General features: G+C 40.4%; 1 protein-coding gene across 1 annotated transcript; it reads left to right on the top strand.

The window, feature by feature from the left end:
• Positions 1-14,399: 14,399 nt before the first annotated feature.
• Positions 14,400-65,071, top strand: npy2rl (neuropeptide Y receptor Y2, like; the record flags this gene model as incomplete). Its single annotated transcript, XM_079258052.1, has 5 exons — positions 14,400-14,588; positions 14,731-14,863; positions 48,844-49,009; positions 58,425-58,578; positions 64,496-65,071. 5 exons carry the CDS (start codon positions 14,400-14,402, stop codon positions 65,069-65,071), a joined length of 1,218 nt encoding a protein of 405 aa, XP_079114178.1.
• Positions 65,072-72,089: the final 7,018 nt, after the last annotated feature.

Below are 72,089 nucleotides of genomic sequence, written 5' to 3'. Positions count from 1 at the left end.
AAAACTGTTTGAAAACCATCTGGATCTGGAGCTTTATTACTGGACATGTGTTGTAGACATAGACTGTATAGAAGAAGATGGGCGGAGCCTCTATGATGTCACCTACGACTTTCTGAAAAAGTGAAGTTAAGCCCGTTGCTTTGTCGTTGGTCGTGTTACGCATATCGTCACCCTAGAAAATATAAAAATGAGCAAAGAAATAGAGGTGAGAGGGGGCTGTGAGTGCGGGGGAGGATAATTGACACTGTCTATACTCCCCGTCGTCTATGCTTCCTGTAGCTAGGAACTAACTTGGTTAACCCAGAGCTAACGGGAGTTCACTAGCTAACAGACGTCAGCAGGCTAAAGCTAAGGAGCGATTTTAGCCTGATAAAAACCACTGTTGCGCTACACTCAGCTATCAGATTCAGATATTGGATAAATATGTTGAACTTCTAAATTGAATAACATTTAAATAGATAAGCTTTAAATGGAAATTGACTTCCTCACACTATGAGACCATGAAACACCATGAAAATAAACTTGTCTATTTAAACCTAAATTGGATTTTTGTTCCAAGCTGTAAACATGTTTATTTCTGCTGTGAAGTTGGTGTTTTTAACATGGGAGTTTATGGGGGTTTGCTATGTGAAAGTGAAGCCTATGCTGAAGTGCATAAAACTGCAATTCCCCCTAGGTCTAATAGGTTTAGTACGTCAGGTTTACCTTCATGACAACTGTGGGGGCAGTGAACATTTTTCTAACTCGCCCGTTTAAAAGTCATTTAATCTCGAAATTTGGCATATTTAGGGGCGTGTCCTTTCGATTGACAGGTACCCGATCTCCTGCTTCAAGTCAGAAGAACATAGAACAACCGCGGTTTCTAGCCGGTAAGTAGCCCGCTTACTTCCGTTAGCTGGTTAGCTCCTGTTATCTCCGGGTTAGCTCGGTTAGCTCTTAGCCACAGAAAGTTCGCTCAATGTCAATCATCAGCCATGACGCTCACAGCCCCCCCCTCAGCTCCACCTCTTTGCCCATATTTGTATTTTCTGGGCGAGACGACACTCGTGCCCCTGCCAACATGGTGATGGTAGGAACCGCCCACCGAGCTTCAATTCAGCTCTTCAGAAACCTACGGGTGACGTCACGGAGCGGAATAAACATGTATCCACGCAATTGATATCCTAACTGAACATTTGGACACAGGAAGGTAGGATTTGCCACTGAATAGATCCTCATATGTCTGTCTGTTCTTTGTCTTGATGTCTCCATCAGCGAATGACAAACATGGTACAGCTGGACTAAAAAAAGAACATAGATTATGCAAATTAGCAGCTTGTTTGTGTTTTTTGTCAGTTGTATTGGTGTTCAGCAGCATTTGTCATGGTATCATTATTACTCCTCTGTAAGGTTTCAAATGGTTGGATTGGTTCCTAATCGATTTTTGCTGGTTAAACATTGACTCATAACCATCCACCAACATATGGGGTTATGAAATAAAGATTTTTCTTCTGCTCATCTGTTCAATATGTAGTCAGGATCATTTAGAGAAAATTACTCAAATGATTGGAAAGTTTGAGGCATTGTCAGCTGGGATAAAGCTTCGTTAAACCACTGAGAACATGAAAGCTGGTTGTAAGCCTAATAAAGCATCTAATAAATCCATTATTAATTAAATTAGCATGCTACTTGGATGGTTTAAACAGTCATCAGTTTAAGGACTTGTCATGTTTGTCTTTGGATTTCCAGTTACATCACTGGGACACGTTGACCCAGAGGCCAGTTGGAGGGGGAGGCATCGGGAGAAGGTGACAGGAAGTTAATAATGCATTGTGGCTCATTGATTTTTCCCAGACTGGCAACGCAGATAGCAGAGGCTGCGATGCACAGCTCATGGAGGAAACCGGGTAGAAAAAAGCTTTTCTGGCTGTTTTTGGTCCTGAAACGTCAGGAACTGACATCCACCTGTTTTTTTTCACTGCTCTCTAACATCGCTGTCTTCTGACAGGTTGGCCAACGTTGCCAGTTTGGCGCCTGCTTTACTGTCTGTTTCTAAACCTGTTTCTACACCTGCTTTACTACCTGCTTCTCCGCCTGTTTACACACCTGTCTCTCCACCTGTCTCTCCACCTGTATCACTAGCTGTTTATACACCTGTCTCTCCACCTGCTTATACACCTGTCTCTCCACCTGTTTATACACCTGTCTCTCCACCTGTATCACTAGCTGTTTATACACCTGTCTCTCCACCTGCTTATACACCTGTCTCTCCACCTGTTTACACACCTGTCTCTCCACCTGTATCACTAGCTGTTTATACACCTGTCTCTCCACCTGCTTATACACCTGTCTCTCCACCTGTTTATACACCTGTCTCTCCACCTGTATCACTAGCTGTTTATACACCTGTCTCTCCACCTGCTTATACACCTGTCTCTCCACCTGTTTACACACCTGTCTCTCCACCTGTATCACTACCTGTTTATACACCTGTCTCTCCACCTGCTTATACACCTGTCTCTCCACCTGTTTACACACCTGTCTCTCCACCTGTATCACTACCTGTTTATACACCTGTCTCTCCACCTGCTTATACACCTGTCTCTCCACCTGTTTATACACCTGTCTCTCCACCTGTATCACTAGCTGTTTATACACCTGTCTCTCCACCTGTATCACTACCTGTTTATACACCTGTCTCTCCACCTGCTTATACACCTGTCTCTCCACCTGTTTATACACCTGTCTCTCCACCTGTATCACTAGCTGTTTATACACCTGTCTCTCCACCTGTATCACTAGCTGTTTATACACCTGTCTCTCCACCTGTATCACTAGCTGTTTATACACCTGTCTCTCCACCTGTATCACTAGCTGTTTATACACCTGTCTCTCCACCTGTATCACTAGCTGTTTATACACCTGTCTCTCCACCTGTATCACTAGCTGTTTATACACCTGTCTCTCCACCTGTATCACTAGCTGTTTATACACCTGTCTCTCCACCTGTATCACTAGCTGTTTATACACCTGTCTCTCCACCTGTATCACTAGCTGTTTATACACCTGTCTCTCCACCTGCTTATACACCTGTCTCTCCACCTGTATCACTACCTGTTTATACACCTGTCTCTCCACCTGCTTATACACCTGTCTCTCCACCTGCTTATACACCTGTCTCTCCACCTGTTTCACTACCTGTTTATACACCTGTCTCTCCACCTGCTTATACACCTGTCTCTCCACCTGTTTATACACCTGTCTCTCCACCTGTATCACTAGCTGTTTATACACCTGTCTCTCCACCTGTATCACTAGCTGTTTATACACCTGTCTCTCCACCTGTATCACTAGCTGTTTATACACCTGTCTCTCCCCTTGTTTATACACCTGTCTCTCCACCTGTATCACTAGCTGTTTATACACCTGTCTCTCCACCTGCTTATACACCTGTCTCTCCACCTGTATCACTACCTGTTTATACACCTGTCTGTCCACGTCCCCCCAGCTATCTCACCATCATCCTCTCTCAACATCTTTGATCTTGTTTCCTGATAAAAACCACATTGATTGATGATCAGGAGATTTTTCACTCTGCTACTCATTAAAAATGGCGATTTTTAGATGAGAAAATTTATTTCTTTCACGTTAAGTCTAAAATAACTCTGATCTCCTCCCGTCTCTCTTTTCTCCTGAAGTCTGGCTGAAGACACCTCTACTTTCTCCTGCTAGCTAATGCTAGCCAGAAGCGCTAGCTCTTTCAACCAGAAGGAGTGACAGCAGGGACAGCCAATTACGTTTGCTAGAAACGACAAACAGAGTTAATTGTAGCGATTGACATGAGTGATGGGGCCGGACTTATATCAGTAATACAGTCTTCCAGATAATAGAGAGAACTGGTAGAGACATCTCATGTAGAGACATGTCCCTTACCCATCCAACATCCATGTATCAATAAGTCATGGGGTTTGGGAAGCTAGTCTGACAACCAAGGTGGATCCATTTCTGGCTTGTTTTTATGGTGTAAAAGCTCTCTGAGTGGTCAACATGTTACTGGAAAAGGGCTTCAGAGGGAAAAGAAGCTATTTAATGTACCATATCCAGCAATGGAGGTCCAATGTGGTGGAAGTGAGATGATTTGAACGATAATTTTTTACACCCAATTTGCTCAAACGTACATTTGTGATGGATAAAGCTGAAAGTCAACATTTGTTTTTTTTTTTCCAGCCTTCTGCTCATCTCTGTTCTGGTAAAAACAAGATGTTTCAACCTTGATGTCTGTTCGAGTCACTTTGCTTTGGGCAGAAACACCAGAGAGCCCCCATACAATTAATTTAAAGGGTTTAACAACGCTGTGAAGGCTCCGGAGTGGAAACATCTGTTTGTTTCCATGTTGGGGCCTCTTGATGTTTCTTAATAAGTGCAGATTTAAGCTTTAGCCCGGCTCGTTCACTCGGTTTGTCCATGAAAATACTGTCGTCCACGGAGACATCGGGACAACTTTCAGACATCCTCTGAATATCAATGGAGCCAAAATGAAAGTGTTTGACCCTTTAGGCAGACAGTGTTTTGCTTTCTGCTTACGGGGAATTATGGGGTTTTAATGACTTTGGAGTGGTGTCAGGTTTTAAGTTTAGTCAGGAACGATATTCAGACGATGTAAACAAGCGAACGGTGTGAAGGGAAGATTATACCATTAAGAGGATTTGTTGTTTCCGTCAGCAGGATGGGGAAAAAAGGTACTTTAAGGTGAGAGGAGGTTGTGCCGCCATCAAACTGAGGACATATTAGTTATATTAAACCAGCTACTTAGCAGAAACATGAGCGTCAGTGTTTGTGTCTGAAGGATTAGCTTGAGGATCTTTGCTCAGCTGTCAAACCCAAACAGGAGTTACCAGGTTCTCTTCAGGAAGGTTTTCACACTGTCCTGCAGGTTTTAGATGTTTGCCTGCTTCACAGACTTGATTTTGCATAACAGGACCATAACGCAGAACATGGGATGGATTCATTTGTCTTAAAGTGTGTTGGAGCAGGGAGACATCTAAAACCTGCAGAACAGGCCTGGTCAAGAGTTAATACTGAATAAGATAAATGTATTTAAAGGATTTAAATTTGTTGTTACTCAGCTGCAAAACACCTCATTCAAAAGGAATGGATCCAACAGTCTATGAAGTTCTGGATAATGACTGACTAATTTGAGTCGTGTGTTGGAGCAGAGAAACATCTAAAACCTGCAGGACTGTGGCCCTCAGATGCGGGAGTTGAACAACCCTGGTCAAGAGTTAATACTGAATAAGATAAACTTATTTAAAGAATTTAAATTCATTGTTACCCTGCTGCAAAACATCTCATTCAAATGGAATGGATCCAATGGTCTATGAAGTTCTGGACAATGCCTGACTAATTTGAGTCAAGTGTGTTGGAGCAGAAAAAAACATCTACAACCTCCAGGACTCTTAAATGCGGGAGTTAAACAATCCTGGTAAAGTATGAATACTGAAAAGAATAATTATATGAGAAGCATTTAATTTCATTGTTACCCAGCTGCAGAGCACCTTATTTAAATGGAATGGATCCAATGAAGTGCTGCACAATGACTCACTAATTAGTCAGGTGTGTTGGAGCAGGGAAACATCTAAAACCTGCAGAATTGTGGCCCATTAATGGAAGAGTTCTGGTCATAAATACTGAAAAAGAGAATTATATTGGAAGCATTTATTTTCAGTGTTACCCTGCTCCGGAGTTGAACAGTCTCGGTCAAGAGAGCACATAAAATAAGATTTTTATTATAAGTATTTATTTATTTACCTGTTTGTCTGTGGTGTCTAAAACCAGTTGTTGAGGGTCGCAGTCATGCAGATTTTCAGTGTTACCCTGCTCCAACACAGTGTCACACCTATGGTCCATATTTATGATGATCTGATAGTTTTTAAGGCTTATATTTAGTGTTTTTGCCATCAAGTGTCCAGAAACGACGTCATTATGAGCACCACTTTAAAGATCCTGGCCTTGGTATCGATACCATGGATGTTTATATTGATCTGTCCGGCCTCAGCCTGACTTTATCTCTTCAGGATGGAGACTCAAGCGTTGGCGTAACACTCCTTTAGTCCTGATGGAGAATTATTATTGTTTTAATCAAAGAATAAAGCTTTTTTTTCCTGTTTGAGCCCGATTAAAACGAGCTGGAATCTCGCGAAGCCGACTTTCAGACATTCGTCCTGCAACCAACGTGCTGATTAGATATTCAGAGTTTGTCTTTCTAAAGCTTCTGATCTTCTCTCTCTGTGTTTGAAAGCTGCGTGTTTTTAATCATTTCGTGTAAATCTTCACCTCCCGCTACCTGCAGAAGACACTCGGTCCTGCAGGGATTCATTCCACCATAACAAACGGCAGCCTTCAGACGAGAAGCAGTCGGGTCATTGTCGCGTGACACACTGAAGAAAACAAGTTAAGAAGTTTAGATGGAGGCGAAGGCAGCATCTGGAGGTGATTGAGGCTCGCGGGCGGCTTGCAGCGCGGAGGGAGACGTCTCCAGTCGACACTGAGGTCGAACTGTAATGTGAAAACTGTGTTTGTGACGACGCTCCCGGTGCAGATGCAAGATTAATGTCTGCAGCAGAAACACACACGCCTGGATGGTGTTTGTACGGTTGATGTGAGCTGATGCTTTGTTGTCCGCGCCGCGTGATGGTTGCATCTGTCTGCGTTTAACAGGAGCGCGAGGGTCGTGCAGGTTGGCGTTGCTCTTAAAAAGCAGCAGATGATGTTTATTTTTAGGTCAGCGGTCATTGTGTGGAGCAGGTGTCGGCTTTTAAACGCAGCGCTGCCTAATTTCAGAGGCAAAGGTGACGCAATGCGTGATGGGAAATATACGCACGTCTGAACTTTGATGCTGAACTTTTTTTTTTTTTTATCTTAAACTGACATAAAAAAGTTTTACATCAGAATTCTTCAGCAACTCTTCTTCACTCAGTTTAGTCAAATTTAAAGCCGACTTGAGAAAAACGGAGTAAAAAGTCTCATTTCTTAAATCTGAAGACTATTTGGACGTTTATATAAATATGAAAAAAGGCTCTTTGTTTTATTGTCTTAAAGTTTGATGTTAAAGTCATGAAATAACAGAATGAAGAGATGTGACAATGCAGGCAGGACAGAAAGGAAAGCAAAAGAAAACAGATGGAGGTTCTGGAAGAAAATTATGCATTTAATTAACAAAAATATGAAATTCTAAAGGTGTAAATAGATAAATAAATAAATGTATGAATGAAAATATGAATAGCTAAATAGATAAATACTTATATAAATGGCAACATGGATGGATGAAGAGCAAATTGGATCAATAAATAACTATATAGACAAATGAATAAATCGACAAATCACAAAATAAGTTAAAAGCAAAATATGTAAACAGATAATTTAAACACTTTAAAGTACAAAAGATGTGAAAGTACGGAAATTATAATCATTTATACATTGTTACCTATTAGCTATTTCAGCCAGCCTGGAATTAGAAACTCTTTTGGTGTTTTTGTTTTATTACTGTGTGACATGTAAACTTTATTTTTCTTATGCATTATTGCAGTTTAGCCACTAGGGGGCAGAAGACAAGTATCAAGTTGTGTAAAACGGGACTGGTAAAATGTTTAACGATAAAATTCTGCAAAAGGTCTCAAACCGTATGAGATATGACGCGTTACAACATTAAAAGTTAAAATTAATTTGTTTTGTACCAGATATTTTCTGATATAATTTATGAAAATTTTTTTTACAGGATCTGTTGGATGAAGGCTCAGTTCTTTGTTAAATTCCCCCCAAAATCAACCACAAAATGACCAAAAATTAGGCTTAAAGCCAAAACCTAAACAAAATAAAACAAATTAAAAAAAAAAACACAATAAGAGAAAGTCATGTTTATTTATGTAACACATCTAAAAACAAGCAAAGTGCTTCACATAAAATAAAACTATATCTGGTAACGGCATTGTAAAAAATGATTTATTCAAAGCACAAATACAAAGTCAAACATGTTAGCTCAAACTGAAAGTCATAGAATAAACATAATCTTTAAAAAGCTCTTAAAAGCAGCCGGTAAACAGCTGGGTGGGGGCATCAAGGTTAAGCTGGAGCGACATAAAGAATCTTAAATATCCAGTTTTTTACTAATAAAACCATGTATTTATAAATCTTTGTAGGGCTGAAAAGGCTTCACCTCGGCCAGCAGCCTCAGCTGGTGGAAGCTGCTCTTAACCACAGAGCTTGTTTTTCAGAGCAAGAAGTGCTGTCAAAAACACACCCAGGATTTCAGCTGATGGGTAATCGGATGGCCGCCAGTGTTCCAGCAAAGCGAAGAGTCTCAGTTTCTCAGAAACATCAAATATGGCAATTTCCAATGCAGGATGCAAAAATGAATGCTGAATTAGCCGTTTTTAGTTTCGTCACACCGCTTTGACAAAGATTAAACCCGACTGCAGAGGTCCAAAAGTGATACGAGATGATGAAACGTAACTACAAAGAGACAAAAAAGCACTTCAAAGAGAAAAAATTAAGCGCAAAACCTTTCAAAATGACATAAAATAACAAGAGGCTGAAGATAAAACGTAAAAACAAAGATGATCACATTCACAAAAAAAAAAAAAAGCTAATAAAATCCAAATAACCACAAAACACGATCATGCAGAGATCCACTTCCATCAACACCACTGCTGTGTGTCACAATTTTAACAATAATTCACATGGAAGAGGAATCCATGCCAAGAAATGCGACACTAACAATGATTACCACACGACTGCAGAGGTTCATAAATGATACAATATGATGGAATGGGACAAAACAAACTTCAAAGTGAAACAATGAAGCTACAAAGTACCACAAAACTATCCTAAAGGATATAAAATCACCAGAAAAAACTGAAAGATTAAAAATGAATGGAAAAATATTAAACAAATACTTTAAATTACTGACAAAAGTCAGCAAATTGCCACAATATTTTAGTATGGTTGCTCTGTAAAGACGAAAAACCTGACTAGCCTTCAGAGTACAAGTTTTAAGTGCTTGCAGATACGAGTACGCATATAAGTACTAATCAATCCCATTACAGTTCACTGGTAAGGTGTGTCAGATGGATCTCAAATACAATGACCGAAACTCCATTTATGCTCAATGCCATCGATGCATATACAGATGGAAGTCTCCTGCATCCATTTTTAAGGGCCTTAGAAATCCATTACTTTAAGGAACAAACCATAGAAGAAGAAGAGGAACAGGAAGAAGCTGATGCGGAAACTGCTAAATAAACAGCAACAGAATGAGCCACAGAAGACAGTGTAGAGCAACAATAACCCTTTGTTGTGGTTGTAGTCTTCTTCTTCTGGTGTTTTTCAACAGTTCCAAGCAACTTTATAGCAGTAGATTACCGCTACCAACTGGTACTCTGGACTCAGCACTGCCCACTAGTGGATGAACTGGCAACATAAAGGACACATGGTGTTACAGACGTCCTCTGTACATTGTACATTGGCTACGTGTCAAGGTGAAGCTCTGGCTACATGTTGAGGTGAAGCTCTGGCTACGTGTGGAGGTGAAGCTCTGGCTACGTGTGGAGGTGACGCTCTTGCTACTTGTGGAGGTGACGCTCTTGCTACTTGTGGAGGTGACGCTCTGGCTACTTGTGGAGGTGAAGCTCTGGCTACTTGTGGAGGTGAAGCTCTGGCTACGTGTTGAGGTGACGCTCTGGCTACGTGTGGAGGTGACGCTCTTGCTACTTGTGGAGGTGAAGCTCTGGCTACTTGTGGAGGTGAAGCTCTGGCTACTTGTGGAGGTGACGCTCTGGCTACTTGTGGAGGTGAAGCTCTGGCTACTTGTGGAGGTGAAGCTCTGGCTACATGTTGAGGTGAAGCTCTGGCTACGTGTGGAGGTGACGCTCTGGCTACGTGTGGAGGTGACGCTCTTGCTACTTGTGGAGGTGACGCTCTGGCTACTTGTGGAGGTGACGCTCTGGCTACGTGTGGAGGTGAAGCTCTGGCTACGTGTGGAGGTGACGCTCTGGCTACTTGTGGAGGTGACGCTCTGGCTACTTGTGGAGGTGAAGCTCTGGCTACGTGTGGAGGTGACGCTCTTGCTACGTGTGGAGGTGACGCTCTGGCTACGTGTGGAGGTGACGCTCTGGCTACGTGTGGAGGTGAAGCTCTGGCTACGTGTGGAGGTGACACTCTGGCTACTTGTGGAGGTGACGCTCTGGCTACGTGTGGAGGTGAAGCTCTGGCTACGTGTGGAGGTGACACTCTGGCTACGTGTGGAGGTGACGCTCTGGCTACGTGTGGAGGTGACGCTCTGGCTACGTGTGGAGGTGACGCTCTGGCTACGTGTGGAGGTGAAGCTCTGGCTACGTGTGGAGGTGACGCTCTGGCTACGTGTGGAGGTGAAGCTCTGGCTACGTGTGGAGGTGACGCTCTGGCTACGTGTGGAGGTGAAGCTCTGGCTACGTGTGGAGGTGACGCTCTGGCTACGTGTGGAGGTGAAGCTCTGGCTACGTGTGGAGGTGACGCTCTGGCTACGTGTGGAGGTGACGCTCTGGCTACGTGTGGAGGTGAAGCTCTGGCTACGTGTGGAGGTGACACTCTGGCTACGTGTGGAGGTGACGCTCTGGCTACGTGTGGAGGTGACACTCTGGCTACTTGTGGAGGTGACGCTCTGGCTACGTGTGGAGGTGACACTCTGGCTACTTGTGGAGGTGACGCTCTGGCTACGTGTGGAGGTGAAGCTCTGGCTACGTGTGGAGGTGACGCTCTGGCTACGTGTGGAGGTGACGCTCTGGCTACGTGTGGAGGTGACGCTCTGGCTACGTGTTGAGGTGACGCTCTGGCTACGTGTTGAGGTGACGCTCTTGCTACGTGTTGAGGTGACGCTCTGGCTACTTGTGGAGGTGACGCTCTGGCTACGTGTGGAGGTGACGCTCTGGCTACTTGTGGAGGTGAAGCTCTGGCTACGTGTGGAGGCGAAGCTCTGGCTACGTGTGGAGGTGACGCTCTGGCTACGTGTGGAGGTGACGCTCTGGCTACGTGTGGAGGTGACGCTCTGGCTACTTGTGGAGGTGAAGCTCTGGCTACGTGTGGAGGTGACGCTCTTGCTACGTGTTGAGGTGACGCTCTGGCTACTTGTGGAGGTGACGCTCTGGCCGCCTCTTGTTTTGTGGGGCGTCACTGATCCTGTCAGCCAAGTGAAAGCAGGGGGGAGCCGAACGCCCTCAGACAAGTTGCTCAGTGAATCAGCTCACTGGAGTGTGTGGAAATGTGTGTGTGTTCAGGAATGTTCGTTCCCTTCCAGGTTTGTGTGTGAAGAGTTGTTGTGTGTGTGTGTGTGTGTGTGTGTGTGTGTGTGTGTGTGTGTGTGTGTGTGTGTGTGTGTGTGTGTGTGTGTGTTGGAACCCCTGGAGGCTGTTTGACTGGCCTACATTGCAGGGCCGAAAAACGGAGAGGTCACAGCTGGATGTGCAGGCGAGTGTTAAGAAGCTTTCATTCAGCTGGTGTGACATCCCCCCACCTGTGAACCACAGTTTAAGTGTGTCGTCTCTGGAACATCCCGGCATCCGTCTCCCAAGGTGGCGACGGTCCGGATGGACCAGCATCACAAAACCAGTGGGATATTTTTTTAATTCAAAGACAATAAGTTGAATTCTTTTTTCCCAACCATCTGTCAGGTTTGCTGATGGTTGGGTTGGACAGAGTGGTGCAGACAGAAGTAACCATGGCTGTTAGAATGCATTGATAAATCAGTCATACTGTCAGAGAGCCAATAACGTTGATCCAAAATCTAAATAATCACTTATTCATGATGTGCAGCCAATCTGCAGAAACTTTGACCACTGAGTATTTTTATTTAGATCAAGTTAACAGCGGCGGCTGTATGAAAGCACTGAGCGCATCACTAACCTGCTTTACATTAAAAAAAAAAAAAAAAAAAATTCAGCTTATAAATGGTCGTAAAGCTTTAAGAAAACATCCAGAAATCTTCATCAACACGTGCAGCTTCAATCAGAATGACGTAACGGCACTGAGGTAGAGTTTAACATGCATAAAACTAATCAAGTTCCTGGAGGAGTTGAGCATATATGTGCTGTCTTTGCAAACAATTATAAATTTAAATTATTTTATTGAAAAGTTTCTTTCTGGTTTGACGTTTGAGCTTTTTTTTCTTACAAAAAAAAGTAGAAGAAGACAAAAACACTTCTGAAATATCTGATGATATTCACCCTGCCTACATGCTGACTCAGCACATTTACAAATTAGAAGGACCTCACTGTTTCTTTCTGAATATTAGCAGCCTGAGGTTGCCAGACCACTGGGAGCTGCCCAGTACAGCCACCATCTGCGGCTCGGCATCATCAAGGATGATGCGTTCGCTGACATACCTCAGGGCACGTTGACGATGCACCTTTTTAATATTATTTTCAGCCTGGTTTGGGAGAAGCAGATCCATGTTGGATGGTAAGAAACCAGCTGTAGTATCATAACAGATACAGTAAAGGATGTAATTTTCAACCATTAAATGTGCTTTATCTTCAACTTACCAGACATTTTCAGCAGCTGAAAAGGGCGGCCCTTGCTGCTCTGCTGTGTTGCAGCAACGCTTGTGAAGTGCTCGTTGTTTTCTCCTCTCTGCATTGTGATGCTTTTACAATTCGGCTCATCTTCTGTTGGGTTTTATAGTTTCAGGTGGACCGGTTTCTGCCTCAGTGTGCTGCTGCTGTGTAAAAGACACAGGATTGATGCCCGTCTTTAGCATAAGACAGATTTTACAGCAACAGGTGCTGATTTTAAAACCACATACCCTCCAAAACACCAGAAGTGAAGAGTTTCTGCTCAAGTATCTCAAGGTTTTGACAGGGAGTGATGGGAAACTGGAGCTGTTTCAGCGGGAATGAGGCTGTTGCACCAATCTGTTGTTGTAAAGAGAGAGAGCCTAACCCGAGCGGCAAAGCTCTCAATTTACTGGTCCATCTTCATTCCAGCTGCCACCGGTGGTCATCAGATTGGTGTTGGGACTGAGAAAATGCAGACAGAAGCAGCTGGAAGTGGTTTTCTACAGGAAATAGAGGGGTGAGAGTCTCAAACATCAGTGGAGGGCCTGTTAAGAGTCACTGCTCCTCTACAACAGAGAGTGGATATCTGGTTTGATCGCATCCTGGACATCTCCCTTTGTTTTCTGAAAAGGACCCAGCAGAAGAGCTCTGTGTCCTAGAAGGACAAGCTCCCAGTTGTTTCCCACTATAACTGCCCACACTGATGCGAAAAACAAACACAACACAATGCTTCACTCCGTCATTCCCCATTTTAGCTCATTCCTGCTTTTAACCAGGTCATCATCCCAAATCTACCTGCGCTGTTCTTAATCCCTTGACCTGGAAACCAGTGTGGAACATGGATGTGATCAGATTACAGCCAGTCGTAGATCATCAGATAATCTGCCGAACAGGATACATGATGAGCAGATGAGATTGGCAAACCTGCGGGCTGCTTTCGTGGCAGTAGCTTTATGATAGCGCTAGCTTAGCATCAAATGGGTCGTCCATCACCACCAGCCAACAGTTATGGCTTCATATGATACAAACCAACAAACAGCAAAACTAGGAAATAATTGACACCTTATATGTCCACAATGTTGATAAATTGAAAACCTTTATGTCTTGTAGTTTTTTTCCCCAATAATCTGATGTATAATACATGTATTTAGATACTTACATAGTGATTAAGGACGTATTTAAGGGATATTTAAGGGTAAAAATCCGACTTACGCAGAATTTCTGGTTACGCCAGGAACGGAACTTGTTCGTAAACCTGGACCACCTGTAATACTTTTAAAGAACAATCACAGGTAATAGTTTTTTTTTAAACATCTATACCTACTGGTTTTCCATCTGAACCATTACTTTAGACTAAAGTTTCAAGGTTATACCAACATACTCCAACAGTAAATGTTCTTCGTCTTTCTGTTTTTAATTATAGTTTTTTTTTTTCTTTACAGTTCCGAAAAAAGTTAATAACTACATCTGAAACTGCGCCTTTATAAACCATATGTATAAGTAGAATTAATGGGAGTAAGTAAATCTACACTGTAATACAGTAGAGCCTATTGAAATGAATAAGTATTGGAATCTGGTCTCTGTTTGCTCTCTTTTGGACGCATTTGTTGTTTCTTTTAACAAATACTTTTATGTAACGATGCAAAACATAATCTATGATAGATGTTAAGATTTATGTTTATACTGTGTCCTCCGTCTGTCTGGTATGACATGTTTCTTGGCCTCTTTTAGCATTATGAGCTAATATTCCTCTTCTGTTTGTTTGTATTCACGCAGGCTGTGTGAGCGTGAACCCGTCTCTATAAAATGGATCTGCCGGCCGGACACATATGAGTAGACATGGAGGCCGTCGATGCCGTCAACACAACGCGGGATGAGCTCCGCCTCCTGCCGCCGTTTAATGGTGACCCAGACAACCTCGGGTACCCTGACTACGACCCAAACGTCAGCGCCCAGCTCCCGAGTCTGCCTACAGGGTTCGAGGGAGTGAATTTTCCAGAGGATCCGATCAGACTGATGAGTGTGCAGGTAAAATCCTCCCTGTTCCCAAAATAAGCAGTTTACAGGTTAAACTCCACTTTTCATGTCTTTAGTTACTCCTGGATTTCCAGCCGAGCTGATCCGCAGACGCGTTTGCCTCTAACAGATGTTTGCTCTTGTGTGTTTGAAGGTGGTGTTAATCTTGGCCTACAGCACCATCATCGTGCTGGGGGTTCTGGGTAATTCTCTGGTCATCTACGTCATCTATCGCTTTAAGACACTGCGAACTGTCACCAACTTCTTCATCGCTAATCTGGCCGTTGGTATGTTGTCTCACACACACACACACACACACACACACACACACACACACACATCTAAGCTGTGTTCTTTCATACGAGATTGCGTCAGACATTGCGGCCGTTTGATACTGTCTGACACGTAAATATGCACCATGTTCGTGTGTTGCTGTGGGGACGTCACCATGTCCCTCAGTGGAAACTGGTTTAATATCTAGTTGTTTTGGGTTATATTGGGATTTGGTTGAGGTTTCTGTCGTGGTGGAAAATAATGAAAATTATTACAGTTACGGACCTGAACAAACCTGAATAATCATAATTTTCCTATTTAATGTGAGTTGTCTGGTTGTTTTCAATAATTACATTATAATGGTACCTAATGATTGTTCCCTTTTCTTATTCTCGATATAGCAGGGATCCTGAATCCTGGTCCTTGATGGCCGGTGTCCCAGTAAGGACCCTTGTAAAACCTGCAGCACACCGGCCATCGAAGACCAGGATTCAGGATCCCTGCTGTGTAGATATAATATTTTCTCTTTACAGATTTTGTCTTTGTTCTTAAAAGGATTTTATGCATTTATTCTACTGTCAGACACCATCTCCATGGCAGCCGATGCAGTTTTGTCATCCATCAAAGTATGATGACAAAGTAGTCCATCTCTGTTTACGGGCATCTGTTAAAAATCTGAAGAAAATTTGCATAATTCATAAAAAAAAAACAAAAAAACATAATTTGTGCACATAATCATTAATTAACGCTACGTGTTTGCAAGCTGCAATCTGTAAATAACCACTAGGGGGAAGTAACAGGTACAGATGATGGAAAGTTTCTCTTACATACCATATAAGGTGGTGCTTCTCCTGTTTTTTTTTTTCTTGCTATGATCTGAAAATGAACCAAACACTGTCTTTGTCTTTTGTCGACACCATCCTACAAATACAGCAACATAATCTGGTGTGAGTTTAACAATGCGCCCCCTAGTGGAGTCCTCCTGTAACATGTTTAGTTCACGTTACCTTGCAGAAGGAGCAGATGGAGCAATGCCACCAGAAATGGCTGAGGCAACATTGAGCAGTGTAGCTGATGTGTGAAGAAAGAAGCAGCAGGAGTGTTTTTAACGTCTGCACAACTGCGCTGCCTCCCAGCCTGACTAGAAGTCGTGATCTCCTCCAACTTTGCCATGTTAAGCCAACGCTAAGATGATCTGCTCTTGCATTAACCGCTATTTATTGGAAACAAATTAAAGTCATGTCACCACACATGTACAGTAGATCTACATGGACAATTAAATATAGGCAATAATATTTTAATGTTGTATTTCAGGAGTGCATGTGGAATCAGATGTGTGATTTGGAACTCATGCGAACAGGCTGAGTGTTCTATAAAAATACTTTTCTGAAAATGTCTTTGCTATCCAAGAAAAATGGTTGCTGTGGCAGAAGTATCTGTAAATGGATGCAGTTGAATCAGACACCTACTTTCTAAACTTGCTGCACCACATTCCCAACATTTCCTTTATAGCACAAAACCTGCCAGCACTAATGATCCCCTCAGGCGATGGAAATGTACGATTTTCTGACTGAAATCTAGTTGTTTTGCTTACTTTAGTGTGCGAAAGCAGCAGGAATGGCATCAATCTTCTGTTTTTCATGTGACATCGAAGCATTTTATCCACCAGAAACTAGACTTGTAACAAGATGTAAGACATGAAAATAAAAATAGATGTTTTCCTGACAGAATGGAGACGTTTAAGGAACCGTTAAAACTCCCAAAGGGATTTCCTAGTGTATGTTGGCACGCGTTCCTTACTCTTCTATTTTTATTTAATAACAATAAGCACAGTTGCTTATTCATGAGTTAGGTACATATTTAATTCCTGAAAGTAAAAAGAAAAGATCAAAGGAAACCTGTCAAGCAATGTTAAACTATAAACTGACATCTTTCATGAAAAATAAGGCAGGCATAGGTGGCGCGTTTTTATCTTTGGTTTTTATCAGAGCTTGGCTGCTCTGAACATTATGGGGGTTTTTTTCTATTTATTTGATTATATTTTTCTGACATTTTAAAGGAATCACAAATAGGTTGTTTTAAGTACATTTTGCTTCTGGGTTTGAACTTCAAACCAAGGCTGAAAGAGCATAAATATGAGCATAATGCATGAATTCAGGTGTTAAAACGAGGTCAATACAAGCTCAGATGAGCAGCAAGCACACGACATTTTACACCGTTGTTATTGATTGAAAACAGACGAAACGGAGAAGCTGAGAGAGGAAGAAGAGCTTCCTTTTATCTCTACAATCAAAGCACAGATTGGAAGTCTAATGTGACATTACAGCCAGCAGGCAGACAGTGATGGAATCAAAATCATGTAAACCTTCAGTCATGTGTCTTCTTAAAGGGGCAGTGTACCCTTAAATGTGGTTTTAAAGCTGTAAACAACATGTTATGACTTTGTTGTCTTGAAAAACACATATTCTGGAGTTAAAACTTACATTATTTTTACATTTTATTGAATGGAAAACACTAACATTTAGTTTTTTTATGCCCAAAGATGATGAAGAGTCAGCTGTTTGGGACTCTTCTTCTAAAGGAAAAGGATTTGTAGATGGGAGGATGGTTGTTTGTTTGGATGTATGTTTGCCATGACGTTAAAGAGGTTTAGGTGATTTTTTACCTTTTCAAACTCCTAAAATGTAACCTGACTATGTAACCTGTTTTTTTGGTTTTTTTTTTATATATATAAATGCTAATATTACAGTGCTCTAGTTTATCGTCCTCTGATTTCTGTGATTTCTGAGCAATACGCCTCAAGTCCCTTCGCTATGCTTTGCTATGCTATGCTATGCTTTGCTAAGCTATGCTTTGCTATGCCATGCAATGCTAAGCTATAATTCTCTAAGCTATTTTTTGCTATGCTGTGCAATGCCATGCTTCGCTATGCTATGCTGTGCTATGCTTCGCTATGCTATGCAATGCTTGCTATGCTATGCTATGCTTTGCTAAGCTATGCTTTGCTTTGCTATGCAATGCTTGCTATGCTATGCTATGCTTGCTATGCTATGCTTTACTATGCTATGCTTTGCTAAGCTAGACTTCGCTATGCTAGGCTTCACTATGCTATGCTTTACTATGCTACGCTTTGCTATGCTATGCGGCGTCTTTCTGTTCCACAGTGGATCAAACAACCAAATCTAACCAAACCATTTCTCGGGTCCTGTCCGTTGTAGGTCAATAGGAAAACATGATTAAGCTTGTTACATCCTACATTTTAGTTTTTGCTCTTGAGGCCACAAGACCAAGAAAAGATTTCTCTCTTGTAGGTCCGTTTGTACTCCCTGAGAGGCTTCATGTGCAATACAATGGGGCGTGTCTTCACTTTAATGTGCAATGAACCCGTCTTTTTTTCATATTTAATAAGAAACTTTGTCCACAGCAGGGCAGGCTGTGTACGCCGTGCACGCTGCTGGGTCTGTGTTTTAAACACCACTTTCTAAAACTTTTCTTACTTTTTCACCTCAATCAGCTTTTTTTTTTAAAAATAAAGGAATCCGTTTAACCCGCATCAGAGAAAACGCGGAAGCAGCAACTGTGTCGACCACGCCCACCTCAAACGTCTGACCAATCACATGATACTTCTCAGAGCCCCACAAGAAAAAAGTTCTGCCAGCCTGAAGTGTCAAACTGTCTTCAGTCATGTCCATAAGAACAAAATGACGTCCTGTTCTCCATGGGGCCTGGAGAACAAGATAACAAGTTGTCGCTTCTCGCGGAGTGTGTCGCAGGTTTAAGGTGGATCTACTGGCGTGTTACTTTGCTGTTTACTTTGATTAGATATAATAATGGGACAAAGTTAGTTGTCCGCCATTGTTTGTTGGGTTGCCAGGTGTTTGGGCTAAACCCTGCCTACCTAGTGATGATCCGACTTCCCACAGAAATACTTTGCAGCATAAACTACTCAGCTCAAAATACTTAAAGCATAAACGGTCCTTTAGTCTACGATTAATGACGTTAAGTTTTATAAATTTTGGAACAAAAACTCAAAAATGTTCCCATGTCTGGTACTTTTCTAGCAGTTTGTCAGCCTTTGCATGCCTTGTCGACACCACCGGTCTCCCACTCAGATCACGAATATCTGCACTATGATCAATCCAACACCCACCAAGAAAGAGCTGCAATGCATGAAACAACACAAGATGTCAGAAATCAGCTGCAAATGAAGGACGCAGCAACATCTGGGGGTCGAGTTTTCATCCATGTGATGAGCAGAGGGAGTTTCTGCGCTCCGACCATGAGCAGCCAATATGGATTCAAACAGCAAACAGTGACAGAAGCTGCAACCAGCCAGTCATCTGCTTCAGCACACGGCGGGTCATCTCACCTCCGCTTTATTTATCTCTTATGAGACAAGTGTGAATGGGTCACATTCACACATCCTCCGCCTGTGCAGTGATACATGATGCTCACTTGTTAAATTTACACCGGTGCATGACCACCAAAAGTTGATTTAGGGTAATTCAAAGTCTGTTCTCTCTGAGGAAGAAACATCAGAGACCTCGAGGTCAATAGGATGTTTAAAAAATTCATGCTTATTCCCTGAAAGGCATAAATACATATGAATAAACTCACTTCAGTTCAGAATATTTAAAGTAGAAAGCAGAAAAGATAATTTAAAACACAAAAGCACACTTCAACAGACTGAGATGAATGCACAAATGAGCACAGAGACAACTAAAACCAATAAAAAGGTGAATTAATAAGCACTTCATGCTAATAACTAGAAGTAATGTGGCGTGGGAGAGGGAAACATTCAGCCAAAGCTAATGTAATGGAAAATGAGAAAAAGAAAAAAGGACGGTAAACAATTCGTGATAGAAGGAAAAATGTGCCTCTGAGCAGAGGAAGAAGAAACTATAGTAAAATGGAGAAAGCAGTGGATTTCCAAACTTTAGACAGAAATTAAACCAGTACAGTTTAATTCACGTCTGATTCCAAAACTTTCATACATGTATTCCCCAGCGCAGATCTCCACAGTCCATTAAAACGAGCTCTGTAGTGGAAAATAACGCTCGGAGTGGTAAGTGGTTGGTAGAGCTTGTATGAGACAGTGAGGGCCAAAAGCTCTAATGATGAATCCGTCTTTCTGCGTCCCATCCATCGATAATTGATCCTAATGTGTTGAAGTGAGCAGAATTAGAAATATGTTGCATTGTGTTGTTCCCATGTATATTACCACAATCTGTGGCTGGAGATGTGCCAAAGGTAGAAACTAAACATCTTTATACACCTACTCTGGATATTTCAAATCATTTGCACAATATTTTTTGTAATTGAATCAATTACAACGAAAATGTTAATATCAGTGACCAAATATCGTCCAGCAGTTTTGCAGCAGTTTTCAAACAGAGGTGGACTTTTTTAAATATTTACATCAGACAGATCAGCGATTGACCAGTCTGAGACATGTTGACAGTGTGACTTTGTCGCTGTTACTTGATTCAGACTTTATATTGCCATGACAACCATGGCTGAGCATATTGTCTAATTTTTCTCATCTTCTTCACTCTAGCAGTTAGCTAGCTAGCTTGCTGCTAGCTTGTCACATCTACTTTAAGCTAGCAGTTAGCTGCCTAAGCAGATCTTTAAACTGACTAATCTTTTTCAAGCTGGCAGTTAGCTAGTTAGCTGGCTGCTAGCTTGTTGCATCTACTTTAAGATAGCAGTTAGCTGCTGAAGCAGATCTTTAAACTGTCTCATCTTCTTCAAGCTAGCAGTTAGCTAGCCTAGCAAGCTAGCTTGTTGCATCTACTTTAAGGTAGCAGTTAGCTGCTGAATCAGATCCCTAACTTCCCTCATCTTCTTGAAGCTGGCAGTTAGCTAGTTAGCCTGTCTCATCTTCTTCAAGCTAGCAGTTAGTTAGCCTGTCATATCTTCTTCAAGCTAGCAGTTAGGTAGCTAGCTAGTTAGCTAGGTTGTTTTAGAATCTTATTTATTTGTAGTTTTGTCATCACACTTGATTACCGTAGACAAAAAAATATTGATATTTCACTTCTCAATTATTTTGCAGTTGTTTTAATTGGTCTAATTTATTGGTTTAACGTGTTTATTTCCACACTAGTCGCCATGTTAACTTATTCAGAAAGAAGCCTAAACTAGCAAGGTGGGCCTGATAATGTAGCCTGGGGGGTGTCAAAAGTTGGTCCTCAAGGGCCGCTGTACTGCAAGTTTTCAATGAATCCCTGCTCCAACACACCTGACTCACATTAAATGTGCCAACTGCCTGTGATGTTCTGCACCATGATTGATTCATTTGCGTCAAATGTGTTGAAGCAGGGATACATGAGAAACCTGCAGGATTATGGTCCTTGAGGACTGGTGCTTGGCACTCCTGGTGTTGCCTGTATGCTTTAACTTCCTTCTAAACCAAAGGAATGAAACTCCAGACCTCGATGGCCAGTATTCTGCAGGTTTTTGTTGTCTCCGTGCTCCAACACACCTGACGGAAATAAATGAACAGGTTGACAAGAAGGTGTTGGATCAATTTGATTTGAATCAGTTGTGTTGGTGCCCGAGGGAGTCAGAACCAGACTGACTATTTTAATTCAGCCGAAGCCGAAAATGCATTTCAAGCCGTTTTGCAAAGTTTAACAAATCGCCGAAGACTTGATTTCACAAATTAAAAGGTCAACATTTGTCAGAACACAAGCTGTGTGTGTGTGTGTGTGTGTGTGTGTGTGTTTGTGTATTTATTAATAATAGCCATTGGTACGTTTGGCTTTGCATCCAATTTTCTCAACACGACTCAGAGCAAACGACACTTGAGGCAACATAGATACGTTAGTACACATCGCACTCAGCTAAACACACACTTGTACAGTTAAACACTCACACAGGCAAATGAATGCTGCTTCATCCAACTATTTATTCCTCGACCTCATTAGTTCAGTTTGTGACAGATGGAGGCGGCCGACAGGGGCCCAAAAGAAGCTGATTGGGGCATCTTAAGCGCTTCGTCTCTGGTGGTGGATGACGTAAACAATCAGCTGTCTGTACTTCCAGAGAACAAACATGATCCTGCTCTCCAATACAAATGACAAATTATAACAACTGATGAAAATTTCTGAAGATTTTCTCTCATATATGTTGAAAACTGTTGGTTTTGTTCCGATGCTCTCTAAATTAAAAGCCATGTGCGGTGAAGCCAATGGTGCCACCTGCTGACAGCATTGCAGACTCATTCATTCAAGCCAGTACATCAGGGATCACCAACTCTGGTCGTCGAGGACGGCCGTCCTGCAGGTATTGAATGTTTTCCTGCAGCAACACATCCGAATCAAATGAATGGATCATCAACAGACTCGTGCAGAACTTTACACGCATTCGATACATGGATGACGGCGGCCCTCGTGGACCAGATGAGCAACTTTAAAATGTTGACATGAAATTTGCTTCACAGTTGGAAAGAAGCAGTTTTGAATCAATTTAAAGGAGTCTTTGTGGATGTATTAAGTGTTGGGTCTCAAGCAGAGGTTTTTGGTGTAGCTGACCGCGCTGAATAGCAGGCAGTCGTCTGAGTTTGAGTCCTAATCCTGTACATGTGGTTCCTTGCTGGTTACATTAGCGAGCAGGTGACCCTGCAGTTTATTTTGCTTTGGAGTAAAACAGTTTATTCACAAAAAGTGGACAAACTCCAAGTCTTTGCTCAACACAATTGCAAGTTTATTGAATCTATCTACAAATACACAAGACAGATTTTTTATTTGTTTGTTTTTTTGTTTTTTCGTTGAAGTAATGTGTGGTGACATGGTTAGGGTGGGGGTTAACCTAATTTAGCCAACTCAACTTATTATTCGAAAGGTGCTTTGTGGGCCAGATTACACAAGATTTAATCTTTCTGTGCCTATTTGTTCATGTATAACATTGTAAAGTTAAACTGAAAATCAAATGAAATGAACAAATAAATAAATAAAAATACATCATTTGTAGTGTAAAATCAAACCTCAGAGTTTTAGTAAAAGATAGGGGCTGTGGTGGTGGATGATTGACATCGAGCGAACTCCGAGCTTTCTGTAGCTAAAAGCTAATCGAGCTAACCTGGAGATAACAGGAGATAACCAGCTAACGGAGGTAAGCGGGCTAAAGCTAAGTCACGTCTTAAACTGGCTAAAAACCAGTTCTTCTTGTTCTACGTTCTTCTTAGTTGAAGCGGGAGATCGGGTACCTGTCAATCAAAAGGACACGCCCCTTAATGTGCCGAACTTTGAGATTAAATTACTTTTAAATGGGCGAGTTAGAAAAAAATTCACTTCCCCACAGTTGTCATGAAGGTAAACCTGACCTATTAAACCGAAAATTGATTTTTTGAACCAGGCTGTAAACCTGTTTATTTCTGCTGTGAAGATGTTTATTTCTGCTGTGAAGATGTTTATTTCTGCTGTGAAGATGTTTATTCCTGCTGTAAACGTGTTTATTTCTGCTGTGAAGTTGGTCTTTTTAACATGGGAGTCTATGGGGATTCACTCTGTTTTGCAGCCCCTAGTGGATGAAGGGGGAACTGCAGTTTTATATACTTCTACATAGGCTTCACTTCTTACTGCTGAATGTTGTCGCTTTGTCAAAACTTCGAAATATTACTATTATTTATTTTTTAAAAAAGCAATAGAAACACAGCTAGTGAAGCTGAAATAGCGATAAAACGTTTATGCGTTTATGCCCAATAAAGTTTACTTCCACCACAAGCTGGGTACATGCAGGTATGAAATGGTGATCAGATAAATAATAACAGCTCTGTTGAAGGGAAATCTGTTGGTAAAAGTCCAGCTGCTTTAAAGCAGAATCAGCATGAAAACAATACTGCATTTAATTTCATATTTAATCCTGACTGAAGCTGCACTTCACAGTCGTGTTGTTTGTTTGCACATGCTGCTGTAAACACTCCGCTACCTGGCATGCCACGAGAATCCTCTTTGTTTTTTTAAAGACACATTTCTCTTGGCCATCTGTATATTCATCCAGTTGTTTTTTTTATTTTTCCCTCAGACTGCTGCCACATCTGCTTGTGATTAATGTGAGATTTGAGGGAAGGTTTAGCTGGAATTATGACGATCTGTTTAGATTTCAGGACTCCAGAACAGAGTCTGAAGCTGTAATCATCATTTCTCATGTCATCCTCTGCTGTCCTACTGTCCCTCCATGCTCACCTTCAACTGTTTGCCCTCTCTTCATCGTGCCAGTCACCACCTCTATCATCATCATCATCGTCAGCCAGCGGTGCTGAAGACGTCCCTGCAGCGAACACGTCAGTGTTTTTTTTTCTTTTTAGCATCTGCCTGAAGCACCTGGCTCTGTTTTTAGCTCATGATTTGACCACATATCCTCTGCGTTTAGTCTGATTCATTCAGCCTTTTCCTTTCTTTTATTTTTGTGTTCACGTCAGGAGAAAGTGGCTCCCCCCAGAGTGAGCGGTTTACATGGATGTTAGGGCCAAACTCTGCCAGATGGCCGGTTCATCCTCAGGCCAAAGACTCTGAAACAGGAAAAATGCATCTTCTTCCAAATTAGATTCTTTTCACTTAAATTAGTTGTTTCATACGCGGAGCTGCAACTGTAGCAGGAATATTCTGGAAAACTTAAATGAACTCTGCGTGAACGCGATCTCGGTCCGCGTGGATACAACCACCGAGAACTGAGCCGAGTCCCCGATCGGACCGAGTCTAGCGGACTGTCCTGATGTGAACGCAAACGTAGTTTATAGTTACAGTTCTGTTCATATTTATTCATAACCTTTAAAGGTGGAGTATGTGAGATTTTCAATATTTTCAAAATAAATTAACTAATAATATAACTATAATCATACTTAGATGACAAATGACGAAAAGCACTTTTTTTTTTTACTGCTAGGCAAACATTTAAGAAGGGTCTTTGTCATTAATTAAACATTTAATAACACATCAAATATGGACAGACTGGAAACTACATGTTTACTAATTATGATTGTAGTTATATTTTTAGTTAATTTATTTTGAAAATTTTGAAAATCTTACATACTCCACCTTTAAAGAAAAAAACAGCTGCCTGTAAAATAAGCTGAACAAAAAAATTAATTTATTTACCACCAAAAAAAAAAAGTCAGAAAAATACAAATAAAAAGTATGTAAAGAGAGAAAATAAACATATTTAAGCACCAAATAAATAACAGTAAAATAAAAAAAAATAATTTATTTTAAATTAAATGCATAAAAGACAGTAAATATAAATAAATACAGTTGTCTTCATATTTATTCATCCCCTTTCATTAAAGAAGTTAAAAAACAGCTGCCTGTAAAATAAGCTGAAATTAACTAAAGTAATAATAAATAAAAATGTTGCTAAAATCATGACATTATTTTCTAATTCTGGTTCAATAGAAATATTTTAAAAAGCAAACAAATAGGAAAATTTATTACATATTCCATCACTCATAAACTAATATTTAATTGAACAAATTAAATCCTTTAATGTTTCCGCTCCAGTCAGGTGTTTTCTGTTCCTCTCAGTCAGACTTCTGCACCTGTTGACAGGTATTTTGTCCCACTGTTCAACAGAAAAGTCTCTCATTTGTCCAGGACACATTTGTTTGTTTTTTGTTTGTTTTTTTCTTTCTTCAACTCAATTAAATGAAAAAAACAAAACAATGTCTTATATTACTAAATGATATTTTTGCAAATTTTTAGTTATTGTTCCTTTTTTAAGTCTCCAGTTATTTGAGTGACTGTTGTAAATTCAGCTTTTTCTTTAATGAAAGGGGATGAAGACATGTGAGCAGAACTGTACATACAAAGACAACGTCGTCTCTGTCCTCTAAATAAAACTCAGCAATGAATCACGTTGCCACAAAGTCCTGCTCAGTTCTTTTAGCTGGTCCGGTGTGATGGTACGGTCAGTCCAGTGGTACCAGGACTAAAATGTGTCCAGTTCCAGCAGAATTTATTCAGGACTTTACCAAAAGCAGCTGATTGGTTCTTTACCACCAGGAAGTTGTGAAATAAATTAAATTTTTCTATAATCATACTATAATCACTAGCTAACGTAACTAATTGTCAAAAGCACCTCCAGTTGTGACTTTTCCTGCTTTTTTTTGCGTCTGTTCCAACTTTCTACCAATGTGTTGCTGCATCAGACGCACAATCGGCTCATATTTTCCACCAAATGATGAAAAGCCTCAGTTTAATCATCTGACATGTTGTTAAAGGTCAAACAGGGATAAAATATGAGTTTATGAGACCCATAAATCATTACATTTTTTATTTACACGTCGCATCAGGCCCTGATGTTTTGGGATTTGGGGATTCCTGAGTTTCCTCTGCACAGGGAGACATTAAGGTGAAAGTGATCTGACCAGATGGGTGAACATCTGGCCACATGTGAGCGGCGCAGCTCACTGCATGATGGACTCTGCAGAGAAAATCCCAATGCGTGTTGTTAAAAGCACGGACAGCTCAGCTGATGAACGGGGTGTTTAAATACCATCATGATCTGCAGGATTTGGATGGTTTTGGTCCAGTTCTATTGAGATTTGTCTTTGTAAAGTTCAGTTTTTATCTTGTCTCTTGTTTTATTGAATTTTTTTTGTCCTTCTCTGTGTTGTGTTTACTTTCCGTCCCTCTGCTTGAGCTGACGCTTAGTTCTGACACACAGACCTTGTTTGTAATTAGCTCCATAAATACTCCTTGACTTTCTTGGCTCATCACCAGATTCTCATTAATCCTCTCCTTTTTTGTCCTGTAAATCCACATTTTACTTCCTCTGTTATGAGCTTTATTTGTGTTTTTTGACGTTGCAGCTCCTTTCTTTGAATAAGTCCTCGTTTCTACGTCCGCTTCCCTTCTGCTTTCCATGTTAACACGAATAAATGCGTAATTACCAAGCGGCAACCAAATTACCAAATTACCAAGCGTAATTACCAATGCTTAGAACTGCAGTTCTCCCTTCATCCACTAGGGGCTGCAGAAGAGCGCAAATCCCCATAGACTCCCATGTTAAAAAGACCAACTTCACAGCAGAAATAAACATGTTTACAACCTGGTTAAAAATCCATTTTAGGTTTAATAGGTCAGGTTTACCTTCATGACAACTGTGGGGGGAGTGAATTTTTTTCTAACTCGCCCGTTTAAAAGTAATTTAATCTCAAAATTAGGCATATTTAGGGGCGTGTCCTTTTGATTGACAGGTAACCAATCTCCCTCTTCAAGTCAGAAGAACGTAGAACAACCGCGGTTTTTAGCCAGTTAACAACGTGACTTAGCTTTAGCCCATTTACCTCCGTTAGCTGGTTAGCTCCTGTTATCTTGGGGTAAGCTCTTAGCGACAGAAAGCTTAGAGTTCGCTAGATGTCAATCATCCACCATGGCACTCACAGTCCCCCTCTCAGCTCCACCTCTCTGCACATATTTGTATTTTACGGGGGAAATGACGCGCATGACGCTGCCAAGATGGTGATGGTAGGAACCGCCCACCAAGCTTCAGTTCAGCTCTATAGAAACCTACGGGGGACGTCACGGAGGCTCCGCCCATCTCTTTATATACAGTCTATGGTAATTTTGTGTTTATTTCTTCTTTTGCTTCTCCTTCAGTTAAAAAACATTAGATGTAAAGTTCTATCAAATACACATATTACCAGAGCGGTCCGTCTTTCTGGGTTAATTACATACACATTTCAGTCTGTTTTCAGACAGCTGTAGGATTACTACCCAGACGTAGCTAACGGAGGTACAGCGATGTGTTTAATGGCACCGCAGACCACCACCGTCTACCGTACCGTCTCTTCCACTGACGGCATGTTTGTCTGAAGCGTCATAATTCAGATATGAACTCTCCACTGCCCCCTGGTGGATGTACTGGCAGGCAATCAATCTTTATTTAAGAAGCACTTTTCATTATTTAATTAAAAAAAAAAAAATAATTGTTAAATAATTAAAAAAAAATTAAAAAATCAAATAATTGTTTTAAATGATTTTTAAAAAATTAAAAAAAAATTTTGTGAATTCAAAGAATTTAAAAAGAAAAAAAAAAAAAAAACCTATCTAATCCCCCTAAATTTCATGGAACCCTCATTTCCACAACATAGCAAAGATATAAAGTTATGTTCCAACTTCGTTAACTGTGTCAGGAAGCTAAAACACTGGAATAAACATAAAAGATATTAAGACTAAAGATTTAAGAGAATAAAAACATCAAACATAAAAACAAAGATATAGTAAGAAGCAATAAAAGATTAATAAAAACATTAAAATGAGATTCCAAACAACAATAGTGGCATAAGGGACTGATGACTGTATTGAGGCAAAGACATGTGAAATGGGTCATACTTATTTACATACGCGAGGAGAGCATCAATGGTCCATTAGTCTGAAATTTATAAGACGGGTCCTACCATGTCCTGCCACAATAACTAATGACGACTGAATGAGTGAATAAAAACCAGATGAGATGCTTGGAAATATAAGTGATGGCTCCCTCTCCACACCTTGAGGTGACTTAAGGGGTCATGTGACCTGCCATTTCAGGTAAAGATTTAGTTCAACTTTATTTGTAAAGCGCCACTTCACAACAATGTTGTCACAGGGCACTTTACATACACGAATCAACATACACATCATTTCAAGCCAATTCATATTGGCTAAATACATCCTGAGGATATATCCATATCCTAAAATAAAAACCAACTGACTGCATCGAATCATGACTTCGATTCAATCCCCCATCCTGAGCTGCACGCGGCGACAGTGGGAAGGAAAAAAACTCCCCTGATGGCATATTGTACATGTTGTGACGGCCCCACCATTATTTTGACTTTAATTGTTTGTCTCTGAGTGTTTGCAGTCAGTGTCATGAACAACACCTGGGCCAGGTGGGCTCTGCCACCTGTTAAAAGCTCCATCCAGCCAGAGCTCAGTGTGTCGGTCAGGCTTGGGCTGGGAGACCACCCTGGGTTTGTGTAGTCGTGGCACTGCTTTACTTAGGTTTAGGTTGCTTTGGTTGTGTTTTGGTTAAGTTAGACAACCAAAAACCACTTACTGAAAACCAGTAGCCATTTATTGGTGTGTTATGTTTTCTTTTTAGATAAAAGGGCAGATATTACAAGAAATTTTCTTTTTCTGCTCCTTTGCGACCACAGTGCTTTTTTTTTGTCTTTTTTTTTTTGTTTTTTGTTTTTTTTGTACTGTAAAGTCTTGTTTTACCTTTTGTACGACCATGTGAGAAATAAAAATTATTAAAAAAAAAAAAACAAAAAAAACAAAGTTCCTAATTTGATCATGTTTCTTTAATAAAGTTTTTCTTATTTTTTTCTTGCCTGCCTCCCTTCTTGGTTGGAGCCTTTTGAGCCAGGCTGTAACAAGTGGGGGCTTGTCCGGGATTTGAACCCGGGCCCCCTCGCAATGATTTGATGAAATCTTTATTCAAATAATTTAAAAAAGATATAACCTACATACTTGATAGCAAACAACAGCAACATGCAGAGTTAGACATGGAATCAGAAAAGAAGAAGAAGGAGGGTTGTGGAAAATTCTCCAAAGCAAGTGGACAATTCTGGAACAACACTGCCTGGCTAAATGGCACGCTGCCACAAACCGCCATGTAAAATCTCCTCTGTAGGATTGTGCATGATCCCTTCTTGACCTTTGAAAGCTTTTCCCAGAAACACCTGCAAGATGCAGAGATTTCACATTTATTTCACCAAAACTGCAATACTATGATATTATCCTGTAGAAGAAGGATCTGCTCCTCATTTTAACTATTTAAACTTTACAGAAACCAGCTTTTTTTCCCCATTAGTCTGTGGTTTTTCCTCCCTCGACTTCCCGAGAGTTATTTTAGTTTTGCTCTACTTCACAGGGAGAAAAGTTAATGACTTTTCCCTTTCAGTTGTTTGTCTGTTTTTCGTCTCCCTTTCATTCCTTTAAACCTTCCTCCTGCTGCTTCTCTCTGTGCTGAACTTTCCTCATGAATACATAAAGTTAAAAGCTTTTTCTCAAACACTTGTCACGTCAAACCGTCAGTCTTCTCGAACACAATGCTCTGATGTTTCTACCTGAACATTTTTGGGGGATTTTTTAGCCTCTGGTTGTTCATTTCAGCCTCACAGTTAAGCTTCACGCGACAGAAACCGACCATGCTCTGGTACAAAAGACTGACAGCAGCATATTATGTACTTCAACTCAATAATTCTCCTCCTTGTCATTATGTAAGATGTGCAGAAAAAGTACAAAATGGACGTCTGCCACTTTTCTATGTTACTGTATGTCTATTCAGCCAGAAAACGTGACAGTCTGGTTTCCTCAGATGACACAGATGGCAAATGAGCAACGACTTCAAAAGACACGAGTGTTGTGCTGCTGCTCTCCCAGGCAGTCGGTCATGACGCAGTACGGAGTACCTATCCCTCTCATGTCTCGTTTTATGTAACATCTTCATGTGGCTGCAGAGATTTCTGCCTTTCGACATAAACATCATTAACCACGTAGCCTAGGTCATATTTTGGTGAAATCTACCTAATTCTACACTCGAAGCACTGCTGACTCATCTCGCATCATCATTTCTGAAAACCTTCAAATGCAACTTCGGCAATTATGCTGTGAAACTAACGACATGACCTGAAAGCATCAGACACAGATCCAAGGGAACCCAATTAAACAAATTAGATCAAATATCATACTTAAACATTCATGGAGTGAAGAACTGTGCATTACGCGGTGGTGGGTGTCTTTCAGTGTGCGGTGAGACCTCCAGCAGCAGGAACCGTCACGATTGGTGGTGGTAAGGACCCAGACGGGAGTCAGAGATGCAGAGTCCGGATGTTTATTTCAAAGTTTATACCAAAACAGGAAAACGCAGGAGTCATGACCAAAAAACACCTGAACTAACATGACTAGCAAAGGACTAAACACAATGGTTATGGTTACATGATGTTTTTTAATTCGGAATTAAGAATTCAGAATTAAATAATTCAGAAATAACTTAATTCTCCGAGTTTACATGAAGATAATAATTCCGAATAAACGTTTACATGAAACACGTCCTCACTTAATTCCTCTTTAGAGCGGCGGGTTGGGAAGGGTTCTGATTGGACAGAGGGTGCACGTGACGTATGAAGTATACCGGAAATAAACAAAGTTGTCTCCCTGCTTCTCGTCTTTTCAGTCATAACTTGTAAAAACTACATAAGTACCAGTTTCACCGCTGTTTTTATTATAAATGTGAAGTAGCAGCTCAACACCAGCATACTACTTCACTTTTTGCAGCAACTGAGAAGGAAAAGAAAGAAAGACCACCGAACACGGGAGGCAAAACAACGCGTGTCATCGGGACAGGACGAGGTAACGAGCATGCTCAGAACGACCGGAATTAACTTAGAGCGGGATGAAGATTTGCATGACAGAGAAATTAAATAGATCGGGATTAAAATGCGAATAAACCAGACACTTACATAGGACTTATGTTTAATTCTGAATAAAAATTTGCATTAGGAATAAAGTGTTTACATGGTCGTTTTTCATCAGTTTAAAGCAGAATTAACTTTTATTCTGAATTAAACTCCCAAGTAAACGCATGGATTCATCCAGCAACTGAGAACACAAGCCAAGGTGTATAAATACACAGAGGAAGTAACTAGACACAGGTGAAATGACTCAGAAAATCAAACCAGGTGAACTAATGAACAGGAACCTAGACATGAGAGAACTAAACAAGGAAAACTACAAACCAAAACAAGAAACAAGAACTAAAGAGAAACACAAAATATATCATGACAGTATCTGGAATCAAACTGCAAACTTTACTCATATCAGCCTGGTTGGGAGGGTGATTCAGTCCTACGAGGTCCACAATCCAGCAGGTTTTCCATGTGTTCGGTATGAGCCACGCAGTGGCGACTGCAGTTGCAGCAAGAGGACACAAGGGGGCAGTGTGGCACGAGAGTTACCCACGTCGGTAAGATGTTGTTCGAAGTTAAAATAAAATGGCGAGTTTCTGGACATAACACTGTGTATCCCAACAGTAGTGGCCGAAGAATGTTGCAAATATTAAGCAGAAGAAACTACTACACTATATGTATATATAATATACATACAGCCAGTCCTCAGTTTATGAACCAGTTCCATTCGTACACCGCGTATAACCTGAACTTCTGTGTAACCCTTAAATACCCCCTAAATCACAAAATAGCTATCTAAATACACGTATTATTCATAATATTAATGGGGAAATGGTACAGGCAATTAAATTAGACATTTCAATTAAAATAAAATAAATATACACGCACTGAGTTTTCACTTCAGCTGCCGTGTCACAGTTCATAAGAGCTTATACAGAACCTCGTAACTTTGAAACTTGCTCTAGTTTTTTTATTTGAACTTATTTAATGAGCGCCGTAAAGTTGAAACGACGTAAGTTGAGAACTACGTAACCCAAGGATCGCCTGTGTGTGTCTGAATGCAGATAATATGATTGCATGACAACATATCTAATCAAAACGTATGATCGACAATATCAAACGCAACATTAAAGGAAAGTGAAACTTGTCGATCCATGTCATTACTTGTGTCTTAGACATCTAAATGTGAAGTTCTTTACTCTATCTGCATTCTGGGAGTCAGGATTTGAATCATTAAATAGAAAATGATGCGTAAATCAACATTACAAGCTGGCAACCATGTTGGATCTGTCATCTATGAATACCAAGGCGGTAGTTAACAGGGTCCGGCTGCATTTCCTCGGGGCGCCTGAGGGAAAGCGATTCAGAGCTGAAGATTCATGCAAACGTTTGTTGGTCTTCTGTATGCTACAAATCCTGCTGGAGATGGGATGGGGCTTTAAAGGTTTACCTTGGCTTCCTTTGGTTTCCGTGCTGCCTAACGAGGTCCATATCCGTCCTCCAAACCTCGCCTCAACCAGCACATCTTGTTTGACCCGTCGCCCCTGATAAAACTAAAGGAAATTGTTTGCCGGAGCCATAAAAACACAACAGAAACAATTACTTTTCTTGTCATAAATATTCTGATCTTATAGGATTGTTCTACATCCTATTCATCATCCACCACCAGAACAATTACCCTCATCTGGTGCTCCTTTACCTCCACACCACCCCACGCTCCTCCTCGCTTTATTTATTTTCATCATTTATCATTCTGCCATACGCATATCTTGCATTGTTTATCAAACCTGTTTATCACCTGGTGTGTTGTAGTGAATGTCTCATATATGCTAATATAATAAATGTTTTGAAAACCACATCAATGTTCGATGTTTTAGCACCAACAATTTCATTGTACCCTCACCAGACACGTTATCAGGTCCGCCTCCAGGGTTGGACCCTTTGTTCCACCAGAACTGCTGTATTCCTTATGTGATAAAGTTTTGTAAACATTTTTTCATCGATGTTACCACAACAGCATCACAGGCTGCAGATTTTTTGGCTGCACTTCCAGGATGAGAATCTCCCGTTCCACCGCATCCCAATGCTGCAGGACTGAGATCTGGTGACTCTCGAGGCCATTCGGACCATTCTCTGTAAATCCAGATGGCTTTGTATGAACATCCTGGTAGATCAGCAGTTTCTGAACTACTCAGACCAACAAACATGTCATGTTTAAAGTCTGATGCTCCGTTTGAGCTCCAACAAGTTGACTTCACCACATCTACATAACTAAATGCATGGAGTTTTTCCATTTTCCAGTGAGTGGTTCCTCAACGTTTCCACACAGGAATGACTGAATGATTGGGAGAGATCTTCCTGTTCCTTATGCAGTGATAAGGAACGAGCCTATTTAAGGACATTTTCCCTTTAATACATCACTACTAAGTCTTATCAATATGTCTTTAGTGTCAGGATATGTACCACAATCATTTAAAACTGCTGTAATCAAGCCTTTACTTAAAAAGCAATCTCTGGATCCAGAGGTGATAGCAAATTATAGACCTATATCTAACCTCCCGTTTATGTCCAAAATTCTGGAGAAAATAGTTTCAGCTCAGCTACATGCCCACCTGAGCAGAAATAATTTATGCGAAGAGTTTCAGTCAGGATTTAGAGCTCATCATAGCACTGAGACAGCATTGGTGAAAGTTACTAATGACCTTCTTATGGCCTCAGACAAAGGACTTGTGTCCGTACTTATCTTGCTTGATCTTAGTGCTGCATTTGATACAGTCGATCATAACATTCTGTTACAAAGACTAGAACAGGTGATTGGAATTACAGGTACAGCGTTAAGCTGGTTTAAATCATATTTATCTGATAGACTTCAGTTTGTTCATGTAAATGACAAGTCCTCCTCACAAACTACAGTAAGTCATGGAGTTCCTCAAGGTTCTGTACTTGGACCAGTACTCTTCACGCTATATATGCTCCCTTTAGGCAAAATTATTAGACAGCATGGAATAAACTTTCATTGTTATGCAGATGATACTCAAATATACTTATCCTTTAAACCAGATTAAACAAATCAGCCGGATAGGCTACAAAATTGTCTCATAGACATAAAGACTTGGATGTCTAGAAATTTTCTCCTCTTAAACTCAGATAAGACTGAAGTAATTCTCGTTGGATCTGAAAAACTCAGAGCTAAATTTTCCGGTTTTGTAATGAACCTGGATGGCATTACTTTAGCTTCCAGTGCTACAGTGAGAAACCTTGGAGTAATATTTGACCCTGACCTGTCCTTTGGCCCACATATTAAGCAGGTTACTAAAACAGCCTTCTTTCATTTACGTAATATAGCCAAAATTAGGGACATTCTGTCTCGGAGTGATGCAGAAAAACTGGTTCACGCTTTTGTTACTTCGAGACTAGATTACTGTAACTCTCTATTACTGGGCTGTCCTAAATATGCCCTGAAAAGCCTTCAGCTGATCCAGAATTCTGCAGCCAGAGTCCTGACCAGAACCAGCAGGAGAGATCATATTTCTCCAGTTTTAGCCTCTCTTCATTGGCTGCCTGTTGAATCTAGAATAGAATTTAAAATCCTTCTCCTTACATATAAAGCCCTCCACAACCAGGCATCACTATATATCAAAGACCTCATTGTTCCTTATATACCAAGCAGAGTACTTCGTTCGCAGACTGCAGGCTTACTTGTGGTTCCTAGAGTCTCAAAGAGCCGAGCAGGAGGCAGAGCCTTTGGTTATCAGGCCCCTCTCTTATGGAATAAGCTCCCAGTTAGTGTTAGGGAAGCAGACACCCTCCCCACCTTTAAGACTAGGCTGAAGACTTATCTTTTTGATAAGTCCTATAGCTAGGGATGGTTAGCATCCCTTAGTTATGCTGCTATAGGTTTAGACTGCTGAGGGACATTTCCTGATACACTGAGCTTCTTTCTCTCTCTCTTGATCTCTCTCTTTTACCCCCCAATGTATGTCATGTATGTCTCCTGTCTCAGCAGGTCTCCCTGGCCGGGAGTAGCAGTTCCTGTTGTCTGTTGTCTTTCTGTCCTCTTCCCCCCACACAGCAGAGGCAGATGGCTGCCTGTCCTGAGCCGGGTTCTGGTGGAGGTTTCCTTCCTGTTAAAAGGGAGTTTTTTCCTTCCCACTGTTGCCAGTGTGCTTGCTCAGGATGGGAGATTGAGTTGGACTCAACTCAATCTGTTGGTTTCCTGATATAGGCTGTTATGAATTGGCCTTCATTATGTTTTCCCCTCTGTCTGTAAAGCGCCTTGAGATGGCATTGCCGTGATTTGACGTTTTATAAATAAAGTTGAATTGAATTGAATTAAAGTCTCTTTAAACTGTTTTTATTTAAAGTTGAAGGTTTGCAAGGTTTCTTTGAGCTCTGCTTTGCTATTTAGTGGTTTATAATCAAAGTTTCAAAGTTAAATCTGTTCTTCGGGGAAACTTTCGGCATATTTCAGGTGTAGAAATGTTAGGACGGCCATCTTTCAAACCATATTTCCAAGCAGATATTGGTTGGGTTTAACTTTGGCTGCGTTTTTATTAAATGTAATGGTTTTTCATGGAACATGTAATGGAAGCAGAGAGGTTCATGTATATAAACATGAGGTGCTCGGGCGTATTTCACAGTCGCATTTTTATTTTTCAGGTGTGATTATTGCGACGACGCCTGAATGGCTCTTTACGATGACACAAAAGCAGCAGAGTGAAATTGAGGGAAATGAATAGCAAGAGAGAAAGAGCCGAAAACAGGTTGGCGAGTGTTGTGATGGGATGTGAAATGTGGAGCAGGCTGGAGGGGTGATGGCCACAAAATTGTTGGTTCAATTCCATCAAATCAATATGAGGAGTGTGTAGGCTGGCTGGAAGTAGACACTTGCCTCCATCATACATTCGTTTGCTTCCTGTAGTCCGTTATTTACTCTGGTTTTCTTCCTTTTTAAGCATTTTGTCTTATAGCAGGAGCAGTCACAGACATCACAATCTGAGCCATATGTTGTCTTAAAAAATGAACATAAATTGTTAGTTTTCTTATTTTCATGTTATATCCAGCAAACAGACATTACTACATCAAAATAACAAATTATCCTGATATCTTAAGTAAACGATCATTGTTGTCTTATTCTGTTTTGTTGTAATAATATTTCCCATGAGGTCATTTATGTTGTATTGAAAGAACATGTTCTTCCTCTCTCGGGATAATGCCATAAATTATTTGGTTATCTCAAGATAACAGAATAAATTATTCTGTTAATTCGCAATCACAACCCTTAAGACTATGATTTGAACTGATCCATTCTCAGGTCAAGAATTGCTGTTTTATAGCAGGATACTCGATTCAGTCCTCCAAGGTGTGGTGGAAATTTCATATTGTGTCTTACTGAATGTTACATGTATTCACATAAATGTTATTCATGATGGTAACGTAAATCTCTTTGCATTAGTTCTCTGAGTGCATTCCCAATCTAAGGTCTGGTGGGTCTAAGCCACTTTCTATAGCACAGGTGCCAAACTCCAGTCCGGCAGGATTTGGTTGTCTCCATGCTCCAACGCACCTGACCAAAATTCCTGAACAGATTGACAAGAAGCGGCTGGATCCATTTGATATGAATCAGCTGTGTTGGTAGAAGGAAACAACAATGGCCTTTGAGGACTGGGGTATGACCCCCCCCCCCCCCCGTTCTAGAGGAACACTATGTCTGTTAATTATCTGCTTGATCTTCCTCGTTGACGTAAAACATGTACGGTGAGTTGGGATAACGTGTTATGAACCGTAAACCACTCAGATAGAGGTACATCTTCCAGAGGGGCCCTCTGTAAGATGAGACGTGCCAGAGAGTCCGAATTGTCAACCTTGGATGGGAACAGCTGTCCTTTGGAAAAGAAAACATGGATTTATGACAAACTGTTGACGTCTCTCTTACTGAGGTTTAAGAGGTTCTTATCAGCTGGATCAGACTTCTGCTCCATCAGACTTCTGAACGGTTTCTCCAAACTTTGTTAATGGTTTTCATTCCAGTCCAGTCTCATCCTTTTTCTCCAACTGCAATCCTACAGGTTTTCCATGTGTCGCTGCTCCAACACAGCTGACTCAGATTAATGAGCATAACCTCATTGGCTGTTGGTTCCATTTAATTTGATTCAGGTGTGTTGAAGCAGGAATACATGGAAAACCTGCTGGATTGTGGCCATCGTAGCACTGAGTTGCGTACCTCTTCGACATCGGGATAATGAGAATTGTTGCTATCTTGGGGTACATTATTCCATTATCATAAAAATCCTTCTTGTGATCTCGAGACAATGAGATAAATTTTTACATTTTCTTGAGAACACAATCCATTCTTTCACAATGAGATAAATTATTGTGAAAAAATAATTTGTACAATCTTCACTTGTTGAAAAATTATTTTATTATTGCCAAAAAACAATTCTTGCTCTTTTGAGATAAGTTTATTTTGTTATCTTAAAAAACATTGATAAAGTTTTTAGTCTGGGATGTTAGACTTCAGTCCTTGAAGGGTGGTATCCCAAAGGTTTTAGTTGTTTCCCACCCCAACACACCTGATCTCAGTCATATGGTTTCAACAGCTTCTTATCAGCCTCTTTACAACGACCCATTGATTTCAGTCAGGTGTGTTGGAGCACAGAGACTCCAAAAACGGCATGCCGGTGTAGGTACCAGATCTGTTTGCCTCAATGTACCTGATGTAGACATTACAGTATACAACATCATTGATAAGTCTACGGTTGTGATTGGTCCGGGTAACTTACGGAAATAGTTCTTTTTTACCAAAGTGGGGATGTAGCTCTTTTCGTAGGATACAGATGTATCCAGATGTATTGGCAATGCTGCGAGGAAACAATACTTTAGGGATTTTTCCACATCATGGAAACACCACTGGAGACACAGTCACAGGAAACACCTAGGAAGGGGGAGGCCAGGGACCGCTGCACAGCCATATGGCTGCGGCGTAGAACCCTTATTTATTTAACACAATAGTCTAAAAACATGTTTTTTTTTCAATTACATTAAAAATGTAGGTTAGAGTTAGAAACGTGTCTCAACTACTGGTGGTCAGCAACTCCTTGTTTCACGTATTTACAGATTTTAGGTGGGCTTTGTTTTCCAGACCCAATGATTTTAAATTAAGTTGTAAGATATCCACAGTCACTATGGTACAAGAATTATACAGATTTTGGTCACGGGGTGGTCTTATGAATATTAAATAAATTATTTGCACTTAAAGAGTGTCACACAGTTCTGAAAACATCTGCTCATTTCTCCTTCTGTGTAGGTTTATCACTCTGTCCATGCCCACCGACATGGAGTATCCCCATGAGGAAAACACAAAATCTAAAAGATTAAAAAGATAAAATAAGAAAAAAAAAAACAGATAAAATAACTAAATAAAAATAAACCTTTATATCTGTAAAACAATAATTAGGACAGTAAGATTAAACCTAACCTGATATGCTTAGTTTGACAAAAAAATTGTGAAATAAAAGCAAAATCTATAGATAAATTAAAGACCACAAGCATTTTATTATACTCAATATAGCTGTAGCCAGGGCAGATCTGGTACCTTCACCCGCCCCTCTGTGGCCTGGGTTGACACCTGTAGTTCACACTGTTTCTTAAATAAGTCCTATTTTAATCCAGTGACTTTAGGGAAATGTTTAAAGTTTCAGAGTCAGAAAAAGTAAACATTCTTGTTTTCAACCTCTAGAGGTGGTTTATAAGCATATAAAATTTATTTGTATAGCGCCACTTCATTACAATGCTGTCACAGGGCACTTTACATACACATCAGTTCAAGCCAATTCATACATATCCTATAATAGAAACCAACTGATTACATCGAGTCATGACTTGGATCCAATCCTCCATCCTGAGCTGCACGCGGCGACAGTGGGAAGGAAAAAACTCCCCTTTAACAGGAAGAAAACCTCCGGCAGAACCCGGCTCAGGGAGGGCAGCCATCTGCCTCGACTGGTTGGGGTGGAGAGGACAGGAAAGACAGAACAACATGTACAACTGCACTTATTCAGGAACAGCTGCGGAAAAAAGGAGAAATAAGTTAGAGACTGCAATATTGGCATATATTTATACATTAATATATTAGAGAAATAGAGTGATGGTACTTGTCAGTGCATCAGGTAACGTCCCCATTGTTACATAAGTAATGGTTGGCTAGACTACCCATAACTATAAGAGCAGAGAGCATAACTTAGATAGTTGGGTCCCGTACATGCAGACTCCAGCTAAACAAAATAAAAGTGACTTTTGTGAGCAACAATTTTTCTTTCAAAGTGTAAAACCTGGTCGTGATGGATGTTTAAAACACCTTTAGCGTTTGCGAGACAGACACGGTCTAGCAAACCACTTCAACCAGAGTTAATGTTGAGAACAAACTGTTCAACATGCTTTTTTTTTCCACTGATGGGATTTTATAGATATTTTCTTTGCACCAGAAAAAATGTGGCAATGATGAAACAATTTCACCAGTAAATATCTCACATTTTTCTCACATCATTTATTTGTGACAACATAAAAGCGCTTTACAGCCCTCACTTTAAACTACAACTCCTCATTTTTATAAAATTCCCCCAAACATTTTGTCTGGCTGGTTCATATTTTTCTCTGAATCTGCCTTTTATCTTTTTTTTTTCCTGCTGTTTTTGTCAACCTTTGCCTGAAAGCATCAGAAGAAACTGAAAAAATAAAAGGCAGAAGGAAACAGCAGACTCCAAATAGCTTTTGCTTCTGTCTAACACGCTCTGACACAATGCCCTTAACCAAAAAAAATGGAAGTAGTCATCTCAAACCAGTGTGGTTCAGTGGGTTAGAGACTGTCGTCGACCCCCGCGCAGAGCCGCTCATTGGCCTTCCTGTACTGGACAGTCACATCTAGTTATATGTCAGATGGAGGATTCGCTTAAAACTGTTGCAGCTGCTGTTTACACTCTCCTGCACATTGACCCAGGAGGCAGCTGTCCAATCAAAACAGGGATAGCATGGTACAAACTTAATGTCCATTTTCATAGATTTGTGCCTTCAAGCAGTAAAGTTGGTTTTTTTCTTGATGCAAACAAGACTGGATGCATGTTTATACAAGGTCCTTTACACTGACAGGATTTCTATAAGATCTTGTCTGTTATATTTCTTTTCTCCATTCTTCACAATGTTGTCGATGTAGTAAGATTTACTGGTGTCAATATTCAATTAATGTCCATTATCAGGTCAGTTTTACAAGCTGTAACGTTAACGATACATGTCGTTCAAAGCATGTAAAACCATTTTATTAGTCAGAAAAATGGTGGGATCTCAGAATTCCTGTGTATTTGAGTTGAGATTGATTTACAGTACTAGGTCTTCAAATCATAACCTGATAGTGCACAGATGGATTAAATCAAGTCCAATTCTTTTCAAAAGCTCTTTTCAAACAAAATGTAGCCCAACAGTTTGTAAAAACAAACTTGATTATAGTCTCTCTCAAATCCACACACACACACACACACACACACACACACACACACACACACAGATGCACTGACCAACCCCTGACTTGGTCCAATTGGGGACTCGGATCAGATGTAGGGGGGTGTATCCATGCAGATGGAGACCGTGTTCACGCTGCACTTTGATCAAACGAGCCAAACCATTAGAATAATATATCCCCATTCCCACCAGAGGTGGCGCTGCGCTGGTATTTAGCTGAAGAGAGGTCAAGACCCGCATGAAAAAGAAGACTCCATTTCCTCCTCTTGCAAGCTAAACATGGAGACCAAACTATGGCTGTTTTGGGTTTTTATTGTGTCTTATGCAAGTATCCTGCAGAAATCCACTGCAACAATGGACGCAGTATGAACACCAGACGAGGCAGAGGACCCTTAACGCCATCGCTATGGATTTACTCACAATGCAATGCTACATCAAATGTAGGAAGGGACTTTTTTTTTTTTTTTAAACGAACCAATACCAGCGTTTGTCTGCTTAGTCTTAGTCCGCTTCTTTTATTCGAATCAGAATTTGTTTGACGCGTTCGCATTTCCCCAAACAAAGTGACTTTCCCAGCAATTCAGATTAAAAAAGCTGATGTGAATTTTCCAATACAACACACCTATGTGCATCGTTTAATTGATTTTTGATGCTAATGCAGCGCTAGTCGGACGCTAGTCCTATGCATTGACAAGATCCAGTCAAAGAGGTTCATTAATCAGGCTTGAATAACTTCTACTCACCTTCCAGGCGAAGGAGGTCTCTTGGTCTCACCTGTAGGAGCTAATATATGTTAGCAGTTTGTTCAGATTCAGAGAAAAGGTGGAAAATACAAAGATAAAATGTAAATTCAGCTTCAATGTGTGAAGTCGAGTAAAAACTCTATATATTACCTCCAGAATCCTCATCACAGAGGATTACCATGGCATTGTTTGCTTTCTTTAAAAATGTTTTGTCATGAGAACTGTTTGTGCAATCAGGTGAAAGCTGGAGTTTGTCTGGACTCGGCTGTTTCAGTGGCTCGATTGGATTACTATAAACAAGAAAAGCAGCGAGCGTATAGATGTCTCTTTTACACTAAAAGGGACAGGCGAAGCAGCTTTTCATTCCTTTGTGTTGGCTGATGATGATTTATAGGTGGAAGTGACTCTGCTGATCATGTGACCCGTTGTCTGATGGCAGCTCTTCGGGCAGATGCTGTCACCATCTTTATGGTGACTTGGAGGTCGGCTCCGATGCATACGACTTGTTTTGCCTCAGCGTTTGTCCTCAGATGACAATTCAGAACTAATCTTCCCACTCATGACATAAGAACAGGCCTAAAAGATCATGATGAAACAACAAATATAGGGGGGAGGAAAAACAGGAAAGATTGGAGAGCAACTATATCACATTAATCACCCTTTTAGACAAAATAAATTATAGGGATATCGGTCTGGAAATGCTCAGGTGCAACTTCAGTGATGTTTAACTGAAACAAAGATCATATATCAGACACTTAACCATGTGCAAGTGATCTCTTGGCATGACCAAGACCCCCCACACAGACACTCTGCAAAACCAACTACTTCAGTATGGAGGCGCGCTAACACCACCTGGGCTGGCTTGGCTTGGTCATCCGCCACACAAAGTCCTCCACAGCTAATTACATCTTAGCTGCTGCTCAGCTGAAAGCCAGAAAAAACAATCTAAAGACCAACTAAATATCCTGATAATAAAATGCAAACGGAACCAAACCAAGCGGGAGGACACGGCCGCTCAATGCTCCACCTGGTGAAGTCTCGCCAGCAGGGAGTGTGTAGACTTAAAGAGGACTGAAGTTAGTGATGGAGCAAAAAACGCCAAAAGAGACATGGAGCTAGTACTGCAAATATACCCCCTGTGTAAGGATTCATCTGTTCTCACTGTGGCCGACAGTGTGGATGCCTGATTGGACTTACAGACTGTATTTAAAAGATGAGTTAGATGGGCGGAGTCTCCGTGACGTCACCCATAGGTTTCTGAAGAAGTGAACTGAAGCTCATTAGGTGGTTCCTATAGTCGCCATCTTGGCAGCATCACACATGATCTCTCATGGAAAATACAAAAATGGTAAAAGAGGTAGAGCGTAGAGGGGGGCTGTGAGCGTTTGACATCTGGCCTGTAGCTAAGAGCTATCCAAGCTAACAGGAGCTAACCAGCTAATGGAGGTAAGCGAGCCAACTCATGCTGTTAACCAGCTAAAAACCTTGGTTTTTCTACATTTCTCCTTCTTAAAGCGGGATATTGGGTACCTGTCCATTAAAAGGACACACCCCTAATAAGGCCAAATTTTGAAATGAAATAAATTATCAAGAGGTTTATAATAAAAAAAATTCACTACCCCCACAGTTGTCATGAAGGTAAACCTGACCTATTGAACCTAAAATGTATTTTTGAACCAGGCTGTAAACATGTTTATTTCTGCTGTGAAGTTGGTCTTTTTAACATGGGAGTCTATGGGGATTTGCCCTGTTTTGGAGCCCCGAGTGGAGTAGGGGGGAACTGCGTTTTTTGGCACTTCCGCATGGACTTCACTTTTAACCGCTGTAGGTTGCGGCTTGGTTTGATGCGACTGCAAGAATCTCGAATAGCCGAGGCCAGATTGTCATTATTGGACATGTTGGACAACCTAAAGATATGAAACATAAAGTGTCAACATGCTCACATGGCAGTAAAAATTCTACTTTTGGGTCTTTTCTGTGGAACCCAGATGGTGTAATAGTTATAAAATGTATTTTATATACTGTGGACACTGATAACCAACATGTTGGAGCGAGTTAAATCATGGCCACAGATAACCACTGGCTTGGGAATAGTTATGCAACTTTAGATACAATTCTGTCATAACTATTAATGGGAACTATAAACAAGATGAATCATGACGACTGATGAACCCTTCAGTGAAGTAATGATCACTGAAGGGATCTTCTAATATTAATTTAGCTTAATTTTATACAGTTTCCAAAAATTTTCCATCACTTTATGGTAAAACCTTTACTCAAAACCCTGCTTAATATAATCTGATGCTTGTATTCTGGCCCCTGTGGACACCTTTTTCTCTCCAATCATTTTTACTCATAATATGGTAATAAACTTTAAATATACAAAATTATATTGTAATTATTTCCTCATTTTATTAAAAGGACCAAATAAAAACATTGGATTTTTTTAGCTTCAGGCTTTAATGAGATAATTGCACCTGAGAACAAAACAATTGGCTTGTGGTCCATGTTACTCATTGTGAGTTAAATGACATAATTAGTGACCCATGTAACTACATCATGGGATTACTAATGACTGGGAACAAAACAGTGATGGCTACAGATTACTAACATGTAGGAGCAAGATATTTTAGTTATGCTGTTACATGGCCAGGAATGACTAACGTGTGAACAAGACAAATAATAGATGGATTATTTATGCATGGCAGCAGGAGAGTCATCCACCTTAGATTAGCTTTCTGTGGGCATGAGACATGACTGTGTGTTACTTTTGTGTGAAGAAGATGAATCATGGCCACAGATTAATCATGTGTGAGAACATAATTGAGTCTTTGTCATGGAAAAGTTGTTGCCACAAGTTATACATGCAGGTAATAATAATTAAGTCTGCTATGGATTACTACTGCATGGGAATGAGATCATTACTAAAGCCTGATTCCCACCAAGAGGTCCAGCTCAGGATGAGAAAACCCTAATCTCTATTGCGTTTCCAGCCAAGCCATACCTTTACCTGATAGGTGGTGTATCAGCTGGATAGCGATAGATGTTACGTAACCGTGTGATGTCATAATGATGCAGTGCCTTCCATTATTTATAATGAAGGAGAACATAAAAGGAAAAAGGTGAAAATTCAGCAGTTTGTGTTCATTCTTTTTGGGTTTAAACAACCAAAAATCCACTTTACATTTAAACATTAAGCTTCATTGCTTGGTTTTTATTATTGTATTGCGCTGGAAGTAATGATTGTTTTGAACATTCAGTGGATTGCAGTGTGTTAAACTCCATCCTTTTCGTTCTGATCATAGGGGCCCCAGTGAAAGGATCCCACAAAAGGGGGAAAATTTATTTATATATATATATATATATATATATATATATATATATATATATATATAAAACAGAGTGTAGATAAGAGATGGGCGTGATGTGGTGTCACTTGTAGGTTTCTAAAGAACTGAATTAAGGCTCATTTGGTAGTTTCTACCATTGGCATCTTGGTCGTGTTCTCCGTGTTGTCTCTTCTGGAAAATACAAAAATGGGCAAAGAGGTGGAGATGAAAGGGGGACTGTGACTGTGGGGGTGGATGACTGACATCTAGAAACTCCAACTTGCCTTCAGTTAAGTGCTAACAGGAGCTAACCAGCTACCAGAAGTTAGTGGGCTAAAGCTAAGTCTCGCTGTTAAACAGCTAAAAACCATGGTTATCTACCTCCTCCTTGGAGCGGGATATCGTGTACCTGTCAATCAAAGGATCCTGCCCCTAATTAGGCCCAATACACTCCCCCACAGTTGTCTTGAAGGTAAACCTGACCTATTAAACCTAAAATGTTTTTGTAGCAGGCTGTAAACATGTTTATTTCTGCTGTGAAGTTGGTCTTTTTAACATGGGGATTCGCTCTGTTTTGGAGCCCCTAGTGGATGAAAGGGGAACTGCAGTTTTATGCACCTCCGCGTAGGCTTAATTTTTAACCACCAGAGCTTGCTGTTTGATACCAACTAAGACCCATAGTGGCTTAAATCATGGCTTTTAATTAATATCACATGTGATATAGATAATTCGTGACCACTGATTAATTGTGAATGAAAATAAAATAATTAGGTCACCATCCTTTAAGGGCACGTTCACGCTGGCACTGTTTCGTCCACTTTAAAGTGAGCGAGAAACCAAACCAAAGGAAAGTGTAAAAGTTTGAGGAATTTCTTTCAGAATTAGACCAAATCTCCCAGAATATCCTGCTGTGAATGTGAAGTTTTAGCCACAGATTACTAGAATATGTGAAGAAGATATGCTGCTCATTCTCTGCTTTTCCATCACTTCTTGAATTGGGCAAAACATAAATATCACAACAAAACACTAGTTATGAAAACACTTGTTTGACAAACCTCTCGAATATCTTGAATAAAATTTTTTTATTGTTGATATAGAAACATATCGCAAAAGTGTAATGGATACACTTTTTTTGCGTTTACACGTCACTACACGGGATGTAAAGCATTACATGGCCAGTTAAGTTAGAGTAAAGATGGCATTGTATGTATGAAAAAGTAGAACACAGAAATATTTTACACGTAATTAAATAGAAAAAAAAAACCCTCCATCCTTGCAAACAACAGTGAAATGCAGAGTTTTATGAGGACTTGGCGAATTGATGGAGAAGGGCTTCGAAAAGCCGTGGCAAATCCTACATAGCGAGTGAAAAACCCTGTAGCAACGGTACCTGGCATACGCTTTAATTCTTAAATTTAACACTTTATTATAAACACCTCCAAATAACAATTGTACTTTGTCAAAATTTTAGAAATATTGCTTCTATTTTGAGAAAAACTGTACAAAAAATGCATAATTATTTATGTTTTATTAAGTCATGGTCATAAATTAATGCATGTGATTAAATATGTTGTGGCTACAGACTGATCGAGAATTAAGTCATGTGAAATGATCAGACCCTAGCATGATGCCTTACCAAGATAAAGTCCTTTAAAAGAAAACAAAAAATAAAAATAAAAAAACTTATATTTACCTTATATTTCTATAGACTCACTTTAATGACTGTAATAATTTTCATATTGGGTGTGACACAGTGCTTTACTGAATTGAAAAACAAGTAAAAACACCACTATAATGAGATGAGTACATCAAATCTTGTGCTAGACAGAGCAATGTTTTTGCAGCTTTTTTCTCTCCAGGAAGGATCATGAATGTTGAATGAGCATTCCTATTAACTCCAGAATGCTTTTATACCGCGGACACATACACAGAAAATGAATCTATAGATGGCTGTGTGTGTTTGCCACCCATCTTCATCTTGTTGCTTCCTGCTTGTTAGCAGAACAGAGAAAGCTTGAAAGTGACTGTTCTGAACACCACACAGACAGCTGAGCCCTGATGTTTCTTTAATTATGTGTGATTTAGGAAAAGATGAGATCCTATTCAAAAATATTCACTTCAAAAAGAGTTCAGGATGAAAATGAAAGATTTTTATATGTACATGTTTTAACATCTGATTACCCCACAGGTAGTTTAAATCAATACTTTACCACTATCTTCTAGCAGAAGGTTACTGTTAGCTTTTAGCCAACCAATGCTTTTAATAACAACACACTAAAACCCTGTTAACACACAGCTTATTTTCACATTATATAGTCACTGGAGATCATTTATTTTAGCTAATTAAAATGATGCAGGTCTTTACTGGTTTTTCTAGCAGGGTTGCCGTAAGCATTTAAAAACAGTTGTGTTTAACAACAAATTGTTAACTGTGTGCTAAATGCTAACAGTATAAACATTTGCATTTAGCACACAGCTAGTAATCGGTTATGTGGTAACTGTAAATATAACTTTTAGCTAATTAACTTATAAGTATTTAAATGCTAATGTTTTACAGCTTGTATTTAGTAGTTTACTGTTAGCTTTTAGCAGCACATTATTAGCTATGTGTTAGTTCCTTGCTGTATAAATGTGGTGATTATATATTACTCTTAGCTAATTAGCTTGTAATGACTCACTAAATGGGAATGGTCTATTCTATTCTATTCTGTTCTGTTCTGTTCTGTTCTGTTCTACCACGAGCATTTATTAGCAGCATACTGTTAGCTATTAGCAGCACAGTGTTAGCTCCTTGCAGTATAAACATTAGCATTTAGCAGCTCATCAGATATTATCGGGTAATGGTATATTACTGTCAGCTAATTAGCATGTTAAGTCACTCAATAGTAATGGTTTATTCTCATCTATTCTACCACTAGCATTTATTAGTAGTTTACTGTAAGCTTTTAGCAGCACATTATTTGCTATGTGTGATAAATGCTACAAGTATAAACCTTGTTACATTTAGCACTTAGCTAGTAATCAGTTCTTATGTGACAACTGTAGATGAAATATAACGTTCTGCCATTTGTAATAAGTCGCTAACTGCTAATGACTCACGACTAGCCTTTAGTAGGACAACATAATTATTATTTAGAATATGTTAATTCGAAGGAACCAACAATTTATCAACCATTAGTTTTCATCACCACATTTCTAGGGGTTAATACTTGCTAATCATTTAGATTTAACACATATTAATTTACCATTAGCTTGTAATGTGTTGCTAAATGCTATGTGTTAAATGCTAACACTATGAACTTTGTTCCCCAGCATAGAAAAAGCAAACATCCCCCCACATTTTTAAAGTTAATACCATTTGTGTGCATGTCTGACAAATTGTTGTACTTCTTTATTTAAGATTTTTTTCTACAACCCTTCTGTTATTTATTCTGTTTATTTAAATACTTGTTAAAAGCTGAAAAAAAAAACTTATTTTTCTAAGTATTCAGGATTTATTCTCTGCTTCCTAACAGACTTGAGCATGATGAGGAATGTTTATTGCTTTAAACTTTTTTTAAATGTGAATATTTTTCTTGTATTTCCAATGTTAAAGGTAATGTAAGGTTTCCCCACCTTACCTCAGAGTGAACCAGCATCAGCAGTCTGTTACAAGCTCACATCAGTCGGCTTGATTTAAGGAGAAGTGCACTATCATAAATGTTATATGTTGTGGGGAAAAGCAGTGCCAATTTGCCAACAGTGAGACTTAACAGACATATACTACTGAGAGTACTTGGCATTAAATTTGTAAATCACAGGAAAGGTTAAATGTTCTTTCAACTAGCCTTCTGGTGATTCAACAGTGATTCAACATTTATACGAAAAGGAGGTCAATAACTTGTAGCACTAAAGCTACAAATACTGCTTTGTTTTAATCCAGTAACCACCAGTAACACACCAGTGTGTTGCTGTCAAGTTATTCAGCATTAAACAAATGAAATTAAAAATGCATCTGTCTTCTTTGCCTCCAGCCGACCTGCTGGTCAACACGCTGTGCCTCCCCTTCACGCTTGTCTACACGCTGCAGGGCGAGTGGAAGTTCGGCAGCACGCTTTGCTTCCTCCTCCCCTACGCCCAGGGCCTCACCGTGCACGTTTCCACTGTGACACTCAATGTCATCGCCCTGGACCGCCACAGGTAGGTGGAGCTGATATAAACGGCTTTTTTTCCCCCTCATTTCTCTTGACAAAAGTTTCACACAAAACCATAACTTTATCACTACTTTGTTTTATGATCAATAACCTTGGACACTAACGGCACCGCCATTAGCCTTGGTTGCACTTATCGGAAATTGCTTATCGGAAATGAGTCAATCAACCATAAACTCGATTTTCAATCTGTTGAAACATAAAGAGAGCCTTTTCCACAGCAAAGCAATGAATAAGAATATCTTCAGTGTCACTGCAACAATTATAATCACTTCATATATAAAACATAAAATGGAAGACTTATGTAAAAAATATTAATAAAATGAGCTAAAACAGTCATTTGCTGCAGTAAACTGTTGCGTGTAAAGGACATAATTGCTCATAAAAAATTTAAAGTGCTAAGTGACATTTATTGCCTTGATGGCTGCGTGATAAAAGCAGCTTTCCAGTCATTTTGTCCTGCTTTCTTGCTGCTGTATCTTCTGCCTCGTGACAGTTAGAAGAGGTTGAGACATGGGTGTGAGGAGTCTTCATCAAAATGTGTATTGGCTTTTGTGAGGCAGCAGACGCGAAGCAACATAAAATTCCATCATTTAACCATTGAAATAGACTAAGCAGCTTTAAAAATGAGGGTTAAATGACTAGTTTTAGTCTGTTGTTTTACTCTCATGCAGCGTCAGTCAAGTCATATCTGGTCATGATGTCATTCTCAGTTTTGCAATCTTTGGAAAAAGAATTCATTTTAATTGCAAAACTGAACCAAAAAAGCAAGTTTTAATTTTCCTTTCATATCAAGCTTTTAGTCTTACTTCATAGTTTAGCCTTCAGAGTGAAATAATAAAAAAAAAAAAGAGATTGAAGGGTTAGGGTTAGGAATGAATGAGAATGAGAATGAAGCCAAACAACAATTCAACCACACTCACTTGAGTTAAACTGCAAGTTATGAGTGTTGATTAGGTTCACCTTCCGGATTAATGAGAATCTCCCGTTCCACCTCATCATGATGAGAATCTCCCGTTCCACCTGATCATGATGAGAATCTCCCGTTCCACCTCATCATGATGAGAATCTCCCGTTCCACCTGATCATGATGAGAATCTCCCGTTCCACCTCATCATGATAATAATCTCTCGTTCCACCTCATCACCATGAGAATCTCCCGTTCCACCTCATCACCATGAGAATCTCCCGTTCCACCTCATCATGATGAGAATCTCCCGTTCCACCACATCACCATGAGAATCTCCCGTTCCACCTCATCACCATGAGAATCTCCCGTTCCACCTCATCACCATGAGAATCTCCCGTTCCACCTCATCATGATGAGAATCTCCCGTTCCACCTCATCACCATGAGAATCTCCCGTTCCACCTCATTACCATGAGAATCTCCCGTTCCACCTCATCATGATGAGAATCTCCCGTTCCACCTCATCACCATGAGAATCTCCCGTTCCACCTCATCACCATGAGAATCTCCCGTTCCACCTCATCATGATGAGAATCTCCCGTTCCACCTCATCATGATGAGAATCTCCCGTTCCACCTCATCATGATGAGAATCTCCCGTTCCACCACATCATGATGAGAATCTCCCGTTGCACCTCATCATGATGAGAATCTCCCGTTCCACCTCATCACCATGAGAATCTCCCGTTCCACCTCATCATGATGAGAATCTCCCGTTCCACCACATCATGATGAGAATCTCCCGTTCCACCACATCATGATGAGAATCTCCCGTTCCACCTCATCACCATGAGAATCTCCCGTTCCACCTCATCATGATGAGAATCTCCCGTTCCACCTCATCATGATGAGAATCTCCCGTTCCACCTCATCATGATGAGAATCTCCCGTTCCACCTCATCATGATGAGAATCTCCCGTTCCACCTGATCATGATGAGAATCTCCCGTTCCACCTCATCACCATGAGAATCTCCCGTTCCACCTCATCATGATGAGAATCTCCCGTTCCACCTGATCATGATGAGAATCTCCCGTTCCACCTCATCATGATGAGAATCTCCCGTTCCACCTCATCATGATGAGAATCTCCCGTTCCACCTCATCATGATGAGAATCTCCCGTTCCACCTGATCATGATGAGAATCTCCCGTTCCACCACATCATGATGAGAATCTCCCGTTCCACCACATCATGATGAGAATCTCCCGTTGCACCTCATCATGATGAGAATCTCCCGTTCCACCTCATCATGATGAGAATCTCCCGTTCCACCTGATCATGATGAGAATCTCCCGTTCCACCTCATCACCATGAGAATCTCCCGTTCCACCTCATCATGATGAGAATCTCCCGTTCCACCTCATCACCATGAGAATCTCCCGTTCCACCTCATCACCATGAGAATCTCCCATTCCACCTCATCACCATGAGAATCTCCCGTTCCACCACATCATGATGAGAATCTCCCGTTCCACCTCATCACCATGAGAATCTCCCGTTCCACCTCATCATGATGAGAATCTCCCGTTCCACCTCATCATGATGAGAATCTCCCGTTCCACCTCATCACCATGAGAATCTCCCGTTCCACCTCATCACCATGAGAATCTCCCGTTCCACCTCATCACCATGAGAATCTCCCGTTCCACCTCATCATGATGAGAATCTCCCGTTCCACCTCATCATGATGAGAATCTCCCGTTCCACCTCATCACCATGAGAATCTCCCGTTCCACCTCATCACCATGAGAATCTCCCGTTCCACCACATCATGATGAGAATCTCCCGTTCCACCACATCATGATGAGAATCTCCCGTTCCACCTCATCACCATGAGAATCTCCCGTTCCACCACATCATGATGAGAATCTCCCGTTCCACCTCATCATGATGAGAATCTCCCGTTCCACCTCATCATGATGAGAATCTCCCGTTCCACCTCATCATGATGAGAATCTCCCGTTCCACCTCATCATGATGAGAATCTCCCGTTCCACCTCATCACCATGAGAATCTCCCGTTCCACCTCATCACCATGAGAATCTCCCGTTCCACCTCATCACCATGAGAATCTCCCGTTCCACCACATCATGATGAGAATCTCCCGTTCCACCTCATCATGATGAGAATCTCCCGTTCCACCTCATCATGATGAGAATCTCCCGTTCCACCTCATCACCATGAGAATCTCCCGTTCCACCTCATCACCATGAGAATCTCCCGTTCCACCACATCATGATGAGAATCTCCCGTTCCACCTCATCACCATGAGAATCTCCCGTTCCACCACATCATGATGAGAATCTCCCGTTCCACCACATCATGATGAGAATCTCCCGTTCCACCTCATCATGATGAGAATCTCCCGTTCCACCTGATCATGATGAGAATCTCCCGTTCCACCTCATCACCATGAGAATCTCCCGTTCCACCTCATCATGATGAGAATCTCCCGTTCCACCTCATCATGATGAGAATCTCCCGTTCCACCTCATCACCATGAGAATCTCCCGTTCCACCTCATCACCATGAGAATCTCCCGTTCCACCTCATCACCATGAGAATCTCCCGTTCCACCTCATCATGATGAGAATCTCCCGTTCCACCTCATCATGATGAGAATCTCCCGTTCCACCTCATCATGATGAGAATCTCCCGTTCCACCTCATCATAATGAGAATCTCCCGTTCCACCTCATCACCATGAGAATCTCCCGTTCCACCTCATCACCATGAGAATCTCCCGTTCCACCTCATCACCATGAGAATCTCCCGTTCCACCTCATCACCATGAGAATCTCCCGTTCCACCTCATCACCATGAGAATCTCCCGTTCCACCTCATCACGATGAGAATCTCCCGTTCCACCTCATCACCATGAGAATCTCCCGTTCCACCTCATCATGATGAGAATCTCCCGTTCCACCTCATCACCATGAGAATCTCCCGTTCCACCTCATCACCATGAGAATCTCCCGTTCCACCTCATCATGATGAGAATCTCCCGTTCCACCTCATCACCATGAGAATCTCCCGTTCCACCTCATCATCATGAGAATCTCTCGTTCCACCTCATCACCATGAGAATCTCCCGTTCCACCTCATCACGATGAGAATTTCCCAAAGCTGCTCTGCTGGACTGAGATCTGGTGACTGTGGAGCCGTTGGAGGACAGTGAACTCATCATCATGGCGGAGATGATGTGAGCTTTGTGACATGGAGCATCATCCTGCTGGAAGTTTCCATCAGAAGATGCTACACTGTGTTCATAAAGGGATGGACATGGTCTTTTCGGGGCTTTTGAACAAACAGAGTCCTACCAACAGAAACCACAGGAGGTATTTCTGCAGATGTGCAACCCAGTAAAAGAACAAACATTTAAAACTAAAACTCTACAAAGGTAAAATATACGACACAGGCAGACCAACAAGGTCATCCATGTCAAGTCAGGTAGAAAAAATTCAGCAGCATGTTTTACTTCGTTATATTAACAGGCAGATACGGATGAATTACCCTGCAGATATTTTCAATCAATACATGGCAGAGCAAAGCTACTTTTTACCCCCAGGCCACAGCAAGACTTAAGTGTTTGGAGTGACTATAAAATATTGACTTATTTTTCCAAGCTTCTGTCTATTTCATGCATGTATTTATAACTATGTTCCAGAAGACTCAGTGGAATAAAGCTGGGAACATTTTCTCACATTGTCCCAATGTGGGTTCTGTCCATCGGGGAGCTCCTGTACTGTAGCCTCTCCCCGCTGCTTGCTGAGATGACGTCCTAACAAAAGTGTAGAAATATGAAAGCCTTTCCACTTAATGCAGCTGCTTTCTAGAGAGAGGATTAAGATAAAGATTCCCATGCAAATAGAGCTTGCTCGGGAGGCCCCAGGTGCACCGGCAACATCACATCTTAGTCTGTTCTTGGCTGTTTCAGGAGGGTGGGATGGCCGATGGCTTTACAAAATGTCAACCTGTATGACCCAGAGCAGGGATCACCAATCCTGGTCCTTAAGGACCGGTGTCCTGCAGGTTTTCCAAGTGTCCTCACTGCACCGCACCTGATTTAAATCCTGTGTGTATTTAGCCAACATGTGAAGAGCTAGTCTGGGTCAGTTGTGGTCCAGCAGGAATTCTTGGAAAACCTGCAGGACACCGGTTCTTGAGGACCAGGGTTGGGGATCCCTGACCCAGAGGAAAGACGCTGAAGAATGTAGGACCAGCTGGGTTCAAGCATCAAATTAGAGTCACTGTTTTGTATACAAAGGCTTCATACAGGTTCGACAAGTGAAAATGAAGACTTTTAAAGACCTTTTGAGGACAATCAGAGCAGAATTTCTTGCCATTTAATGGCCACCATGGCAATGACTTCATTTATTTATCAGCACTGACTGATTGTTACATTTTCCTGGGATTAAAGTGAAAAGGTTTGCTTCACTTAAATACATTTATCACCAAAACACAGATCCCTCCACAGATACATCATATCAAAAAGTTTGGCAGAGATACTTAACCCTTGAACACAAATGTAGGATTAATAGCCATTCACAATCAATGTGGCATGGGTGAAAATTACCCAACCTTGGTGTTCTAGAGTTAACATCCACAATGCTTTGGCTCTTGGGGTTGTGGTAAAGTCGACTTTAGTTGATGTTATTGATGCGGTTTTCACACTGTCCAATGCTGTCTGCTGGGTATCTGTACCCAATGGCCCAGATAGAAACACAGAGGGGGTCTTCAACTCATTGTCGGCCAAAAATCTCTTTTGGCATTTTTTTTAATTTTTTTTATTTGAATGTTGAATTGCTAAAGATGCTAAAAGACATCTTTCGTTTATGCATATGGAAAGCCAATTTGGCTGGTAGGATGCAGCAAAATGTCCTTAAAATGACCTCTCCAAGCGTGCACCCCAGAGACACCCCGACACATGTACTCAGCCAATTTGGCCTCCCGTATGTATAGTCCCAGAACTTAATAGTGTGTGTATTCTGACAGATGAGCCAAAATGCTCCTGGCAGAATGGGGCTCTCTGCTATAGCAATGGCTGGCAGCCAATGAGATGAACAGAAGCACGATACGGCCAAACGGTCAATACTGGAGGTCCCCACTTGAGGCAGTACACAGCACTGACACAGCCTGCTTTTCTTACTGAGGAGTTGGCAACACTGCAAAAGCATGAAGAGTCTTAAAAAACACGTAATCTTAGTTAGGATTTATATATATGGGAGCCTTTTTGAACACTGTGGGGTTGAAGGTTTATTAAAAAAAAAGATAATTTTCGAAGTTATGCATGTGTTATCATTTCGTGTGTCATTTTTAGATATTTGTGTGTGCATTCGAAACACACAAAGTAGTGGTAAAATACATTTGCAAGCATCTAAAGTTACACAGAAAATTGTTCACACAGTTTGCAAATCATGTATCTGTAGACACACAATGATGTTGAGTCTCTATAACTTAACATGTGGACTAAAAGTTGGGTATCAGGACGTAGACGACCGCTGAACTACTTCACCTCCAAATAAACCAGTTGGCAAGTTGTTACATGACGTGGTGCTGGTAATGGCGTACACTGCGGACAAAAAGTCACTTTAAAAGCCATGGAAGCTTGATGGAGACTACGCACAAGGTTTCTTCTCTGTTGTAAACCTGCTAACCTTAAATAAACATCTTCGGTACATAAACACTGAAGAGCTTTATCAGTTTCATCTTCTCCAAATTCAGCTTTTCATCATGACTTTTACCAGAAGGAGCGGCTTTGTTAACAAACCTTATTCCATTACAAATTAGCAGACAACCTTTATAAACCTCATAAATTAGCACAGCAAATGTAAACATCCTGTGAATGAGCTCGGTATGCTGGATAAAAACCTACTCACCATGCAGGCAGTAAAAGCTTCAGCAGTTTAATTAAATTTTATTCTAATAGGATTCATAAGCAGCTGCTCACATAGACCAACATATATTAAGTTTTAATGAGAATCCATTGCCTTTTTCCTGAGTGTTGAAGCTCAACGGCTGTCCAACGACTCTGGGCTGCATTGTAAACTTTTTCAGACTCTTGAGGGCAGATAAAACTTGTAATCGTACTTCTGCACAGGTTACAAGCTGGCGATAGCTCAGCTTTTCTCTCTGGATTTGTGCTTCAGCAGAGGCGTAAGAGCTGAGAAGAGCTTTGAATCCGACCTGCAGACACCAAGTTGGCTCGCAGATACTGTAGTCGGCTAAAATAAAACACATTGTGCTGCCAGGACATTTACGGCTCTGAATCCTAAACTTCACTGCTAACTCAGGAAGATGAACCTTCAGGGAATATATTATGTTCATGTTCTCGTTTATGCAACACCACTGGACTGGAAAACCAGCAGCCAGAGGACTTTTCCATGGTTCTGTATGACAGTATGCTGTGTGGTTAAATTTGTTGCACTAAATGCCTCCTTGCTGTAAAACTGCTAAAAACAGGGTTTTGTTCAATTATTCAAAAAAATCTGTAATACATTTAAATTCAATCACATACTTTTTGAAAATTTTTGTTATATTTTGGCAAATGTAGAAAGGCCTCTCTAATCAATAATCTTGTCTTGTGTTCATGTATTTTGTTTGTTGTTCTGATAGTTTGTGTGTTCTGTCGCTAATGTATTTTTAGCCTAAATGTTACTTTTACTAAATGTACTACAATAATATTTCCATGTAAATATGTAATTTTGCTCTTGTTCTTTTGGGATGACTAAGCATCTGTCTAGGTCAGGGGTCGGCAACCCAAAATGTTGAAAGAGCCATATTGGACCAAAAACAAAAATGTCTGGAGCCGCAAAAACTTACAAGCCTAATATAAGCCTTATTATGAAGGCAACACATGCTTTATGTATCAATATTAGCTATATTAGCCTACTATCAAAATGACTAAGTTGGCTACAAATACATAATGAGCCTTAATGATAAAATGTTTATTTTCCCTGCAGCGCATCCTGTAGAGAATGACGCACCACGTGACTACTCTGTTGTACGATGCCGCCTCAAGTTTAACTTCATTACAATATTAATGAGTTATGTTTCGTTGCTTTGATGAAATTAAAAAAATGCAATAAAGAAATCCGATATTTGATGACATTTTTATTTTGAGGATTAAAAAAACAACAAAATTGAACATGCATAACGCGCCCCTTATCTGGGCAATAAACAGAGCTTTATAAAACACAACCTGCATTTATGAAAAATAAACCAGCAGCCTTTTAAAAAGGTAAAGTATATCAAATCAAATAAATACAGTTTGATTTCTTTGCAAATGCCAAGCAAGTCAGTGCAAGGGTAAAACGCAGCAGCATCCTCTTCTCTTTAGACATGCAACCAACGCAGCTATCCCAAGATCATTTCAGGAGGCTCTCATATCATTGTTTACAGTATGGCTTACGTTTTAGGGGTGAAACAATACATGTATCAGTATTCGCATTTTTCAGTACGGAACAGATATTTACAAAGCTCCCACATGGAGGAGTAACTACATGGCACATGCTGTGTTATGATGGATTTATTTAACATAAAGCTGAATAAAGGTTCTTAACTTGTATTAACGTATATTTAATGGAGAAACTCTGGTGTCTGACCAACGCATTCTGACCAGAAGGGTTGGGCGATATATCGAATATACTCGAGATATTGTGGCTAGTCCCCTTTGGGATATAGAAAATGTCCATAGTCATCATATTCGAGTAGCCGTGTGGTCACACAGTTGTTTTTAGCTGTGGATACCGGCGAGAGGATGTTGACCAAACAACTGTCAAATGCAAAGTATGTCGCAAAAGTGTCGCCACAAAAGGTCGTAGTACCACAAATTTAAACTGACATGTTTCTGCCACTGCTTTAACTGTTCAATAAATACGGTTTTGATCAATTTGCTTTGTTACTATTTCATCCTTTTGGCATGAATGTTTAAAATCAGCATATTTTAATGCAGTATGAATAATTGTGTTTTTATGTAGACACAAAATCATCTTACTGATGTGATTGTATGCACCAAAGGATTAATTCAAGGCTAAGGTAAATACCGAGATATATATATCGTATATCGTGACATGCCATAAAAATATTGGGATATTACTAAAAGGTCATATCGCCCAGTCCTACTGACCAGTCAGCAGGCGGTAATATCCCAGTAACAAGCAGCAGGACAAAGCTAATAAATGAAAACAGAGAGAGACATACTCCTTGTCTAAGTTACTGGCTGAAATTCAAGCTGATCTCAAGCAGCAGAGGTCACTGAACATGAAACCGTTGGACACTTGTGGCGACAGATCCTTACGAAGCATTTAGTCGTGGCTCAAAAGGATGCAGCTCATAAAAACATCTTCTCGATCATCCATGGCTGGTCATCATTAACTACTGTGCATCATTCATAAACCAGAATCTGGACTCAGGTGTGTGTGTTGCTTGTTTCAGGTGCATCGTGTACCACCTGGAGACCAGAATGCGTAAGGATGTTTGCTTCGGGGTGATAGCGCTGACCTGGGTGCTGAGCGCCGTGCTGGCCAGCCCTCTGGCCATTTTCAGAGAGTACGGCTCCTTCACATTGGAGCCCGGACACACCATACAGGTACATACATGTTCACACACACACAGAATACTTTTCCTAAACCCTTTTCTCTCTCGTCCATTCACTCTTCTTCCTCTCTATATATATTTTACATTGTCGAGTCTTTTTTTGCCCACATTTCCTCTCTAGACTCTCATTTCGCATACTTTCATCTCGCTCAAAGGGAAGTCTTGGGTCTCAGTATAATGAGCTTCAAAATCATATCTTTGCACATCGGAGCAGCACAATATAACGGAACAGAAAATTTAATTAAATCCTACTTTATGTGTGTTTTATTTCCAACCTCTCGCCCTTTTTCTATCTCAGATCCTTCTTCTTTGTGAAAATGGCACTCCTAAGTGAATGTGATCTAACTAATCTTAGCTAAATACATGAAAAGTAATGAAAAAATGCAATTAAAGTGTAACTTGGGGGGAATTCACATCAGGATAGTCTGATAGACTCCGTCCGATTGGGGACTAGGTTTAGTTTGAGCAAGGAAATAATATTCCGGACCGTGGTTGCGTTCATGCCGCGCTTCTGAAACAAATCAGACCTTTTAAAAAAACATGTTTTATTCTCCACCAGAGGGAAAAAGATATGGAGCTGCATCAGGTCCTGGTCGTCTGGTTGATCAGACGTTTAACCACATTCATCAGTGTGTTGCCCGTAACCTATTCCTCCTGTCCAGAGCCGTCTAATATCCCACAAGTGTGTGTTTTGGTTGTGTTTACCTGCAATGTGGGTGAATATTGTGCCCTAAACCCCCAATGGACTTTGTTTTGTGGTCCACTTCCTATTTGAAACGGACTGAGACCTCCGTTTGTAGGCATACCGACTGGTGTCTTTGATTTGAATCAGAGTTCATTTGCACGTTCACATCAACCTGAAATGAAGCAGACTTTACGAACAAACAGACTCCAATATTAATCCAACAGTTTGATGGGAATGTGCCCATAAAAACAGAAATGATACCTCTACAACTGTTTTGCTAAAAATCTGATCAGGTTCTCATTTCTTTACATTCTGCTGACAGCAGTCTCACTTTCTTATAATCGTTTTGAGGTGGTTTTTCTCCAGACTTTCTGAAGGTTTTTTTTGGTGGTTTTCCATTTACGTTTCACTTTAATTCATGCTAGTCCTTGTCATTGCACGGTAAACTGGAAAGGAACGTTGTGCCTCAAGGCTTGGTGTCCAGCCCACTTCCTCAGTGAGATGCATGTCCTCTGCAAGATTATTCCATCACACATTATTCCATGTAGACTCTACATTTCAACTTTTGTCAAAGATGTAAATTTGAAACGATATACCAGGTTTTAAATTATGTTCACAGAGCAAACAAAACCAGAGTTATGATCAAACGTGTACAACATACTTCTGTGTATGATACTCTCACATCTGGTGCAGGAAGAAACTCTAACAAGGAAAGTGCTGGTCAGTAATAATAAAAAAAAAAAAAAAAATAAAAAAAAAAAACACCTAAAAAACAAAACAACCTTTTTCCTATCGATGAAACAATACACCACATCAATCATTTAAGAAAAGTATGACAGTGTGCTGCCTCCTAGTGGACAGGAGGACTAACATGTCCTGGAAATGTCCAGCCTGTGATGTCCTCTGCGTTGTGGTGGAAAGGAACTGTTTTCTGGAGTGCAACAAATAATTTACATGGCATCTTATAGTAACATGTTACTTCTTTGTAAATACTTGTATTAAAACTGCCTGACACATTGCTGCATTTTAATATTAGTTTATAATATTCTATTATTTGCAAATTACATTATAGAAAATATTTGTTAAACATGTTTGTGGTTTTCATAGTGAAAAGTCAAACTGTATTTATATTTTTATGTTTTTTGTGGGATTTGAGGTCTAGTGTGTTGACACAGCATGTCCAAATGAAAAAAAAAATTACTGTAAAATCACGTTAGGTTGTGTTGAAAAAACTGATAATGCAAGTAAATTGTTTTAAAGCTGAAATAAAAAGGTAAAATCAAAAGTTGTGAAAAATGAGGTATGCTCCAGAATGTTGAAAAAATTTCAATTAAGGAGAAATGTTAAGAAAAATGCCAATAAATACGCACATATAACAATGTTTGTTTATGCCAAAAATGCCTTTTTCTTCTTCTACTGCTGTCTTCAGAAAGTCTGACGGCTGCACAGTTCTGCACAGAAAAATGTTATTTTCCTCTCTTTTTTTAAATCTTGTCCTAGCCAGTTTCATGACATACAGAATGGTGGTTATTATGCCAAACTGTGCCACATAAATTTACTCTACCAAGGTAGAGTCATATTATATGGCTTCCCGTGATACTTTTCTTTATTTTATTTTTTATTTATTAGCGCCTGTATATCAATGCTGGACCTGACCAGGAAAACAAAAGAAAAAAAGGAGTAAAACAGAACAGTAAAAAGGGAGGAGCTGAAGATCCAAGCATCTGAGCAAGAACCCTGGATAGCCAAAGCAAAGACAGCTGAGCACCCACCCAGCCCCGAGCAAAGGAAGTCCCTGACCGAAGCAACCGCCACCACGTGGCAAGGGTGCCGATCAGCACATGGTGACCAGGCAACAAGGCACAAGCTGATTTACCACGATTTATTCTGTTCTAATGGACGATGCATGTAAACACATCATGCCCATAATTACTTCATCAGTGTAAATGGTGGAGATTTTATATTGTTATCTTCTGCATCAAACATGGCTATCAACGATTGCTGCATTTCCAGATTAATGGTTTGGATTTAAATTACGCCTCATTGCATAGTGCACTCAGAGCTCACATTTGATCCATTATTTATGCACTCCTCTTTTATACTTGGTGATGGTAAGCTGCTTGTGTGGCCACAGCTGCCTAGGGGCCGACTGATGTCATCGTGGCAGCTAATGGGTGCCTACAGTCTCTTCAATCACCATAGAGGGTTAAGTATGTTGCCTAAGGACACACCAGATTGGCTGGGGGAGTGGGATTCGAACAGCCAACCTGGACCACCTGCTCTACTACCTGAGCCACTGCCACCTTTGGTTGACAATATTGCTGTTCTGGATTCCACACTTTCACTCCAGGCTTTTATTAAGTCTATAGCTAAGAAACCTCATCTATGCCTTCCACTACCTGGCTAGTTTACAATGATGGGGTCCTGTCCGGGATTTCCAGCATGTCAACAACTAAGCTGTTAGGGTGCATTCACATCAGGATAGTTCGCTGAACTCAGTCCGACTGGGGACTCGGCTCAGTTGTAGGGGGGCGGGTGTATCCATTCAGAGATTGCATTCACGCTGCACTTTGATCAAACAAGCCAAACCTTTACAATAACAGATCCCCATTCCCTCCAAAGGTGGCGCTGCACTAGTTTTTAGCAAAAGAGAGGACAAGACCTGCGTGAAGAAGGAAACTCTGTTGCGACTTAAACGTGGAGACCAAACTTTGGCTGTTTGGGGGTTTTTATTGTGTCTTATGCAAGTGTGCTGCAGAAATACACTGCAACAATGGACGCAGTACGAACACCAGACGAGGCAGAGGACCCTAACGCCATCGCTATGCATTTACCTACAATGCAATGCTATGTCAAATGCAGAAAGTGACTTTTTTTTTGTAGTCGGCTTCCTGTATTTTGTCTGCTTGAAACGGATTGAGACCTGTGTTTGTACATTTGTCGGCGCACCGAGCCCGCTTCTTTGGTCCGAATCAGAATTTGTTTGGCACGTTCACATTTCCCAGAACGAAGCGGACTTTCCGAACAAACGGACTCGGATTCGAATAAAAAAGGCTGATGTAAATGTGTCCTTAGACTTGCAACACACTCTCCTATAACACTCCCACTCTTCAAATCTATCTCCCCAGTCAAATATTGCATCACTTAACGCAGGAATGTCAAACTTGGAGGGGTGCTACCCTTTCCAGGTTTTTATCGTTTTCCCGCTCCAACACACCTGATTCTAGTCTAATGGATCCAACAGCTTCTTGTAAACATCTTTAAAATGACCAATTAATTTCATTCAGAACTTTGACACCTACCCCCGATAAGATCCTTCACCTCCATAAAACAGTTATCTAGATTCCTTCTAGATACCTGTCCAACTTCCTTCACACTCCCAGTCTTCCATGCTGCAACAGTTATCCTTGAGTTTGCTCCATCGCACCAAGTTTCTTACCTTTGGTGACATACCAGTGTGCAGTTTCTGTCTAAGTTCTGCAATGCCTCAACTCTGGAGTCCTTTAAGCAAAACCTTTAGAGTGAGCCCCTCTTTCAGTAAGTGTTTAGTGTTCAATTGAGCTTTTTGCTTCTTGACCTTCATCTATTGTTGGTCAAAACCTCATCAGAAATGGTCTCTGGTGTGGCTGTCAAGAAGTCCTCCCTAAGGAATGGAGACAATGGCAGCATATAATCCAGATTTTTCTATTTTTCTCAGTCCCAAACAACAACAGTGTTTCCAGAACATAAAAGTCAATATATTATTAGCAGAACTCTTCCAAGAGCACACAGTGGTAATATTGGTTATTCTGCTGAGTGTTTCCATAGTTTTCTCTGCATTTTTGTCAGCTGGCTTTCACTATGTTAAGTTATTCATGGTTTGCTTTCCTTTTTAAAAAAATATGAAGGTTACCTGTTAATTAAACCATTTGACAGAGCTGCCTCCGTCTGGAGTTTAAGAGGAGGGTCGGTGCTAGAGACTTATCTCAGAAAAGCACTGTGGATGAAACTTGAATAAATTTTCATTTGTATTTTGCAGGTTTTCTGAAAAATGTCATTAAATGTGCACTATATATGAAAAACATGCTTTATTAAAGCTTTTTATGCAAGTTCATCAAAATTCTTCCTGAAAATCTTTAACACAGGACTGTTAATCACATTTAATCCGCCCTCACTGGCCTCTACATCAGGCCCACCTACATTAAGAACTGCCTTCGTTCCTGGTCTGATAGATGGAACAAGGGGATGGAAACATTCCTCAGAGATTTTGCTCCATATTGGAACGAAGCATCACACAGTTGCTGCCGATTCACAATGAGAATCTCCCGTTCCACCTCATCATGATGAGAATCTCCCGTTCCACTACGTCCCAAAGCTGCTCTGCTGGATGTAGATCTGGTGACTGTGGAGCCGTTGGAGGACAGTGAACTCATCGTCGCGGTGGGCGATGATGTGAGCTTTGTGACATGGTGCATCATCCTGCTGGAAGTTTCCATCAGAAGATGCTACACTGTGCTCAGAAAGGGATGGACATGGTCAGCAGCAGGACTCAGGTAGGCTGTGGAGGTTAAACCATGTCATGTTGGTACTAAGGGGACCAAAGTGGGACCAGAAAACCTCCCCCCACCGTTCCACCAGCAGCAGCCTGAAGCGTTGATCCTGACGGCAGGATGGATCCATGTTGTCATGATGTTTCCAGCAGATTCTGATCCTACCATGTGAATGTGGAGCTGAACTGGAGACTCATCAGACCAGTTTCTCCATCTTCTATTGTCCAGTTCTGGTGAGTCTGTGTGAATTGTAGCCTCAGTTTCCTGTTCTTACTGACAGGAGGGAACCCGGTGGGGTCTTCTGCTGCTGGAGACCATCTGCTTCCAGGCTGGACAGGTTGTGTGTTCAGACATGATGTTCTGCAGATCTTGGTTGGAACCAGTGGCTATTTGACTTTCTGTTTCCTTTATGATCCCCAACCAGTCTTCAGACCTTCTGTGAAAACCCTGGAGATGGTTTTAAGTGAAAATCCCGGTAAATATCGGACCAACATGCCAAGTCCAAAGCCTTTCTTCTTCATCCTGATGCTCAGTTTGAACTTCGCAACAATTACTCCACAAATAAATGTTTGAGTGTAATTTCTAAGTATTTGCATAAACTCTGGTTGCACGTTGTCATGGGAACAGTGTTTTAAATGTGTCCTGGTTTTTTTCTGCCCAAACTCAACCTAACATGGTCTTGTCCTCTATCTCAGGTGTGTACGGAGAAGTGGCCGGGTAAAAACACCGACGGCACTGTCTACAGCATCTCCATGCTGATCCTGCAGTATTTCCTGCCGCTGTCCATCATCTCCTTCGCCTATGCACGCATCTGGTCCAAGCTGCGCGGCCACGTCAGCCCAGCAGAGAGCGGCGGGAACAGCAGCGCTGGCTCCGAGCGCCACCGCCGGCGCCGCAAAACCACCAAGATGCTGGTGACGATGGTGGTGGTGTTCGCCGTCAGCTGGCTGCCTCTCCACGCCTTCCAGCTGGCCACCGACATCGACACCACGGTGCTGGACATGCGTGATTACCGCCTCCTCTACACCATCTTCCACGTGGTCGCCATGTGTTCCACCTTCGCCAACCCGCTGCTGTACGGCTGGATGAACCGCAATTACCGCGCCGCCTTCCTCGCCGTCTTCAAGTGTCACAGGAGCGGAGAGCGAGGGCGGGGCGGCCGGTTAGACAGCATCCACCCCGTCGGGGGTGGAGGTGGCGGGCGGGCGAAGAAGATCGTCCTGGAAACCCAAGACGCCGTCTCGGCACACCTGAACGCTACAGACGTGTGACAGTCCTCTGAGGTGGCGATGAGGAAGGAAAACGACGGAGGGAGAACATGAAATCATCGTTCGGGGAATCTTTTCTTCCTAAAGAAATGTTGGGACCGAGACGGAGGTGTGAAGATGGAAACAACGGCGCTGAAGGGAGCTGGCGAGGGGATTAAAGAGTTTCCAGAAACCCAAAATAGAGGAGGAGGAGGAGACGATTAAGGATTAGAAGAATGACACTGGAGAGGAAGCGGACCAGCTGAAAGACACTCGAACAATGGAAGCTGCGTGTCTTAGAGGACGTGACCTCATGGTTCACAGAACTGCATGTGGAGGCGACGTTCTTCATGGGAAAGTGACTCCAAACTCCTCACAAGAAAAAGTCCAGGAAGGTTTGTTTAATTAAAGAGAGACGGATCATGAATCTGCTTAGATTAAAGGGATTTTCTTTGTCTTACGGTGACAAACTGACTTTCTAATCTTGTTGAAACAGGGCTTTACTTCATCTTCACTGCACATGTGAAGCCTTCAGCTCATCCATTTTACCCTGAGTGGCTTATTACAAGAAGGGGGGGGGTCTTTTTTCCGAAGGCCTCCGAAAAGAGAAGCCGCTGTCGAACCAGAGGATGAGTCAAAAGGAATATATTCCTTTGTGGTTGGCTGAGTCTGGACAGAGGCGAGTCAGGGCGCATGATGCAAGCTCTGTGAAATTTCCTCTTTGTTACGTAAGAAATGTGTAACGTGGATTATCCCAAGTCGCAGGAACCCAGAACGGGAAACATGCAGATGGACTAGTGGCAGATGTGACGCATTATGACTGAGATCAGGAGAAAAACCGGGAGAAACTGGTAAAATTCATTCAGCTGTGCTTTAGAAGGGAGAGGCGTTTTTTAAACGACTGGTATATGAAGGACGAGGAAGAGACGAGGGCAGGGGAGGAAGAGGCGCCGAGGGGCAGCAGTGGGAGGAAAGAAGAGTGAAATGTAGGATAATGAGGTGGTGTGTAAAAGCAAAAGATATTTCAAACGAACCGACTCCAATTTAGTTCAAAACAGCAGAGAAGAGATTCCCACTTTCAAGCAGATACACGAGTGTTTGGGAAAAAATCCCAACGGGAGTGACTGATCAGATCGGGACTCTTTGGGGGGAGGATTTTAGAGCCTCCATCAATCTGGCTTTAAAGACTAAAAGGTTTGATCTTTACTTTTATTTAAAATGTTTGGGAAACTCTCAGAAATAAGCAGGAGAAAACTGCATTAACCATCAAGAGTCGCTTTTATTTCACACACTTGTAGACAAATGTAAGAAAATCTTTTAATGTATGGAAAATATGTAGTACAAGATCTGTCAACGTTTTTCTTTTTACTGGTTTCCACTAATTAACTAAGGTTGTTGATACTCCACTAGAAGCAAGAACTTTGTTCTCTTTTTCAAGGCCACAAGAACTATTAAAGTGTTGGATGACCCTGGTGAGGGGAAGTTGGTCTCTTTTAACCTTCTGGGGACGCCGGCATCGTCGGCGATGCCAGGGAAACATGTTGTGTTTAATCCAGCATAGCTTTCGAACCATAAAAGATAGAAAGTTACTTTTTTCCCCTCTTAATCGGGAGACTCCGGGCTTTCAGACGGTGGTTCCGGCATCACTGTAGCCCATTCATAGGTGATACAGTGTTGTGTTAAAATAGGAGTTCCAATCAGAGCCTTGTCTTTGGCGCATGACACGTGTTTGTCCAATCAGAGCCGATGATGCCTCAGGAAACGCCTCCAAACGGTGTCAACCACTCTGCATCGGTGTCATTAGCAGTCGGATAGCTGCCTTCTGTATTTACAAGGCCGATAAATTATGAAAACAACAGCTTTTACGCACACATACCATGCGTAACTGCTCAAACAAACATTTGCATTACTCAAGTAGTTTATTTTAACATAAACGAGACGACGGCGTCGTAACAGATGTTGTTAACAGATTGGTAACAAGTTGGTAACAGATACAGTGTGTGCAGCTGACAGTGATTTCGGAAAGCTGCCTTCAGTACCTTTAGTCATGTTTCGAAATTATAATAGTCTTTATTTCAAGCAAAGGAGCCGCATTTACATAGCAGTTTATGATATTTCAATTTAAAAAAACAAAAAAACAAAAACAAACAAGGTATAGGACATTATGGGGCATTGAAAGGTGGTGTTTATGAGCATTTAAAAAAAAAGAGTCAGGCGAGGTTTATTTCTCTAAAATACCCTTGGTCCCCAGAGGGCAAAAAGATTCAACTCTTTGACTCGACTCCCTGAGTAGACTCGACTCTTTTGGCTTCCAAATGGTTCACTCAGCACGAGTGTGCATTTTTTCTTTGTGTTTATGAATTATGAGGATTTTCTGTGATAGTAAGCTTTTATTCTAATCAGAACCTTTCTTTTCTGTATTTTTTCATTAGTAAACAGTTATGTTTCATATTTTAATCAAACTTTAAACAAATGGGGACAAAACCACACCTCCAGGCCAAAGTCTGAACATTATGAACTGATTTAAATGAACTGATTTCTCCTTTTTTTTTTTCTTCATATACTTTTAATCTAAATCTGGCTCCCAGCTCTCTGTGTAACTGGTTCCATTAAACTCCCAGTTTCCTAACAGCCTCTTCTTTCTTTACTTAGTGGTTTGATCCTGGTCTTTCCTTGTATGGAAGTGACGACACATCCCAACCATAATGAACCCCCACCTCTTATAAGTACTCTGTTCTTGTTGTTGACTGCAAGGAATCGTCTCTGAGAGCCAGCTCGTTCATGAACGACGTATCACTACGAAGCGAAGAGCAAAGCGATTACTGCTGGTGGGAGGCGGTTCTTTAACATTAGAAAATAAAGTTTGTTAATGAAGGAGGAGTGTTCGTTAGGCCAAGTCTGGGTCGTTGAATGCTAAATGTAAAAATTTTCATACTTTCTCACCACTTCAATCTGCTGGTTGTTAAAACTATCCATTCTACTTCATACTTCTATGGATTAGCCACACCTACTCGTATGTCCTACCACTTACAGAATGCTTATTGTAAAGTTCTGATTGGCTACTGCATCAAGGAGGAGCCTCAAGACAACCCAAGTTATGTTCACGTAGCCTCAACAGCGATATTATAGTGAGGTCTTTGCAACGTCGAGAACAAAATGATATAATTATTTTCTGAAGACCAATTTTCTCACAACCAAGAGAAGAAGTTTATAAAAATTACATAATTATGTTCTTACACTCTAAAAAAATCAGATAATTATGTTCTTACACTCTAAAAAAATCAGATAATTATGTTCTTACACTCTAAAAAAAGACATTATGTTCTTACAGTCTAAAAAAATCACATAATTATGTTCTTACAGTCTAAAAAAATTACATAATTATGTTCTTACAGTCTAAAAAAATCACATAATTATGTTCTTACAGTCTAAAAAAAAATCACATAATTATGTTCTTACAGTCTAAAGAAATCACATAATTATGTTCTTACAGTCTAAAAAAAATCACATAATTATGTTCTTACAGTCTAAAGAAAATCACATAATTATGTTTACAGTCTAAAAAAAATCACATAATTATGTTCTTACAGTCTAAAAAAAATCACATAATTATGTTCTTACAGTCTAAAAAAATCACATAATTATGTTCTTACAGTCTAAAGAAAATCACATAATTATGTTCTTACAGTCTAAAAAAATCACATAATTATGTTCTTACAGTCTAAAAAAAATCACATAATTATGTTCTTACAGTCTAAAAAAATCACATAATTATGTTCTTACAGTCTAAAAAAAAATCACATAATTATGTTCTTACAGTCTAAAAAAAAATCACAATTATGTTCTTACAGTCTAAAAAAAAATCACATAATTATGTTCTTACAGTCTAAAAAAATCACATAATTATGTTCTTACAGTCTAAAAAAATCATAATTATGTTCTTACAGTCTAAAAAAAAAATCACATAATTATGTTCTTACAGTCTAAAAAAAAAATCACATAATTATGTTCTTACAGTCTAAAAAAAAAATCACATAATTATGTTCTTACAGTCTAAAAAAAAATCACATAATTATGTTCTTACAGTCTAAAAAAAATCACATAATTATGTTCTTACAGTCTAAAAAAATCACATAATTATGTTCTTACAGTAATACATAATTATTTGCGCAGCCTAAAAAAAAAAACCTCAAAAAACAAAAGAATAAAACAATTGTTTTGGTGCTGCCTCTAGAAGAAAATGTTATGTTCTTGTGGCCTCAATAACAACGTGACACAGTTATGTTCTTGCGATCATAGTTGTTGCTTCTGGTGGAGTATGAAACAGGCTTTATCGAACATGTTTTTAGTTTCTGTTTGGCCAGATGTTTAATTCAACTACAACATTGATTTATTTTTTTTAAAAGACCTTGAAGCTTAAATTTAGTGTCTTACATATTTTTCGATCCACTTTCTGTGTATTTGTTATTCATCGCTGAGTTTAATTATTTCTCTTAGTGGCCTGATTAAAACTTTGGTGTAAAAACCAATTTATTTTATTGTTAATGGAAGAAATGAATACCTGACTAATATTATTTACCATGCGGTGCTGAATGTGATGATTTCTACCATTTCTAAGTGTCCTTGATCTATTTGAACTTTTCCAGTCAAACGCCCAAATTTTACACCTTTTGGGATTGGGAATAACAAAATTAAACTGAAAAGCACAAACAGTGTGGTAATTGGTGTTTTGTGGATTACTTCTTTGTCCCTCTTGGTAATAAATCTGAGACCAATGAAAAGTATGCTTATTTCACTTTAAAATGGAACCACATTTGTAAAGAAATGCATTGTGGGATGAGTAGCAAATGTGGCTTACACCCATTAAATAATATTTTGTCAGGGTATTTTTAACAGTATTGAATCTTTTTTGGTGTTTTCCATTTGCACAACACACAATTCAACTCTGCTGCTTGTCCCACAAATGAATTTTCCTTACAAAAGTGAATACAGTTAAACCTAAATAAACTTTCCAGCTGAATCAGATTTATTTCTCTATTTTGACAACAAATGAATGCCCCACGAAAGAGTAATTCCCTTACATTTTGTGCCAAGTTACATCAGCAGTTCCACTTTGTGTTACCATGTCATAGTGTAATAATAATCGTAATTCAGAGGTTTGTATAAAATGCTCGGATTATAACACTATTTTAAATGATGAGCTTTAATCACCAAATATTAATCACAACATCCGTGTTCCCATCGGAGGAGCTTTACGAGCATGTTCCTTGGGTTTAAACACAGCAGGTAAAATGAAAAACTTAAAGCTTGACGTGAATGTTTGCCAAATATCTGACAAGAAATTTTATTTTAGGAAAATAAAAGATCAGCAGCTGTTTATCTTAACTGCACGTCTGTCTCTGCAACCCAAAACCTCACCATCCTCCTGTTCTTTCCCAGTGAACCTGTTTATCTCGGCCCCTCATTTCCAACCCTCAATGTCTCTTCTGTCCCATTTATCCTGTTGAATGCATGCCTCGCTAAACTAGACAGAGATTAAACTAAAAAATATGATAAATGCCTGTTTTAGATTGGTATGACCAAGTGCTGAGTCATGAATATATATCTGGAATTAACTATGCCTGCAAAAGTATTATGGAGCCCAATGCAAGATTTAATTTAACAAGAGCGCAGATATTTTTGTAATGACTTAAATTTTCTACCATGATGCACTTCAGCTGAAAGACAGTTTAAATACCAGTAATTAATTGGAAAATGTTCACATTTAGCTACAAGCAGCATTAAATTACATGGCAGAGGGAAGTTAAGTCAACACGTCTGATTTGCTTTCAGCCTCTGAAGTTGACACGTGTACCTTGTTGTCAGTAGCATTGTTTAGCTGAAAGTGCCAATTACAGGTATCTTTTGAGGCATGGTGGGCATGTAAAGTCTTTGGTTGAATAACTGGAATGAAAGACGTGATTTTAAATCAAATCAAAGATGCTTTATTCATCCCAGAGGGGAAATTGAAGGCTCAAGCCAGCTCGTCCAAGGTTAGACATACAGACATTTACATTTGACAAGTTTACAGAACCGAACTACAGCTGAGGCCCCGCAGCCAGTTTTTACCAGCGCCGCCTTAAATGGATTTAAATCTGACATGACTCCTTATCTTGGTGAGAAAAAATTAACTTCAGAGCTTAAAGCCTAACATTGACTTGCTTGTCGGACCTGGTGTCTATGGAGGCAGCTGGCTTCTTCATGAATATCATTGTTCAGATACTTGCTTGTTGGAAAGAGTTGCTGGATTCACAGGCTGTAAAGAAAACAAACATGGCAACAGCAGACAGGTTCGAATTTGGTTAATTTTGAGAGTATGTTTGAAAAAACCAACACAACAGATGAATTATAACCCATTTCTTCCGACTCTGTATGGAACAACTATATTTATCCAAATTTGGCCCTATTTTGGTGATAAAAGATTATTTTTAGGCACATGAGTGCCTTTTCTGTCAATAAAATTCACTAAAATCCACATTATACTTCTATTTCTGAAGATGTTGAGAGTTTTCAAGCTTCATGTTAAGATGCCAGCTGCAGGATGATCCATTTCATATAAAATGCACAGTAACTGAGTTTTGGGATTTGTTATCATGATGAGGATTGTGGTTTTAAAAGTTTGGAAAACTCTTCTGTAAAAAACTCTGACCAGACAGAGATGCAAAATTTGTTTGTAAAAATGGTTGGTGAGTGAAGTCCAAAGTTCCAGAAATGCTGAATTTGTATGTTGAAAACAAAACATGGAGGCAATACTGGAGGCTAGTACTGGAATCGCTAACACAATTAATGCTGTCTTCTCTTTAAACTTTATCGATCCTCTGGTTTCCAGCCAAATTGTCTGTAGCGGTTGCTACGGTAACAGCGTTAAGTTTCTGAGATGCTCAAAAATCCTTAAATTTTATCAGTATCTTCCACAGTCCTTTTCTGTTTTCCTGCTGCTATTGTTTCTATTCTTACCCTAAATTTTAACACATAAATTTCCCCGTTGTGGGATTAATAGTCT

Source organism: Telmatherina bonti, assembly GCF_933228915.1.
Source record: "Telmatherina bonti genome assembly, chromosome: 18".
NCBI lineage: Eukaryota > Metazoa > Chordata > Actinopteri > Atheriniformes > Telmatherinidae > Telmatherina > Telmatherina bonti.
The sequence above is the reverse complement of the archived record's forward strand: the minus strand, read 5'-3'. Positions and strand labels throughout refer to the sequence as shown.